Source organism: Tiliqua scincoides, chromosome 6 (assembly GCF_035046505.1).
Source record: "Tiliqua scincoides isolate rTilSci1 chromosome 6, rTilSci1.hap2, whole genome shotgun sequence".
Taxonomy (NCBI): domain Eukaryota; kingdom Metazoa; phylum Chordata; class Lepidosauria; order Squamata; family Scincidae; genus Tiliqua; species Tiliqua scincoides.
Genome location: NC_089826.1, coordinates 87,098,193 through 87,152,164, shown reverse-complemented (window position 1 = coordinate 87,152,164; position 53,972 = coordinate 87,098,193). Strand labels below are relative to the sequence as shown.

The 53,972-nt window shown below is 46.4% G+C and overlaps 2 protein-coding genes across 2 annotated transcripts; one reads left to right on the top strand and one right to left on the bottom strand.

Moving 5' to 3' along the window:
• Positions 1–5,726: 5,726 nt before the first annotated feature.
• Positions 5,727–33,574, bottom strand: BORCS5 (BLOC-1 related complex subunit 5). The gene is made up of 4 exons (XM_066631934.1): positions 33,357–33,574; positions 30,600–30,743; positions 18,201–18,358; positions 5,727–6,158 (listed from the first exon to the last, which is right to left on the bottom strand). Exons 1-4 carry the CDS (start codon positions 33,412–33,414, stop codon positions 5,928–5,930), a joined length of 591 nt encoding a protein of 196 aa, XP_066488031.1. The 5' UTR covers positions 33,415–33,574; the 3' UTR covers positions 5,727–5,927.
• An 867-nt stretch (positions 33,575–34,441) lies between these two features.
• MANSC1 (MANSC domain containing 1) lies at positions 34,442–46,075 on the top strand. The gene is made up of 4 exons (XM_066632527.1): positions 34,442–34,576; positions 41,154–41,484; positions 42,886–43,032; positions 43,960–46,075. The coding sequence occupies exons 2-4, from the start codon at positions 41,262–41,264 to the stop codon at positions 44,778–44,780; spliced, it is 1,191 nt and encodes a 396-aa protein (XP_066488624.1). The 5' UTR covers positions 34,442–34,576; positions 41,154–41,261; the 3' UTR covers positions 44,781–46,075.
• Positions 46,076–53,972: the final 7,897 nt, after the last annotated feature.

Below are 53,972 nucleotides of genomic sequence, written 5' to 3'. Positions count from 1 at the left end.
CCTCTTGGTAAGCAGTCAATGGGTTTGCTTGCACTTCAGAGCTATTTTTAACAGCTTGGGATAATCGCAAGCCAAGCTTCCATCATCATCATCATCATCATCAATGGGGCCTTCCCTCAAGATATATACAGTCACCGCTCATCTTAGTAGCAAACCGCTACTGCAAATACTTGGCAAAACAAAACAGAAAAATAATTTAAATAGTGCAAGTGATTTCACCCACCATTCTATTTACTAAATATGTCTCCTGGAGTGAGCCTGAGATTGAAAAATGAAGCTGCTTGTCCCTTCAGGTGGTCTCTGGTCTCACCTGTGTTTAAAGAGACAGTACATATTTTCCAGACATAAGGAATTTTCATGGTAATTTTGAGCCAATGCAATTTTCGCTTTATGCATCGACTCTGGAATATAACCCTCATTGAAGACAGGGGTGCCCCAACAGTTATTAGTAGATAATGGGTCCAATCTAAAAACAGTTGCATACAACTCTGCAAGTGTAGATGGAGGCAATGGTTGGTGGAATGCACATTCCCTTCTGACCTGGAAAGAAATGGGCCCCTCTGGGGGAGGGAGGTTTACATCTTGTCCAAACACTCATTGAAATGCAGATGTGCTCCTGGGGTTCCCCCATCCAGTATTGGAATCTGCCATGGAGTTGCTTCTGCTCATCTCTCTTACCTTCAGTAAAACTTTATGGCCAAGCTCTTGCACTTTGAAATATGTACTGTATTGGGCTCCTCTCTGTTGCATACTATCTGTTATCAAAAAGCAGCCAGAACACACGTGTGGGATTTCTCCAGTAGACCAAACATATCACAAAAATTCAGTACATTGGTCTTCCAGTAGACCCAACATACTGGTATCACAAGAATTCAGTACACTGGTATCTTCACATTGGTCTGTGAAAGTATGGCTGGTACAGAATGGATAGTGAAAAGGTAATTTAAAAATTCTTGTTATAAGTAGCTCTGGACAGTGATTGGCTGGGTTTTATTAATTACAGTTGCAGATTGGTGAATTAAGCAGAGATGGCCCCAAGGAAAGAGAAAGAGAGTAAGTGACATGATGAATTTTTGATACAGCAAAAACTGAAAGTGAACTTGTAGTTACAAATCAGTCTTCAGTATTTGAAAGTCAACTGGAGCAAAAAAATATCAACTGCAGCAAAGTCAACTCTGACAGTGGAGCAAACAGAACAGCTGTCTAAGCTATCTGGTTTAGGGGAAACTTTTCAGAACTAGAAACAAGTTCTTTTTCCACCTTGGGTAGGTCTGTTGATGGAGGAAAAAAATGACAGAGTGACAAAGTTTCAAAAGCAGAAAAGACAGAACAAAATAGATAGGTCCTTACTTCCCAGTGAAAAGGAGCTTTTGTGCCAACTTGACCAATGTGGAAGGAATTTCACAATTTAGGCGCCACCAACTATAAGACCCTCCTGGTCAATCAACAACCTGAACTCCCTAAAAGATGGTGCAAGGCTTGGTGAACAGAGTTCAGTATGGAGAGGGAAAGGCTCAGAAGAAAGAAGGCACTCCCTAAGCAAATAGCACATGCACAAGCCACAGCAGAGAAACTTCTACAGCTTGGTTCTAGAGGCCCTCTGATACGGGGAGCAAGACACTTTCTGCTCAGTCCTCATTTTAATCACCATGAAAGGCAGCAGCAGAAGGAAACTTCTCTGCTGTCCATAGTGGTTTCTAGAAGTTAGATATAATTGGGTGCTTTTTCAGACAATTATATTTTTTACTATGGGAACTATCTGAGGAGTTCCCTTCCCACAAATCTTACTTACAGTGATCTAGCAATTATTGCCTCTTTGCAGAAAAATGTATTCCTTCTTATAGTCAGCAATTCTAAGGTTCTACAATGAAAATCTTCTAAGGACAGGGTTTAGCCAAGACCAGCAGTCTCCACATTTTTCTTCTCAGGGCGCAATGACCTCTATGGTTTTCGTCTCTTGTGATGTTACTTTTGGCTTCCAGGAGACTCTTCTGGGTTCTGTGGCTCTGTTTTTAGGGCAACTGTCTGTAGTCACAAATTTTCTGTCCCTCTTCCTCTGCTAGAAGAGCTGGTTACAGACATTTGTTACTACAGACAATTGCCCTAAAAACTGAGCCACAGAACCCAGACAAGATTTTCAGCAATTTTCAACCACTGTGCTACACCTGCAGAGCTTTCATGGCACACCAACATGCCAGAACAGACCAATTGAAAAATCACTGGCTAGGAAGAGGCCTGCTTTACTATGGTAGAATCCCACATTTCTGGAGAATATGTGTGGAACTAACATATGAGTCTTTCCTTCCTGAAGAGAGCAATAGATCTACATGAGACAGGATCCACCCGTCATTTGAACATTTGTGTGCACTCCCTAGCATTAGGGGTTTGTGTCTGTGTGGCCCTGGAAACTTGGACATACCTACAGTATCAAGAGCCATTCAGGACCCACTTGTTATGCCATGAAATTGCCATTTCTCTTTCCTAGTTCAATTCATTCCTCTCCTACTAGGAGTTTTTTTCCTTTAGCCATGAACTGAATTCTGCTACCACAAAGAAGCATAGCAAATATCTTCTTTTTCCACTGACAGTTCTCTGACATTTTCTCAAAGCAAGAAGTGATAGAAACAGAAAAGCAATTTGCCATATCTTTTTCAGGCTTTGGAGATGAGAGGGAATTCTGCTTGGTTGCTTGTCTGAAGTAAGGGGGAGTGGATCTGATAGTCTTCAAGGTCTTTTGTAGCTGTAGGTCTTCTAGCAAACAGCCCTGCTATTGACTAGTAGGAACAACAGAATTCTAATGCCAGACTGACAACAGAGCAAGGATGAAAGTCTAATCAAGTATAAACCTTCACCTGAAATGTTTGTGACTGTGAAGCAGCCATCTTTGGAGGAGGACATTCAAGTCAACTCATTTCTAAATGGCTGGGTGACATTTTAGAGGCACACTTGACAACGGGTTCAGGGAGAAAGTGTGTTAGTCAACCCATCCCTCATGGCTTTTCCAGCTCCCCATGAAAATTGACTAAATATTGCCTCTACCAGGGACCTGTGGTGTGGGGGAGGCAGGTGAGACAGAGCTGCTCCACTAGAGTCCTTTGAAAAGTGCAGCTGTCACCATGTGAGATGTACAAAGGACTCCCACGGAGCAGCTCTGCCTCCCCCACACCGCATGTCCCTGGTCTCTACACCTGTTAAAAAAACAGGAGGGTTCGCCTTATCAAACCCAGAAGAAACCTTTGGGCAAAGCAAGTCAATACAAAGGAGTACTGAAGGGCTCCTTCCATTTAGAAAACTGCCGAAGAAGAAAAGCCACAGGAAAAGGAGAGATTAACTGAACACATTGCCTCAATATGGGAGGCCCCAGCCCTGAGGCCTATACAGCCTTGACAAACGCATAGCTTGAGGAGTCATTCATTTAACAGCACCATAAAACAAGAAGCCTAGTTAAACACACACATAGAAACCTCAGGGAGGGAGAGTCATCACACCTCAGAAAGGAAACTTGCTTGCCACACAGCCGACATTAAATTAGGCTAGGTGCTTTAATAAGCCCGCTTCTGGCTTTACACATTCTGCTATTAATTTTAAAAAGCATGGCGTTCCAAGGGTAGGGAATCTTGTAAAATAGTTAGCAGTCACTGGCATAAACTGCAAAGTCCCCTGTGCCTGAACACTTCTGGATTTTCTCCCCTCACAGCCCAGTGTCCACCTCTGAGCGAGTCTAATCCTCCGGATTCTCTGCCAACACAACCTAGCTGAAGTTGTGAACAGTACGGATTTTGAACTATTTTACAGGGAACCCCAAGGTTTCTCAGAAACGTACCACGAGCCTCTCAATGACAAGGGCACAAATTATGGGCAAGTTCCCATGAAAGACAGCTTGCTCCCAGCTGCAAATCAATACTGCAGGACCAGGAAGTGTTCAGAATGCTCTACAGCACTGATTTTTGAACTGGTGTGCCACGGCACACTGATGTGTTGCAAAAGGTCTGCAGGTCTGCCATGGGAGTTTGAAGCACGGCAGCTGAAAATCTTTTCCGGGTCCTGTGGCTCTTTTTCTAGGGCAACTGTCTTTAGTAACAGAGCCGGCAGGAAAAGAGGGACACACAGTTCATTACTACAGACCAAGGGTAGGGGTGTCCAAAGTTGTTGGCAGGAGGGCCACTTCATCTCTCTGCCACTGTGTCGGGGTAAAAAAGAATTAATTTACATTTAAAATTTGAATACATTTACATAGGTTTACATATACAGGTTGAGACTAATTATACGCGTGGGTTCCGTTCCAAGCACTCACATGGATGACAAAAAACGCACTATAGCAAATCAATTTAAAAAACAGTTTCTTTGCTCCAGTGATTTAAAAACAGCCTTGCTGACCGTTTGACTCTAAGATAAGAGTAATTATGAAGACAATCCATCCATCAGTCCTCCTCCAACCGATTCACTCAGCCCCTCTCTTCACCAATGCAAACGTGCTCAGTGGGAAGGGAGGGGCCGCTGGAGAGAGAAGGATTGATGGATTGTCAGCCAGCTGCCGCCCCCCCATTAAGGAGGCTATTGTTAAAGGACTGTTCAGTTTTTTAAACTGATTTTAAAAGGGTGCATTTTCCCCTTCTCCAGGGATCAGCACATTCCTTCTCATTTGCAGGGGCCATTCGTGTTGAGTCAAATCCGTGTATAAATAGGCTGGACCTGTATTAAAGATGAACTTATATGAATGAATGAAGGTCTTGCACAAAGCAAGGCCAGCCTTTCCTTTGCTGGCCCTGCTGCATCACAGACATGAAACAAGCAGTGGAGGGAGCCCTCATCCCACAGCTCACGCAAGAGGTCAATCGCCCTCACGCTGAGAGCAGCTGCATCGGGCCAGCATGGGCTCCAGCAAGTCTCCAGAGGGCTAGAGGCTCATTGGAGACTGGGAGCTCCCTGAGGGCCGCATTGAGAGGCCTCGAGGGCCAAAAGTGGCCCCAGGGCCAGGGTTTGGGCACCCTTGCTACAGACAGTTGCCCAGAAAAAGAGCCCGGATAAGTCTCCTGGAGGCCGGAAATCACACTACAGGAGGCAAAGACCACAGAGGTCAGTGTGCTGTGAGAAAAATCATATAAAAAATCATTGCTCCAAGGTGTTCTCTCCAGTTACATGGAGATGGTAAGGTCCAACAACCCTGGTTTCGGTAAACTGTGTGGCCTAGACGAGCATTTTTCAAATGTACTGACTATCCCATGCAGATTTGTCCAGGAAGGAATTTCTGCCTGTTAGTAGCAGAATCTCTGCACACTGAGGATTCTGGGGCACACTCACTCTCTGTGTGTCAGCAAGGTTTCTGAAGCCTAGTGGTCATCCCATTCAAAACAGAGAGTTCACCCACTCTACAACTCAGCCAACCATTTTCAGCAACTACAAACCGAAGGGGAAGATTGGCAATGGCAGACCAACCGCCCACAAAAGCTTCTCCATCATTTCCAACCTTCTCCCTGAGCAACTCCAAGGTTCCTAGAGAAACAGCTGGAAAGCCACGACATCAGAAATACATCCCAGAATATTTGACAACTCTAAGGCAGATGCAAAAAGGTTCCACAGCGAGCCAAATGGTTCCCTTAAAGAAATACAATTCAAGCCACTGTTGTAGTGAAAAGGTTTGAGGACAGGAGTCTGAACCTTGTTCAGCCAACATTTTCCTGGGGGAAAAAATGGGTGGCAAGTAGAGAGAAGCAGAAAAGGTGAAATATATTTATGTCCCAAAAGGTGCTTTATTTCAAGCTTCCCCTTTTCTTTAAATTACAGTCCTTCCAAGTGAAGTGCACACTTCCTACAACAGTATTTTTTTTTTTTCAGAAGCAAGGCCTTCTGTTCCCAGCTTGGCTAGCACAGTACGTTCCTCATCCTCTTGCGCCTGTGAAAAAGTGAGTGGAGGTGGTTTTGGAAGACTACAGCTTGAGCTCCCTGTCTGGTTTCATACTGAACGGCTCGAGTCTCTCGCTCTCTGGCAACAGGCTGTTCAGTCTCTCCATCAGCGGGACAGTCTGGTCAATGCCCATCTGAATGCGGCGGAGGATGGCCGACATTTCGTTGACCTTCTGGATCTGCTCGGCATACTTGGCATACCTTTTCTGGCGCTCCTGCATCAAGCTGTACAGCGTTTCAACTGAAAGATCCATCTGTTTATAACGGGGAGAGGGGGAGAGAGAGAGAGAGAGAGAGAGAGAGAGAGAGAACTGTCCCATTAGATTTCAGCCACCTCTCCGAGGAACAACTGATTTGCAGTGAGCTGCATTGTGTTAACCAATCTACCATTTTCTCTTGCTGCCCTATGCCTGACATTCTCTCTCAACACCTACATGGTGTTGTAACCCCCAACTTCTCAATACTTCCTCAAAATCCACCTTAAATATACCAATTTCCAGGAAGAAGCAAAACCATAAACTGCCCCTTGAAAACCAAGACAAAAATGTTCCAACAATTACAACAATATGCCATATGGTGGGCGCTCAGTATCCATGGGGGATCCATTCCAGGACATCCCCCCCCCCCCATGGATACTGAATTCCACAGATAATGAAATCCACAACTGGAGGGCCTCAGAGACCTCTTGGATGCCACCGGAAGTCATTGACATTACCTGGACATGACTTCTGGTCTTTGGAGTCCCAGGGAGGCAATGAACAGCCCTCCCTGCCCTCTGAGGACAGGGACATGAGGTGGATGTACTCTGCATGTGGACCGAGAATGCTAGTGCACCTTACACAGTGGTGGCACTTTTCAAAGGACTCCAGTGGGGAGGCTCTGCCTGCCCTGCCTCCCCATTCACCACACACCCCTGGACTTCTGCTGCATCTCAACATAAGATATGACCAACAGCACCCAAAGCCGAGATGTAGATGAATTATACCTGCCTGGAATGCAAGCCGTTTGAAGGAGGCAAGACCAGAATACAGCAGGACAGCCTCCTCCATCTGTGGGTGTTTTGTGATCAAGTCTTTCAATTTACAAATACTGGGTACATTTTTCATAGCACACAGTTTGGGAATAGCTGCGGCCAACACAAGCAGGAACTGTGGGCCTGGTTTTGCAGGACATTTCCTTCCATTATGGATCCTGGAGAATTTGCAGAATTCCTCTGCTCTTTCTGTATCTGCTGACCATCTCACAGCTGGAGAAATTAATTAACAGTATTTATTAACAGTATTTATATACCGCTTTTCAACTAAAGTTCACAAAGCGGTTTACAGAGAAAAATCAAATAACTAATGGCTCCCTGTCCCAAAAGGGCTCACAATCTAAAAAGATGCAAAAGAACACCAGCAGACATACACGAGAAAAGACACTGCTGGGGTGAGGTGGGCCAGTTACTCTCCCCCTGCTAAAAAGAGGAGCACCCACTTGAAAAAGTGCCTCTTAACCAGTTAGCAGGCGTTAACTGGAAATTAACAGTTCCAACAGAATAATGACTGGGCAAAATAAACCTGGAGTTAATTCTAAATACAAATGTAGAACAGATAACTGAAAGGAGCAACGGGCGGATCCATTATTCAATCTGTAGTTCTGAATTAACTCTACCAAATGTGTGTGTGTGTGTGTGTGTGTGTGTGTGTGTGTGTGTGTGTGTGTGTGTGTTACAAAAAGGGAACAGCCTGTAATTGCAGCAATTATTATTATTAATTTTATAACACCACCGGTGTGCGTGGCACCTCATGAAAACTGTACATTAATGATTTATGGCCTCTTACCACCTCTCTTAAAAAGTAAAACATTTAAAAAGAAAACAGAGTGTCAGCTGTTAGTCATTTATAACGAACTCATGGCAGGCCAAGTTCCTATTTCCATTATTTAAAATCGTGTCACTCAGCGAACAATCTCCAGCATACGTCTCTCATTCAGAGTTGGCAGGAAAATTCCAAACCCTCTGAAATCATCCATGGCTGAAATGCATGATCCTCCTAAGAGTTCAGCCAGATAATCCTACAGTTCTACATATTCCATGGAGTAGAGAGCTCAGACCACGGTATTTCTCAGGACTATGAAGAGCCATGTAAACCAGGCCATGTATGCTTGATACTACTATCACCATGTTTTATTTCCTCACCAGATGTCCCTGTGGCATAGAGAAGCCCCTCTCCACGTAAAACTGAAAGACAGATCAGAAGAAGCTGTAACTCAGTGCTTTTCAACACATGGCATGGTGACCTCTATGGTGTTCTCTGTGGTCCTCGCCTCTTATGATGTCACTTCTGGCTTGTCTGTCTCACTGCCTTCACCAGCAGAAGGACAGACAATTCGTTACTACAGACCACTGCCCTGGTAACAGAGCTGCAGAACCCAGAAGAGTTTTTCAGTGATTTTCAACTGCTCCAAATTCCTGTGGCACACCTGCGGACCTTTCGTGGCACACCAGTGCCCCACGGCATGTCTGCTAAAAATCACTGCTCTAACTGTTGCCTCCCTTCAAACAGAAATCCTAGCAGGAGAGGCATTTCACAGGTTCAAGAGAAGCAGCAAGAAAGGAAGTGCAAGAAAGGTGACTTCCGACTCGGTGGAACTGGGGCAGGCAGGCATGACATCCTGCCTCTCCTGCTCAAGAAACTGCTCACCCAAGTTTGCTGGAACTGAAGTCCAACACGATTCCATGAGCCACTTGCAATTTGCCACTTCACAGGAGAGCATTTCCTGAGTTTGCCACTCTTAGGCAGCCACTGGCGCTGTTCAAGCATAAGTCGGCTTCCAGCGTATCATCAGAACTGGCGCTTCTTCTCATCATGCTTCAGGAGGATGTGTGAAGGGGGACAGGGGATATGCACCTGCCCCATACAAGGAGACCTGCATTTTCCAACCATGGGGCAGAATGCACTATATTTCATCATCTTTGGGCAAGACTTCGCAGCTGAAGATAGGAACACACTTCTGCTCAGTCCTGATTAATTCTGCAAGTTCTCAAATTCAGGATTCAGTATCAAGCGGCCATGTAGCCTGCCTAAGCCTGGTTTGTGTCACGCTAGAGCTGAAACCGTCACTTTCTCATGTTCTTTCTTGTGGCGTCCTCCCTTTCCACACATGGGACCAAATAAAAACCAACTGAGCAAGACATTCCACTGGGTGTGGAAACAATTTGAGCCTGGTGCAGAAGTTTCCATTGAAAAAACCGGAGCTTAACAATCTTTGTGTGCTGGGGCTAGCCCTGTACATTGTAGCAGGCAAAGAGACCACCAGCAGGTTTGCTGTTGCATGGAACAGAAGTACATGCAAGCCAAAATCTCAAAACTAATTGTCCTGTCTAATGAGAGACAGGGCTGTGGAAGGGAAGCCAGTTGGAGCCCTCCCAAGACCTTGCACGCCTCATTACACAGAGCAACACAAGAACTCGGGTGTTTTGAAAGGCTTACTCAGAAGGAGTGCCTCAGGATGGCTCTACACCCTCCATAGTGCAAAATGAACTGAACCAACATCTTCAAGCACCGGCAACTAATAAGCAGTAAACTCACTGCTCGTTTAATGCTACAGCCCACCTTCTAATAGGGGTGGGTCACAGAGAGCCAGTTTGAAGTACTGGGGATTTAAAAAATCCTAAACAACATGGGCAGAGCATATCAAGATCATAGCCATACCCCTATGTTCCATCATGACCTGAAACTCAATGAGAAAGCCCTTTTCAGCTTTCTAGGTAGGTCAGGAGGGGACTCTGAGAAATGGTCCTGAGGGCAGCCCCTCAACACTGGAATTCATGCTCCCTGGAGACTCAACAAAACCTTGAGTCTCCCAGGAGGAAATGAAATACTGTTTTGTTCAACAGAATTGTAGTGATAGGGAAAAACTGAATTTAATCAATGTAATGGAGATTTGTGGTTATTATCAGCCACCGCCTCACAAGACCCATAGGTGGGCTACAGACCAAATTAAATATATAGAGAACAACTAGGATTTAACAGCAGCATTGGGAAGAGGAAGGATACAGATTTAACCAATACAGTGGGTATCCATAGGGGATCGGTCCCATCACCCCCAACCCCAAGGATACTGAAACTGGCAGATGATGAAACCCATGGGGGGGGAGCAAAGTTGTGGTATTGCAATAACTTACCTGGAGGCCATACCCAGCCCTCCGGAGGTTGTGCCAACCTCCCAGAAGGCTTCCTCAGAAGGCCTCCTGGATGCAAATCAGAGGTGGCTTCCGGTCACGTCGGAACTTTCAGTTTCGCCCGAGAGGCACTGCAAGACCAGAAGAGCCCACGCGTGACCTCCCTGCCCCTCAGAACAGCTCCCAGACGTAACTGAAAATCGACAACACAAACCAGAAGTGCTTTTTGGTCGCATTCAGGTGGTCTTCCGGGGCCCACGCTCAGCATCCGTAGATGCTCAAATGCACGGAGGGTCCACTGCACTTGAGAAAATGAGAAGCTGGTTAAAGCCAAGACAGCACCTATTTCCCAGTTTTACCCAGATGCTAATTTCTGGAGAGAGCCTGCCAAACAATATAAGCCTCGGGCTGTTGCCTACGGTGGTTCCTTCTATGACATGTGGAAGGGAACATTTGAAATGCTGCACTGGTCTAGCATGCGTATAAAGATGTGCAAGACCTCCCAGTTTCCATGATTTATCCCAGCCTGAGAGGAGGCCAGGAGACAGACTCCAAGGCCAGGGAGATCCCAAAGACTGATAAACACAATGCAGCTCAGTTGGAAAGTTACCTTCTACACATGGGAAGGGAGAGGACGCCTGTGAGCCAGAGACTCTCTTCCTGCCTTACCACGGACTCCTCTCTTCTAAGGTAGCATCTGAACTGCATTTGCCCAACAATGAGAAACATACAAAGCGAGCCAGCCAAGCATGCACAACACACAGGAGAAGTAAAAACCAGCCAGAAAGCCTTCGCATCACTGTCCACAAGCCAGAGTTGACTGCAAATACCATTTTCCAGGAGAGGGACCAAGCATACTTTTGAAAAACAGATGCCTTTCATCTCAGCTCTTTAAGCTCGAGTTCTACCTATACGCCTTTAGTTCCAGTTATGAAGTTTGTCGGCCACCAAACAGTGTAGACATTGCTGTCATGGCAGAGTTGTCAAGAACTCTGGAACCACTTCGGGTCCCCAATTTACAACCTGAATCCACTTCCAAGATCCCATATTCCCATGGTTAGAGCCAACCGGTGAAAAAGGTGGACCCCATGCACTTAAGGGGGAAGCCCACAAAGAGCCAATGATATGTCCATACATTACGTCAGCCATTTTCAGGGTTTTTCTTCTCATGGCACACTGATGTCTATGATCTTCTCTATGGTCTTTGTCTCTTGTCACGTCACTTCCGGCTTTGAGGAGACTCTTCCAGGTTTTGCAGCTCTGTTTCTAGGATCACTGTCTGCAGTAACAAATTGTCGGTTCCTCTTCCTTTGCTGGCCTGTTACTACGTACGGGCCACTGGGCAGAGAGAGGGGAGGATTGCACCTCCGAGGAGGGTAGAGAGAGTGGCAGCACATCCTGAACCCCCCTGTGAGGTGGGTAGCCCAATATGAGCCTCCTCAACTCTGCACCTGTTAAAACAAAGAGCCGAGGAGACCCATTGCCGCCGGCTGCTGTCTACCTGCAGGAAGTGAGCGAACCCTCCCTAAGGAGCTGCACACCCACAGGATCCAGTAGTTGCCTTTCTGGCGCTGCTGGAGCCCTGGGCACCACTGGCTTCAGGAGCGAGTCCTGAGTGTTGCTAAAAGAGTTGTATCACCACCTATTCCCATTGTGGCTGGATTACTAATTTTATTTTATATTCTTTGAGCTTTGTGCAGAACTGTTGCAAACATCTAGGACCACTTGCACTTCATTGCCTTTCGGTTTCACTGGTTACACGCATTTGCCTCTCCCTTTGTACTCATGTGCACCTCATACATAACTCCTGCTGAGGATTCCATTTTGCACATCTGATGGAATGGGCTCACAACAGCTTATTCCACAAGACTCTGCTGGTCTTTAAAGCATTTGCAGGATCACTGTGGACTGTTTTTCTGCTGCAAAGATGCGGCTGAATTATCTGCCCTCTGAGCATGCCCAGAGAATAGAGACTCATACAGAAATAAACAGGGTGACCTCTTCTGAAGGCAGATAATTCTGACTTTTACAGTAAAACATTCCATCTGGAAGGTTGAATTTGGGGAAAAAGTTTGTTTCTGCTATCAAAGGCTGAGAAAGTCTGCTCTAATAAAACATGACTTCTGGAGACGAAAGTGAGAAAGCGCCAACCTATCTTAATTTAAGAAGAAACTGGATGAAATGGAGGGGGGGGGGAAATAAGAACTCTGCTAGCCTATACCCTGCTATTCTTGTCCCAGCATGCAGCCTCCCAGCTCCCCAGCTTCTGATAATGACAACACATTAGTCATCCACCGAAATCCTAGCTCCAGACACAGCTGGAAAGCTGGTGTGTGTCATGATCATTTCCCATTAAGGCTAATCCTGGGTTTCTTCCAGCACATCAGGATGACTCATCACTGCGTTCCCCAAGTGCGTTACTTATCCAAGACCCGTCCCTCTCCCCAGCCTCCTTCCTTCCAGTGCCTGAGCACATCTGAAGACTTCAATTCCTAAAAGTAAACTGAAATTGCTGTGATCTCCCGGAGAAAGGTTTGCTTCTCAAGTTTAAGGGTGTTTTGCAGAAACAAACGATCCAGGTTCATGCTGTTTATTTTGCAGGTTGTTGATCAATTGATGTTCATCAGATTCATACTTTCAACCAGCAGTTGTCGGTTTCCCAGATAAGCCCATCAGAGCAGTCCACAAGTCCTGGGCATGCCTGGTGACTCATTAATTAGCAATATCTTTTTAAATCAAAAGGTTTCTAACCAATTACTTGACTCTACATTGCGGATCCAGTGCCCGCCATGCTCACTGGAGGACGAGTTTGTGCAATCAATCTACAGCATCAATTACTTCGGCAAATAAAATGCTTCACGCGTGTACTGTCCAAACTGCCGACTTAGTAAGTAGTAAACTAGCAGGAAGGACAGTAAAGAAACAACTACTGTAATATTTCACTGCCAGAGCAAACTACTGTTGCAAACAGGGCCTGGGTTCCTACAGGAGCCAGAGTCCCCTTCGAAAAATTCCTTTCTTTGGCTGTGTTCCGACAAACCAAGAAGCTCCTACGGGGTCAAAGCGAGGAGGACTTGGGCTTAGCCAGGGGTTTCTTTGAAATGTGAGCCTCCACTGCTCGAGGGGCAAGTCACATTTCAATCTGCAAAGCAACTTGTCTCAGCAGTGTGAACACCTGAGGTGATAAAACTTAAAAGAAGCCTCTGGCTGTACACACTGTTCTGGGAGCAGACATTTCTGCTGATCACGGCCAAAGCCAACCCACGAGCCGTAACAACAAGGCCCAGCAACACAACAGCTGAGCATCTCAATCCTACATACTACTTTCTAAGGTACTGGAGTGATGGCAAGTAGGGACGGGCGGTGGGTGGGGAGGCAGGTGAGATAGAGGCTTCCTACTGGAGTCCTTCAAAAAGCTCTGCCGTGAAGACCACAAGGACCATGAGGTCCTGGTTGGCAACTTTCAGTCTCGAAAGACCATGGTATAAGCCTACAGCACCCGGTATTCCCAGGCGGTCTCCCATCCAAGTACTAACCAGGCCTGACCCTGCTTAGCTTCCAAGATCATGGTATAAGCCTACAGTACCCGGTATTCCCAGGTGGTCTCCCATCCAAGTACTAACCAGGCCTGACCCTGCTTAGCTTCCGAGATCAGACAAGATCAGGCATGTGCAGGCACGTCACCTAGAGGAGTAGGAACATGCAGTGGGTGGGGAGGCAGGGGAGGCAGAGCCTCCCCACTGGAGACCTTTAACAAGCGCAGCCACTACCATGGGAGGCACCCAACTACCCACAACCCACACGCTCTGCTCGTGGGTTGTGGGTGCCTCACACAGCAGCATCTTTTCGAAGGACTCCAGTGGGGAGGTTCTGCCTCAACCGCCTCCCCTTCCACCACAAGTCACTGACAGCAAAAATTGCGTTTATCATTTTCCAGGTTTTTTTAAAAAACAACCCAGGTGCTATTATAATTTCTACTCTTGGGATTAAAAAGCAATCCTATTCCTGGTGTGTGAAGCAGAGCAATGGCAGAACCTGCTTGTCTTCCATTACTACTGAACTGGACTGGTGCTCACTTGTACAAACTCAGCGATTTTTAACATTTTTACATAAGGAAAGCCCCACTGGATCAGGCCAAAGGTCCATCTAGTCCAACTTCCTGTATCTCACAGTGGCCCACCAAATGCTTCAGAGAGCACATAAGACAACAAGACACAACCTGTGTCCTGGTGCACTCCCCGGCATCTGGCACTCTGAGGTAGCCTACCTCTAAAGCCAGGAGCTTACACATACTTCACATGGCACATGGACTTCTATGATCTTCGCCTCTTGGGATGTCACTTTCAAGAAACTCTTCTGGGTTCTGCGGCTCTGTTTCTAGGGGAACTGTCTGGCAGAGCCAGCAGAGGAAGACAGACAGTTTATTACTATCCACCTCCCTGCACTTCAGAACACCTCCCAGATGTGACCGGACTACACCAGTGCGAATCCGAAATGGCTTCCTGTCAAGTCTGGGAGGCCCTCTCCAGGACAGTCTGGGCATTCACGCGTGCTCAAATCTGTGAATGCCAAGCCCATAGATAAGGAGGGCCCACTGTACTTGCAGGCATTTAAAGGAGGTGTTCTGTCACAACTCCCATGAAGGATGGAATGCTTATTTTGTGCATCAGAACAAGCTCTGCTTCTTTAAGAACACTGTTTATTCGTATGAAGCCACGCACAAAGCCTTGAAGGGGACGAGTCTCGTGAAATGAAGACCGCATACACATTGGACACGGGAGGGGGGGAGCTTGCACCTGCCTTTCAGCGGGCTATTTTAGTGCAACCATGGCTGAATGGACAAACTGGGGCCACAGACAGTTGCCCTAAAAACAGAGCTGCAGAACCTGGGGGAGTTTTTCACTGATTTTCAGCCACTGTGCTCCAAACACCCACCACACACCTGCAAACCTTAAGCAGCACACCAATATACCACAGCACACCCATTGAAAATTGCTGCGCTAGCTTCTACCATGCCTATAAAGATTATAATCATTTAACTAAGTGGTTCCCAAACCGTGTGCCACAGTGCCTGAGGGCACCACTGCAAACTCACATGGGCACTGGAGGACATTCCTAGTGGCTTCTTCTTCCGGCTCTTTTGGGCGCTGCCATCTTGGATCATGCGATTCTAGCGAGATTTTGAGAAAATCGTGCACAATATTGTGTGATCCAAGATGGTTGAGTCCAGAAGAGCCAGGAATAAGAGGATGGAGTGACTCCAGTAATTTGGAAACTGCTGATTTAAACCTGAGAGAAGATTCCCGCGTCTCACAGTCCCAGTGCCCACTTCCATGTGCTGCACTTCTGGTGACCTGAGAGCCTTCCACCCTCTTCACTGGCAGTCAGCTATTCACCCTGGAAGGAGTTCCAGCTTTCCCTTCCAAAAGAAGATAAATAATTTGCTGCACAGATTGTTTTGTTCTCTCTCCCTGGTGGCAGTGCTTTCCCCTGCTCTTCCTCTGTGCAAGACACAGTCAGGACAGCCACCACCACCAGAGAGATTAATGTCAGAATCAATATCACTTTTTTTGAATTAACATTGTTTCACCAGGTTAACAATTAAAGGAATTGCTGGATCTAGGCAGTCACCCACAGCTGCAAATACATTCACACCTTGCAAAATTAGTTGGCTGGAAAAGAAAATGTGTTGATCAAATACGTTCGTTAAAAAATATGGTTTTCATGTCCTTTGGGATTCAGAACATCCCAAAACCACTGCAGCCGCTCAACAAAGGCTGTGAATCATATTTAGTGTTCAGCCAACAATATGGAAGGTCTGAATTGTTCTGAGTCACATCAACAGTGAATCAAAGCTGTTCCTGTATGGAAAGCAAGTACAGATCAGGCAAACATATTGCAGTCCATAATTTGTTCTAAAAAAATGTCTAATTCTCCCCAGCACCAGGAAGCCACCTGGAATTATTTTAATGACCCACACATGCTGTGAGATTACGTCACAGGACTGCAATTATGCCAGATCACAAGTCAGTGGTCTCAGTCACAGCAGAATTCATTGGGAATGGGTGCTCTCCACACAGGAACTCCAGTGGTACATAATGCTACTTAAAAAGCATCTACAATTGTAGATTGTACAATTATGTACATGCTGTACAGTGGACCCACCTTATCCACGGGACCAGCACCCGCAGAGTTCATTATCCACAGGTGCTGGGGTCCTCTTTTAAAAGTTTTTCCTACTGTGGTGCTGCAAATCCTGTTTGCATGACTGCAGAGCATTCAGTGGTGCTCCGGAAGCTACTTCTGGGTCACACTGGGGTGAGCCGGGGCAAGGGAGGAGGTTACGTGTGCCAAAAATGGCTTCTGGGATGCCACTGAGTGCCCTGCAAACGGTGCATTTTTGCAGCACTATAGTAGGACAGGCAATTTTCTGACTGATTTTGACTTTTTAAAACACTTTTAAAAGTGGTATCTGCATATCTTGGTTTCCGGGGGGGGGGGGGGGAGAGGTTTAACCAATCCCCTGTTGATACTGAGGGCCGACAGTTAATTTAAAAAGGGGTGCTCTAAAGGGAGCTATGAATCTTCCCTAAAAATGTCTAAATGCCTGGCCCACATTTCTAATACAGCCTTGAAATAGATGTGCACTTAAATCGGCAAATTCCCAGGACAGCCATACAAAGGAGACAAAGGGATAAGGTGAAAGTGGTGGAGTGGGCTGGGGGAGAGACAGAAACAAGGATATTATTATTATCAAGAAGAAGAAGAAGATTTAATGCAGGATGGTGTACATAATTCCTCCTTTGGTTCTCACAACAACCCTGTGAGGTAGGTGAGGCTGAGAGAGAATGATAGGCCCAAGATAAGATATTTAGCTATATAATATATAAGATATATAGCTAAATATCTTATCTAAATATATAAGCCAATCATCTTATCTTGGGCCAATCATATATTATATATAAAGTGTAAATATCACTTCCCAGCATCACACTTAACCCTTTTCATTGTCACAAGAAACACACTTAGGATATATTTACAGGTCAGCCTTCTGTATCCACAGATTTGAGACCTACAGATTTCACCATCCAGTGCAGGTCAATAGACAGAGTCACAGGAATAAACAGGTATTAAAAACATCACAGAGAGAGAGAGAGAGAGAGAGAGAGAGAGAGAGAGAGAGACCCAAAGAGCAGAATGACTTAAGGCCCAATCCTATCCAATTGTCTAGTACCAATGTAGCCGTGCCAATAGGGTGTGCATTGCATCCTTTGGTGGGGAGGCAGTCACGGAGGACTTCTCAAGGTAAGGGAACAAATGTTCCCTTACCTTGGGGCTGCATTGCCCCATATTGTATCGGAAGTTGGATACGATTGGGTCCATAGTCAACTAGTTGAATTAAACTAACAGGAGCTGTTTAAGATTTGCACGCTATTTGTATGAACAACTACAACGAACCCAGTGCTGCCAAACACAAACAAATGAAGACACTGCCAAATCAAAACACTGGGAAGGTAGCAACTTAAACCAACAGAATGGAACACAGCATTCAACTGCTATGGAAACAAACTGGTTATGGTTTTCAGAGGAAAAAACACACACCCTAACATAGCAAGGAACCATTAAACATTTGCTTACTCGTGAGCCAACGCAAACGTGTAGCTCAGTTTTCCTTTCCATAGGGTTTAACACATTTATCAGCTCGGAGGGAAGGTCTTCCTTCTCTGCTTTTGGGCCCTGCGTTCATTGGATCGGAACCATTCAGGTGGCGTTGCATTCCTCTCGACCTGCCCTTTCCAATGGACCAAGGCACGGTCACCTACTAAATGCGCATTGTGATTCATTTTCACTTTCCATAGGGCTCCATGCATTTTCCTTGGCAGCTTCTGAGCACGCTCAGAAGACTCTACAGCCAGTTAAGCAACAGAGCTCCGAGGGAGTTTGGGGCTTAGAAACACAGTCAGAAGAGCTCGGGACGACCCACAGATTCTCTGCAGGCACTTTAACAGGTACATTTCAGTGTTATTCTGTTAACTGAGCAAGATATTGCGTTTTGTCGTTTTATAAGCCCAATTTCGTGTTTTGGCGGTGTTATTTCGTTTTCACCATTTTAGACTGCCCCTACCCATACCTCTTTGATCCGTTTGACCAAAGCATTCTGGTCAAAGGCCACGGCTTCTGCACATTGATGAAGGTGGTCTTGGTAGCGGAGGCAAAGCTGCAGAACTTGCTGGGAGTCTAACTTTTCCAGTTTAACATTGGTAGGAGACGTCTGCCCGCTGAGAAGACCTGGAAGAAACAACAGAAAACACTGAAGAGGCTAACGGTGGAACAAGCAGAAGGGGTGCACATGCGCATACACAGAGTGCTTTTTCCTCACTGCACAGTAACCACATAAACCTAACTGCCTGTTGTTATGCAAGTCTAAGATAATATAAGATAACCAGCTTCCAAGAAAAGCATGTAATACAGGTGACCCCCCTCCCATATCCATGGGGGTTCCGTTCTGGCCCCTGTGCATACGAGGGATCCCTATATAATTAGATATCCCCCCGCACACCCATTAATTAATTTTATTTTCTGTTACCTTGGGCAGAATTATCTGGAAAGATGACTAAATACTTTTGAAACTGGTAAGTTTGCTATTCAGCTACTAAATGCTCATCTTGCATGCAGAAAGATATAGCCATTATGGCTGCTGGAAAGTTGCGATTAAATGCTTACCTCTGACTTAAAAAAAACAAACCAGAAAAAAACCTTTAGTTGATTTATTCTTTTGAATAAATACAATTCCCAGATTTTCCAAGTAAGCTTTTATTTGTATTCGCATTCTGGGAGGTAGAGACAACCTGGGTGGCTGAATTATATTAAGAGAAATTCATGGGAGAGATCTGCTAACAATCATATTATAGCTCCCTTATTATATTATAGTCTGTCCGTCCCCCATTCCCCACCTCCCCCCACACACAGCACCTCTGACTATTCTGTTTCTAAAAACAGAGCAAAGCCATTTAGATCCGTGGCTCCTAAATTCTGTGCTTGCACACACCAGCGTGCCACCAGAAATAAATGATGGCATGAAAAGTCTCTTTTGAGCCCAGTGCAACCACACACATACACACAGTGGCTCTATCTCTGCCTTATGCTTTCCCCGAATGTCCTTCAGATATCCAACTTCTGCTACAGGCTTAACTGTTCTCCCCTGGAAGACACGAAATGCAGAATTATCACTTTGGAGGTACTCATTATCTCAGGGGGAACAACTACATCTGCCCCCCCCAATCAGGCAGTATCCTCAGAATGATCAGTGGCACAGAAGCCGAGGGTGGAAGCTCATGTGTACTTTTCCACTCTCAAATTAAACTTTCATGTTCCCCACGGGGAGCACAGGTTAGTTCATGTGATGAAGCACTGTCCCTTCAAAGGGGAAAAAGATCCTGCAAAATTCCTGCAACCCCCCTGCAGCCAACATTATTGTGTACACAAGTATACGAGGCTACAGAGCAACAATTCACATGCACTGTATACAGCAGCAATTTTCAACGTTTTTCTTGTCGCTGACTTCTATGATCTTTGCCTTTTGTTATCTTACTTCTGGCTTTCAGGAGAATCTCCCAGGTCCTGTGGCTTTGATTCTAGCACAACTGTCTGAAGCAACAAAATTGCCTGTCCCTCTTCCTCTGCCGACAGAAGAAGAGGGACTGACAGTTCATTAATAAAGACATTGGAGCCATAGAACCTGGAAGAGATTTTCGGCTATTTTCAACTGCTGTGCTCCAAAAACCCACAGCATACCTGTGGAACCTTGCAGCACACTGGTTAAAAACCACAGGTATCGATTGACTATATGTGCATTGAACATAAATTTATGTGCATTGAACATAAATTGCAAGCAGCCTGTTTGTGTGAGCCTTAAGGAATATTTTTTTTTCTACACTGCAGCCCATGCAGGACAATGTGGCGAAGATGAAAGAGAAGGCATCTTCAGAAGTAGAAGCGGCTGCATTTGGGGATACATGGGAAGTCTCTGAAGTTGGATCAGGCCATTGGACTGCCCCATTGCCAATCCTCAAAACAGTCTTCATGATTCCAAGTCTTATAAAACCAAAGCCTGAGTAAGAAAGCTTGTGGAACTCTGTGGCAAGTTTTTGTTGCAGCGAAGGTTTGAATCAGAGCTGGTATCTGAATACAAACCGTATCTCTGAAAGCAAACTTACAAAGCAAAACAATTTATGCAACTATTTTCTGAGCAACAATTCTTGGAAGAGGTAGGAGGGCAACTGAAAGCATCCTTGATCTGCCCATTTATGTTCTCAAAACTTGCAAATAAAGTGAACCGTTCTTTTACTATATGTTAAAATTATGTCTACAACAAGCTATTCTTCTCCCATCCCTTTTTCTTCTACTGTTCCCCCCTCCGGCGTGTTGCACTGTTTGTGTGAAAAAAAACAACAGAGGCCTATTGTTGCCAAGGGTGACCTCAGCTCATTCTTATTTGCTGATATGTAGAAGAATTTCACTCTACTAAACATTTGCAGAGTTGCAAAGCGCCAAGGTTACGGGTAGTTTTTTAGCATCTGAATTTGCTGCTTATTTTCCAATACTGTTTATTTAGCCTTTTACTTTTATTTCTTTCAAATTCAGGCAATAACTCACCGTACTTGAAGGAAAAAAACCTGACACCTTGGAGAGAACTCATCACCTTTCAGGAAAGTCCTCTCTTCACACAAAACCAACTCTCTCTCTCTCTCTCTCTCTCTCTCTCTCTCTCTCTCTCTCTCATTCATCATACATGAGACTAAGGGCCCAATCCTATCCAACTTTTGAGTGCCAGTGCAGCTGAAATGCAGCCTTGAGGAAAGGGAACAAACGTTCCCTACCTTGGAGGAGGCCTCCATGATTGCCCCCCCCACCGCAAGATGCAGCACATACCCCATTGGCATGGCTGCACTGGCACTGGAAAATTGGATAAGATTTGGCCCTAAGACTGCAATCCTATCCGCACTTACCTGGGAGTAAACCCCACTGACTATAATGGGATTTACTTCTGAGTAGCCATGTTTAGGCGTGGGCTCTTATTCTGTTTCTTTGTCCATCCGAAATCTGTCATAATGGGGTACACTGATGGCCAAAAATGTGTGTACAGATTTAATCTGGATATTTAAATAACTAAATTGATCTTTTCCTTCCCAGTGTTTGTACACATAGCTAAAGTTACATGCTCAATTAAAATATAGGGTTACTCATTAACTCAAACAGAAGAGTAAATAACATGGCCTGTACTCATGTGCTTACTTAAAAGACCTGCAAAAATTTTAAAAATTGACAGTTGCTTAACAGGGAAACAGAATTAGGAAACACATATTATATTATACAGATGGATATTATACATATGCAATATATGCCATGGTCACCCCTTTTATACAGTTTTTGTAAAGAAAAATACAGAAATATACCCACAGCTACCATTGGGGGGCTAATGGGGGCTATTATAGCACAGTGATTTTCAACTAGTGTGCCATGTGAGGTCTGCAGGTGTGTCGCAGAAGTTTGGAGCACAGTGGTTGAAAAATTGCTGAAAAACTCTTCTGGGTTCCGTGCTCTGTCTGCCAGCTCTGCCACTTCCTACATTCTGACAGAGGAGGAAGTGGGACAGAGGATTTGTTACTACAGACAGCGGCCCTAGAAACAGAACCGCAGAACCTAGAAGAGTTTCAGTGATTTTCAACTTCTGTGTTGCAAACTCCGTTGGCACACTGGTTGAAAATCGCTGCTTTGAGTGGTACCCTAAAAGCAGCTGCCAGATGAGAGCCTCCTCATCCTAGCTAGTGGTAGATCTGCCTCTGAACTGGGCTCCACCAACATGTCATGGAGACTTTGAATTTAAGTTTGGTCTTCAGGATGTCAAAAGCAGATGCAAAGGATCAACATGGAATGAAAAGTCCAGGAGGCTCCGCTTCTGGCAAAAGGCATGCAGTAGTCAGCCAGCAGTATTCCTCAGAGACGCTTTGGAGATTCATGTACTTCGGCCGCAATTTTTTTTCTCTCCAGCAAATGTTTACAGCACATTCACAGTAGAGCTTCAGTTATTAAATAAATACTTCTGAATGAAAAATTAGCCTTCTTCTTTCTACAGGATGCATATCAATGAGTCATGGTGCCCTGGAAAGACTCTAACAGGATTTCATACAATCTGCTAAGTAACACAATGGATTTATTTGCAAAGAGCCTGGGTGCCTGAAATTAATCACTATCAATAATTAGTTACTGATAACAATGAGAGCTGCTACTCATGTAATTATCCGAGGAAGTTATTTCCTGCAACAGGAAATTGCTTATTAGCTGGATAATACAATAGGCTTGTTTTCTTAAACATTCCAACCAGAATAATTTTGCTGCTTTTTATCAGCTGTACTCTTATTCTTCATTTTATTGTTCAGGCCCCTCAGTCTTAATGGAAAGGACTCTCTCTCTCTCTCTCTCTCTCTCTCTCTCTCTCTCCCCTCTCCCCCCCCCCCCACTTTCAAATGGAAGTTCTAGTCAAGGTTGGCTTCCAGTGTTATATGACCTAGTATGTGTCTACACACACACTAGATATCCATTGTGATGAGGAGCATTGAATTTGATGAATTGGAGAAGTTCCTTCAAGTAGACCTGCTCATCAGAAAATAACCCTTTTAGCACTTGCTCACAAGGAGGTCTGCCAGCTAGGTGGCCTCCAACATCCCCCATTTGAAATGAAACTTTTTCAAGTCAGCAGACCTTGTTGTTGTTTAGTCGTTAAGTCATGTCCGACTCTTTGTGACCCCATGGACCACAGCACGCAACTGTCTGCCCCTGTCTGCCACTAGCTTCTGGAGTTTGTCCAAATTCATATTCATTGCCTCCCCGACACTATCTAACCATCTCGTTCTCTGCCATCCCCTTCTCCTTTTGCCTTCAATTTTTCCCAGTATCAGGGTCTTTTCTAAAGAGTCCTCCCTCCTCATGAGATGACCAAAGTATTTAAGCTTCAGCATCTGTCCTTCCAAAGAACAGTCAGGGTTGCTTTCCTGTAGGATTGACCAACCTGATCTCCTTGCAGTCCAGGGGACTCTCAAAAGTCCTCTCCAACACTGTAATTCAAAAGTATCTATTCTTCGACGCTCAGCCCTCCTTATGATCCAGCTCTCATAGCCATACATTACTACATGCTATGAAAGGCTACGGGTTGGGACAGGAGGCTCAGGTGCTCCATGCCAGCTGCTGGTAAAGAAAATATTTCTTTACCCAGTGTGTAATTAATCTGTGGAACTCCTTGCTGCAGGATGGTGGTGGCAGCATCTGGCCTAGATGCCTTTAAAAGGACAAATTTCTGGAGGAAAAGTCCATTACAGGTTACAAGCCAAGATGCTTATGTGCAACCTCCTGATTTTAGAAGTATGCTACCTAAGAAGCCAGATGCAAGGGAAGGCACCAAAATGCAGGTTCCTTGTGGTCTTGTGTGCTCCCTGAGGTATCTGGTGGCCCAGTGTGAGATACAAGAAGCTGGACTAGATGGGCCTTTAGCCTGATCCAGAAGGGCTCTTCTTATGTTCTTATGCTTGGGCCACTTGTGCTTTATACAGACAACACTTAATCGTGATTAGCTACTTTAACCCACACCATCCCAATGACTGAGCTTGCCTTGCCCTTGGAGGGAGTATATACAGATGTCAGTGAGACCCATTGGTATAAACCATGGTTTGCACCATACAGTCATAATGCTTAACAGTGGTCATAGAAAACAGTCAAGAACCAGGTCAAATGCCACACCCATTTCAACCATCCGTTTAACATTACGTCTGCAATGATTCTCTTTTATGTAACCAAGAAAGCAGTAATGAAATATAGTCACAATGTCTGAATGACTAAGTCAAGTGATGAAGCTCTGATGGTGGCCTAGGATGCAAATTTCATTCCAATACAGGGGACCCTCAGTATCTGTGGGGGACATTTGCCAAATTCTGTGGATAATTAAATCCATCGTTGGGCCTCAGAACATGTCTGGATGTGACCAGGTGTGCCTTCTGGTTGTGTCTGGGGGTCTTTCGAGGTGTGGGAAGGGTCATTATGCATGGGACACTAGATGTCATGGTTCTGACCTTGGTCTTCTCAGCTGACATGGGTTTTCCGTGTTGCAGCAGTGCGTGAATATGGAGAGAGAAGGAAGAGATGGTCCCTCACTTATACTCTAAAGTGGAACAGTCCAGAAATACTGCATGAGGGCACCTGCAGGATGTAAACTTGCTTGGATAAGTCTCAGAAGTCTTCTGGATGCAACCGGAAGTCTCTGGTGCAACTTGGAAGTGCTTTCTGTACCTCTCAACAAAACTTCAGTGGATACTGCAGAAAACTGCCAGTGTCTTAACACGATAAGGCAAATAAGGCACGATAAGGCAAACTGTTCTTCTGGATTTCAAGTCCATTTTAAAAAGAGTACAACACTGGCTTTTATAAGGTCTTCACTATCCCTCTTGTCAACTTTGCCATTTCTACATTGGAAAGTTGGAATCCAACTTTCTGGATTCCAACTTAGTGTCTTGAGAATTTCTTTTATGGCTTCCTGGATATCAGCTATTGTAACTAAACTGCACTTAAATTTGACAAAAAGGAAATGAATTGCGCCACCTGGTGGACACGGTTTATGTTTATGTTAGCCTTTAAAGTGCCACAAGACTGTTTATTGTTCTTTAGCATTTTTCAAGTGGTTGCATTGGAGTTAGCAAACTCTTCCAGAAGTTACAGGAAACTCTGGTTTTTAACTCTGATCAGAGTTTCCTGTAACTTCTGGAAGAGTTTGCTAACTCCAGTGCAACCACTTGAAAAAACAAGTAGGCATGGTTCATTGGCTTCAGTTTTACAAGACAAAGTGGTCAGCAGGTATATTTTGCCTGGAGAAAAGACCCACATTTTCGGAAACACTGATATATAGATTTAAGATCCGCATACTCTACTCCAGGGGTGGGTAAACTCTCAACTTTAGGGATCCTGGATCTTCAACAATTGTATAGAAGAGGCAATTTCAGCATCTCACAGATGACAAGCTGCACCTGCTGAAATTCTCTCTCCTACACAATTGTTAGTTGAAAGTTTGCCCACCCCTACTCTACTTCAAGTTCATGATGGTACCAGGATGGGAGCACCCTGTAGGTTAGGGTAGGTTGATAGGTAAGAGATTGGGTCCAAGACCACTGAATAAACTTCATAGCTTAACAACGGGTGAAATTAAAGTCTTCCTCAACAAAGTTCAGTACTCTGTCTAACACTATGGTATAGTAGTGGACAGAACTCCATAAATACAGTTAAATTGCTAGTGACAACCATAAATTTAAATTCTGGCAACTAGTGCAGAAAACTTGCAGCAGAGGAGGCTGGTAAAGTAATATAGGTCGGTCCTCAGTATCCACAGGGTTCCATTCACGGAACCCCCACAAATGCTACAAGCCATGGATAGTGAAATCTGCTTTTTTTAAAAGCCTCCTTTTACACAGCAGCATAAAACTGCTTTTCTTTCCATTGTAGAGCAGCAGAATGGTAGGCAGGCAGTCTCAGGGGATTAGAACAGTTATTTTTGGGTATATGTCGAGGCAAGCGACCCCATCCCTTGGCCCTTGGTAAGAAGACCAGTTTTAAATTTCAATTTAAAGGGACAATTTTCTTTTTTTAGGTACAGGAAGGTCCTTGAGACACGGGTTCGGAATCCCATTGAGTCAAATTTGCAGGCTCCAAATCCATGGATAAGGATGACCCACTGTATACTGCTTAGACCAGGTGTGTCAAACTCATTTCATACTAAGGGCCAAATGGCATTCATGATGCCTGCTGAGGGCCGGAAGTGTGTCATTAAACAACTCATAACAAAAAATAAGCACTTTTTCTCACTTAAGAATTAACTACAAATGACAGAAGAGAAAACACACAAATCTTTATCATATTTCAAGATATGGAAGAGCCCAATTTTCATGAGGCTTCCCTTTTAGCAGCTACACCTCAGCACTGCTCAGCAGCTGAGAGCCTGAGAGCCGGATAAAAAGCTTCCGCGGGCCACATCCGGCCCCCAGGCCGTATGTTTGACACCCCTGGTTTAGACTACAGCCATCAGCAACACTGACGGGCAGAGAGTCAGTTTCCAAATGGCACCAGGCTACAGCTTGTGCTGGTCAACAAAGCATCACTTTCATGAGCTGAAAGAGAAGGGCTTGAGCACGCACTGTGCCAGCTTCTCCTCCCTGACCCTGTGAAACTCCCAGCTGTGAGGTGGGTACAAAAAACAACTCCAGAGACAGCTCAGTAACACAGAATAAGACAGGCAAGCCCCTCTGCTGTACTAGAAACAATGGCCAAGTGCGAAGCCCAGTGAAAAATTTGATGACTCCTATGTAGCTCGCAGAGGGAACATCTGTTTCCACTGTTTTTTTCTGGAGCACCCATTTGTTCTATTTTAACACTCACTAAATGCCTAACTTCCTTCTGTAAGCTTGCCACAGTTTGGCCAATCACACACTAGACTACATATACACAACCAAATCTTCCACTGGTACTATAGAGCAGGGGTGCCCAAACCCTGGCCCTGGGGCCACTTGTGGCTCTCGAGGCCTCTCAATGCGGCCCTCAGGGAGCCCCCAGTCTCCAATGGGCCTCTCGCCCTCCGGAGATTTGTTGGAGCCCACACTGGCCCGAAGTAACTGCTCTCAGCATGAGGGCAACTGTTTGGGCTCCCTCCACTGTTTGTTGTTTCACGTCTGTGATGCAGCAGCGGCAGCAAAGGAAAGGTCAGCCTTGCTCTGCAAAAGGCCTTTTATAGGCCTTAAGCTATTGCAAGACCTTCATTCATTCATATAAGTTCATCTTTAATATACCCATTTATGTAAACTTATGTAAATTTATTCAAATTTTAAATGTAAATCAATTCTTTTTTTCCCTGGCCCCCGACACAGTCTCAGAGAGATGATGTGGCCCTCCTGCCAAAAACTTTGGACACCCCTGCTATAGAGTATGTTCATTTATACTTTTCCATGATTTAATGTACACCAATGTTCATGTGAGTATATTAGTTTTTTTTAATGATCAGGAAACAACAACACAGATTGTCGAATTGGAAAATCTGACTTTGGTACACTGGTTGTAGTATTTTCCAAAAGCCACCAGATGTCAGCATATAGAAAGAGCTTGAGGAGAGTGTAGCCAGCAACTTTAAGGGGAATAATAAATGTTTGTTTAAACATGTTAGAAGCAGCAAACCTGCCAAAGAAGCAGTTGGCCTGCTGAACAATTGGGTGGGGGGAGGAGATAGAAGGGGACCAGGACATTGCTCAGAAATTAAATGAGTTCTGTCCTGGACTGCCTGAAGAGACCCCTCTGGGAAAGGTGATGAAATGAGGACATTTCAGAATGTGTTGACAAATTAAAGATTAACAAGTCACTGGGCTAGATGGCATCTATCCAAGAGTTCTTAAGGAACTCAAGTGTGAAATTACCGATCTTCTGACTAAAATATGCAACTTGTCCCTTATAATGGCCCGGTGCCAGAGACCTGGAGGTTAGCTAATGTCACACCAATATTTTAAAGAATGAGGGAGAGAAGACTGGAGAAATTACAGGCTGATCAGCTTAACATCTCTTCCAGGCAAGATGGTGGAAAACCTCACCAAAGATAAAACACAGAGAATTCTCCGAAGCTTTGCAGAGGGAGAATTGACTGGCAGGAGTTAGAACAGACAAAACGAAATGTTTCTTTACTCAGCATGTGATTAATCTGTGGAACCCCTTGCCACAGGACACTGTGATGGTACCTGACCTAAATGTCTTTAAAAGGGAATTGAACAGATTTCTGGAGGAAAAGTCCATCACAGGTCAAAAGTCATGATGACTAAATGCAACCTCTGGGTTTTAGAGGTAGCCTATCTCTGAATATCCCCTGGGGGCTGGGGATAAGAATAGGCCCTCAGTTTGGCTGTACTTGTCGTAAGAGGCGACTAAACAGCCACCGGGTAGATGGGACTCGTTAGCTTGGGAAAGCAGCTCATCTGAGAGAAGGAAAACTCTGATCCCAAACCTCCACTGCCTTGTGGCTACATCCAGTTATGGAAAAGGCTTCAGGAGTCAACTTCGAGTCAAAATCCAGAGCCGGAGTCCCTGAGGCAGTTCATGGCTGAACACAGTCACGTTCTAGCAACTCCTGCAACGCTGCTGGAACCAACCATATTGGCCTCTGCCTTTCCATTGGACCATTTCAACGAGGTGGAGAGGGGGGATTTGCTGCATGGGAAACAGTCTATCCTCCATATCTACTCTACCCAGGCTTCGCACACTGGAGAGGACACTCTGTTCCAGAACCACCATTCAGAGCGCAATACCATAGTCTTCTGAGACTGAAGGATGCCAACAGTATTTCTGGATGCAGAAGACCTCGGGCAGAAGACCTCAGGCAGATACTGCTGCCTGAATGGCCCCTCCTGACCGATAGACTCTATCTAAGACCCTCCTGACTCTATCTAAGTCAGATAGAGATTAAAAGAGAAGATGTTTCAGACCTCATTGATAAATTAAAGATCAATAGGTCACAGGGCCCTGACGGCATCCACCCAAGAGTTATTAAGGAATTGAAGAATGAAGTTGCTGATCTCTTGACTAAAATATGCAACTTGTCCCTTAAAACAGCCACAGTACCAGAAGATTGGAGGATAGCAAATGTCATGCCTATCTTTAAAAAGGGAAAGAGGGGGGACCCGGGAAACTATAGGCCGGTCAGCCTAACATCTATACTGGGTAAGATGGTGGAATGCCTCATCAAAGATAGGATCTCAAAACACATAGACGAACAGGCCTTGCTGAGGGAGAATCAGCATGGCTTCTGTAAGGGTAAGTCTTGCCTCATGAACCTTATAGAATTCTTTGAAAAGGTCAACAGGCATGTGGATGTGGGAGAACCCGTGGACATTATATATCTGGACTTTCAGAAGGTGTTCGACATGGTCCCTCACCAAAGGCTACTAAAAAAACTCCACAGTCAGGGAATTAGAGGACAGGTCCTCTCATGGACTGAGAACTGGTTGAAGGAAGACCAGGAAACAGAGAGTGGGTGTCAATGGGCAATTTTCGCAATGGAGAGAAGTGAAAAGCGGTGTGCCCCAAGGATCTGTCCTGGGACTGGTGCTTTTCAACCTCTTCATAAATGACCTGGAGACAGGGTTGGGCAGTGAGGTGGCAAAGTTTGCAGACAACATCAAACTTTTCCGAGTGGTAAAGACCAGAAGTGATTGTGAGGAGCTCCAGAAGGATCTCTCCAGACTGGCAGAATGGGCAGCAAAATGGCAGATACGCTTCAATGTCAGTAAGTGTAAAGTCATGCACATTGGGGCAAAAAATCAAAACTTCACATATAGGCTGATGGGTTCTGAGCTGTCTGTGATAGATCAGGAGAGAGATCTTGGGGTGGTGGTGGACAGGTCGATGAAAGTGTTGACTCAGTGTGCAGCGGCTGTAAAGAAGGCCAATTCTATGCTTGGGATCATTAGAAAAGGTATTGAGAACAACACGGCTAATATTATAATGTCGTTGTACAAATCGATGGTAAGGCCACACCTGGAGTATTGTGTCCAGTTCTGGTCACCACATCTCAAAAAAGACATAGTGGAAATGGAAAAGGTGCAAAAGAGAGCAACTAAATTGATTACTTGGCTGGGGCACCTTCCTGATGAGGAAAGGCTACGGCGTTTGGGCCTCTTCAGCCTAGAAAAGAGGCGCCTGAGGGGGGACATGATTGAGACATACAAAATTATGCAGCGGAAGGACAGAGTGGCTAGAGAGATGCTCTTTCCCCTCTCACATAACATCAGAACCAGGGGACATCCACTAAAATTGTGTGTTGGGAGAGTTAAGACAGACAAAAGAAAATATTTCTTTACTCAGTGTGTGGTCGGTCTGTGGAACTCCTTGCCACAGGATGTGGTGACGGCATCTGGCCTGGACGCCTTTAAAAGGGGATTGGACAAGTTTCTGGAGAAAAAATCCATTACAGGTTACAAGCCATGATGTGTATGTGCAACTTCCTGATTTTAGAAATAGGCTATGTCAGAATGCCAGATGCAAGGGAGGGCACCAGAATGAGGTCTCTTGCTATCTGGTGTGCTCCCTGGGGCATTTGGTGGGCCGCTGTAAGATACAGGAAGCTGGACTAGATGGGCCTATGGCCTGATCCAGTGGGGCTGTTCTTATGTTCTTATGCTAAATGTAAGGAAGTAGCAACAGGATACAGGTATCCTGTACAGGATACAGGATATGTTTTCTTGAGTGCTCCCAGAGGCATCTGGTGGTCCACTGTGAGATACAGAAAGCTGGACCACCTTCCAGAAGGGCCGTGACTCAGTGGCACAAGACTAAGCAGATTTAAGAAAATGAAAAGGTGGCAATCCATCTTAATCAGGAGTGTTACGAAAGGCTGGGACACACGTGGGAGGGGGAGGCATCACCTACCAATATGCTCAAAAGCCATATGAAAAAACCTTACCTTTTAGTAGTGGCTGGAAAGTGGGAATTTCCTGCAACTTGATGACATCCGGGTCATTGCTGACATTGCGCGAGGACTGCGTCCCTTGTGCCACCACAACGATATCATCCATCTTGGCTCGCTGTTTAGCTGGTGAGGGAGATGCTGGAAAAAAATGTCCAGACAAACAAAATAAGGAAGCACAATAAAGTCAAGATTACAATTATGATTTGATTTGAGCAGGTGTTACCAAGATAAAGCAATTTGACAATGTATTATTTGTTATGAACTGCTCACTAAAACAATTCCTTACCAGACTGCATGTTTTCTGACATTGGCCTTACTTTTAAAAAGTCTGACTTCGATGCTGAAGACTCAAAGACTCAATTCATCTCTGCATGTGCATCACTTCATTAAAAAGTGTATCATTAGATTCATTGGCAGTTGGATGCATGAACCAAGACCACTGCAAAAACCATTACACTTGAGATGTGTCTGATGATACAGTGAATAGCTCTAGCTCATTCCATGCTTGAGTGTTGATGCACAGCAGGGCTGACACAAGCATGCTGGCAAGCCACACACTTGCACCAATGTATTTTGTGGCCATCTTCCTTGCCCTGTTTAGTTCCTGTTTGCAGAGGCAAGAACTGAACACAGAAAAAGTTTCTCCTGGTAGTTTAGATCACTGGGAGGCCAAGATCTAAGAACACAGAGAGGAACTTCCCCATGTTTAGCACCTGACTCTGCAGCCAACTTTTTCTGTATCTCTTTGGTTTGCACTCTGTCTGTGCTCTGGGACTCAGCTTTCATTTTTTCCCTTACACTAGTTTTCCAGGTGTAGTAAATAGAACCAGTTAAGGTGATCTTGGGTCTGCCAAGAGCATGAAGGAGACTGTTCACGTGACCTCAGGTTGGTCTTCATCTTCCATGTCCCACCAGCCAGGTAATGAGTTCCTGCTGGAGAATCCTTGCCAGAAACTTCTGGTTTAGAACTGGCCAGACGTTTCCAGAGAGAGAAACATGTGGAGTCCACAAAATAGTATTCTAGAGAGTAACATCTCTGATTCAGGGTTCTTTTGTGCGGGATAGTCTTCTCTTTTCCTCAACTCCAAAGAGCAGCTACCATGGGAACTCTCCAGGAAATGGAGACGAATGTCAAAGCCACAATGACATCACACACCACACGGACATCATTCCCACAAGAAGGTGAGTTTTCACCTTTTTTGTGTGTATGTCTTTCTGCATAGTAATGTAAATTAAAAACCAGGATGGTGTAGCACAGTATTCTTCAACCTTGGGGTCAGGACTCCAATGGAGTCATGAAGCCTCAGTTGTGGGGTCATTGTAACTTACAGGAATGAAAAAAGTTGAAGATCCCCGGATTAGAGCACCATCAGGTAACGAACATCAGGGGAGGCATCTGATGTCTCTTCAGGTACCAAGAGATTGTGTCCCAGTTCTGCTCAGCTTCTTAGCAATTGGGCTAAAATAGTTTCCACTAGTGCCAGGCTTCATAGTAACCTTTTTGCTTTCTCTAATAAGAATACTGTATTTTGTTACAGTGGACAGTGCAGAGAGAGCATTGTGGGGGCAGGAAGTGGACTGGAAGGGGGCAAAGGTGGGCAGATAGGGACTCAGGAGTGGGGCAATTCTATAGCGAGTCCCCAGTCTCATACTGTATTTATTTATTGGGGTTGTGGCATGAAAAAGATTGAAGACAGACAGAAGAAAATATTTCTTTACCTAGCATGTAATTAGTTTGTGGAACTCTTTGCCATAGGAAGTAGTGATGGCATCTGGCCTGGATGCCTTTAAGAGGGGATTGGACAAATTTCTGGAGGAAACGTCATGGGCTACAAGTCACAATAGGTAAGTGCAAGCTCTTGGTTTGAGAGGCAGGCTGCCTCTGATTGCCAGATGCAGGGGAGGGCACCAGGACGCAGCTTGTGTCTGTTGTCTTATGTGCTCCCTGCGGCATTTGGTGGGCCACTGTGAGATACAGGAAGCTGGACTAGGTGGGCCTTTGGCCTGATCCAGCGGGGCTCTTCTTATGTTCTTATGAAGACCTTGTTGTAGTGGTTCTGAAGTTAGACTTAGGCCTGGAAGAATCAGGTTCAAATCCCTGTTCATCCACAAAGCTTTCTGGGTGACCTTCAGCCAGTCACTCACTCTCTCTTTCTCTCTCAGTCTTGCCCACCTCACAGGGTTGTTGTGAGGACAAAAAGAGGGGAGGAACCATGTACATCACCTGAGCTCCTTGGAGGGAGGAAGGGAGGGTGGTACAGAAAAAAATGATTTTTTTTTTTTGTTAATTAGTAAATTGCCCAAACATTTCAAAAGCATTGTAAAATTCCATCCCTTTCCAGGTTTGGCCTCAAGGGAAACGGCAAAGTCTGTACCTTTGCATGATGGAATCAGTGGCATAGCTAGAGGGGGGACAAAGCACTAGGTTTTGCAGGGAGCCTCACCGTGGCGTGCAAGCGGCCCCCTCCCCTTTGGAGCCATTCTGCCCCCTACAGAAAGCTAGTGTGGCCTGAGAACCATTAAGGTACTAGAGCTACACTCCTAGCCACACTTTCCTGGGAGAAAGCCCTACTGACTGTAATGGGGCTTACTTCTGAGTAGACATGCACAGGGTGGGGCTGCAGATCTCTAGCTGGAGGGAGGGATTTTGCCCCCCCCCTCCCGGTCCAGCTGCGCGATGCAGCCTGCAGGGGCGCCTGCCAGGCACCAGCTCGCCCAGGGAGGCTGCTGGAGCGGGGGGGCTGCACCCACCTGAGGCGTGGGGGTCGTGGGGCCGCTGCTCGGCGTCGGTGCTCTGCTCCGCGCCCATGGCGACCAGGTGCGGCCTGAGCCTCCAGCCCGGGTGCGCACGGGCGCTGCTGCATGCGGGGCGCACGGGTGCCGGGGGATGGATGCCGCGCCGGGCGCCCCCGCCTACCTTCGGCCCCACCAAACCCTTCCGGGGCTCCCCGGCAACCGGCTCCTTTCGGTTCCCGGGTCAGGAGCGAAGCCTCGCCCACAGCCAGAGGACGGGAGGGGAGGCTGGCAGCGCCTTCTTAAAGGCACCGCTTCCATCCCTGCCAGTTGCCTCGGGGTCCAGTGGCGCGGAGTTCCGCAGGACCTCTTCTCCACCGGTCGCGCGGCCCGAGCCCCGCTTGCGGGGGTGCCGGTCCCGCGGAGGTCACCGGGCTCCTGCTCTCCAGGCAGATGCGCTCAGGGGTCCTTTGGAAAGCGGTCATGCGGAAAATGAGCGCCCCGTTGGGCTCAGCAAGGTTTACGCCCGAGTAAACAGGCAGAAGAGCACCGGACCGCACCGATTCTGGGCATTCAGTGAAAGACGGCACAGAGTTTGGGAGCGCTTTAAAGACCCGCACACAAAAATTGGGGTTGCAAAACTCAGCGCTTTGCCCCCCCCCCGGCCCTGGGTGAGATGCCACCCAGGACCAGTGGCGTAGCCAGAGGGGGGCGAAGCACTGAGTTTTGCAGGGAGCCTGCAAAGGACCCCCCCCCCTTTGGTGCCATTCCAGGCGTGGGGAGCAAGACGGAGTACTTGAAAGACCCGCACACAAAAATTGGGGTTGCATGGAATAGAAAGGTCTGCGATGGCACCCAGGACCAGTGGCGTAGCCAGGGGGGGCAAAGCACTGGGTTTTGGCAGGGAGCCGCACTGCAGAGTGCAAGGGACTCCCCTCCCTAGCCATTTCAGGCAAAACGGAGCCCCCGTGCACGCTGCAGTGAGGCTCCCTGCAAAACTCAGTGCTTTGCCCCCCCCTCTGGCTACGCCGCCGCCTGCCTCCTGTTCAACTCCCCCCTCCGCTGAATTCTGGGCGGAGAAACCTCTGAGGAGTCTCCACCACTGAGAAACTGGGAAGTCCTCCTGATCTGTCTGCTCTTTCCAGCGAGGGTGGACTGCAGGGAGCCTGACCCAGTCAGGCAGTTCAGGGCTCAGAAACCCCTCGTGTCGTGCGATCCTCGGCGTGTCTTCTCAGATGGTAAGTTGGGGGGGGGTCTTTTGCACTGTGTGCCCCTCCCCACTAACTGCAATGCACTGAAGCCTTGAAACTGGGAGTGGGAAAAGATTCTGCTTCTCTTCGGGGGGATAAATGGGAGATCCGGATTCCAAGGATCTCTAGGATGCCGGGTGGGTGGAGGGCGTGGGGGACCCGACACTGAAGCCTCACCAAAATTGCAGGGGGCTCAAAAGCTGATTATTGGTGTTATTTATACTGTTCTTCAACCCCCCCCCTTCAATATAATACCTTTTTCAAACCCTTCCCAAAAAATGTTCACAGGGAGCCCAATCCTATGTATGTCTGCTCAGAAGTAACTCCCATTACAGTCAATGTGTTTTACTCCCAGGTAAGTGTGGATACAATTGAATCCAAAGTGGTTTACAGAGAAAGAGCCAAATCCTGTGCAGGTCTGCTCAGAAGCAAGTCCCATTATAGTCCATGGGGCTTACTCCCAGGTAAGCGTGGATAGGATTGCAGCTAAGAACAAAACAAGCCAAACAGCTCCCTGTCCCAAAAGGGTTCACAATCTCAAAAGATGCAGAAGAGACACCAGCAAACAGCCACTAGAAAAGACACTGTGCTGGGGTGTAGGGCAGTTACTCTCCCCTTGCTAAACATACTCGTAGGAGCGGCACTACTTGAGAAAGTGCCTCTTTGCCCAATTTGCAGGGGTTAAGACTGCACATAAGAACAACCCCACTGGATCAGGCCATAGGCACATCTAGTCCAGCTTCCTGTATCTCACAGCATTCCACCAAATGCCCCACGGAGCACACAAGACAGCAAGAGACCTGCATCCTGGTGCCCTCCCTTGCATCTGGCATTCTGACATAGCCCATTTCTAAAAGCAGAAGGTTGCACATACACATCATGGCTTGTACCCCATAATGGATCTTTCCTCCAGAAACTCGTCCAATCCCCTTTTAATGGCATCCAGGCCAGATGCCGTCACCACATCCTATGGCAAGGAGTTCCACAGACCAATCACAAGCTGAGTAAAGAAATATTTACTTTTGTCTGTCCTAACTCATTACTCATTAGTAACATTGTCCTAACTAACAATGTCCTAACATTGTACTAAATGTAGTAATATTGTCCTAACAATTGTCCTAACTAACAATATCCTAACATTACTCATTTGTGTAGTCTCTGAGTTAACACCATTTCCCTTCCCAGACGCTGCCATTTCCTCTAGATCCTGTTCCTTCTACTGTCCAGTAATGCCTACTGGAGGTTCTGGGAATCCAGGCACAGAGGCTGCCAGATATATATTGGCCAGACTTGATTTGTCTGAAGCTTAGCCCCAGTGCCTGTTAATGATAGCTCTCACCCTTAAAGCACATAGAGCAGGTACACTCTTTAGTCCTAGAAGTGTGGCTTGTGAGATGGGACCTCTCTGGTCTCACTATCAGAGCCCTCTTAAAATTACCAGGTCACACTACTGCACAGACACATGAAATCACATCTAGCAGAACTCCCGTATATTCCTTCCTCCCTCCCTCCCTTTCCTACCCACAGTCCTATATGGGGTCAGGCCTTTTGACTGGCATGTTGTGGTCTTCCACTGGCTTCTGGAGGCCTCTGCTGTTCAGGCCACTTTGCTGACCTTCCTGTACACCTCCTCCCACTTCCTCCAACCCACCCCTCTCAGTGGGTTGAGGACCTCTTAATGTTATCAACATTTGATCATACAGTTTTAGACAACAATTACATATGGATACGTTTTTGGACATTTGGAAGCCTTTCTTAGGCATTTATTTATAGATTTCCTATTAGAATTCTTCTGATCTCAGAAGCTAAGCGGGGTCAGGCCTGGTTAGTACTTGGATGGGAGACCGCCTGGGAATACCAGGTGCTGTAGGCTTATACCATAGTCTTTTGTGACTGAAGGTGGCCAACCAACCTGAGAGTAAGCCTCATTGAACAAAATAGGACTTACTTCTGAGTAGACCTGGTTGTGCCCCATGTAATTTGTATGCATTTCATTTATGTTATGAATTTTTTGCTTTTTCCCTTTTGCTTTTGAATTTTATTCACTAATAAAGGAGAAAAAAAGACTCAGGTACTATGATGGGGACAAAGTGCTGAAGCCTCTCTATATTGCGGTGGTTTTGTGGTGCTTTGTGTTCCCCACTAGCACTAATTGAAACATTAAAAAGAGAAGAACAGGCCAAACTCCTACATTCTTTATAATGAGTTATTTGACTCTCAGTAACTACAGAGTCGCTGTGGCAGCGGTTTTCAACCACTGTACTGTGGTACACTGGTGTGCCATGAATGGTCCACTGGTGTGCCGCAGGACTTTGGGGAGGGTCATTTATTAATAGAGCCACTGGGGGATGTGAACCCCCCCACCATCAGGGTGGTGTGCCTTGTCAATGGTTAAACACCTGATGATGTGCCTTGACAATTTTAGCGCCTTGTCAGTGTGCAGTGAGATTAAATAGGTCGAAGATCGCTTCCCTATGAATTAGGGTCATGATTTTTTAATTCTCACAGTACACAGACCTCTACGGCCTTTTCTATGGTCTTTGTTTCTTGTGATACCACTTCTGGGAGACTTCCAGGTTCTGTGGCTCTGTTTTTACGGCAATAAAGAATTGTCTGTCCCTCTTCCTCTGCTGGCTCGTACCTACGTCTAGAAACAGAGCCTCAGACCCTGGAAGAGTTTTTCAGCTATTTTCAACCTCTATGCTCCAAACTCCTGCCACAAGGGCACATTGGTTGAAAATTGCTGGATCAGGGCAATGGCTTCCAAATGTGGTGATCTTGTTTCCAGAATGACACCAGGGCAAAAGCCATTTTTTCCTTCTTGTTCAAGAAATTAAGTACTAGATTTTGGTAATAATACAATGTATTTCTTAGCATTTATATATTCTTAATTACAATAAGATAAGGTAATTTGTGGTCATTTTTGACATGACAGGTGTGGTTTTCTGTTCTTTTTCTGAGGGGGTCATAAAATGCAATCTAATCTGTTTTGGAGCCACCCTTGAAGGCCAAATCAGCGTTGCGTGTGCAGAATGGTTCTATCATAGGCTCTGGTGACACACCCAGGGTTCTCCAGACTCGCCCTTCTCAGTGTAATATTTAACCACTGAAGTGTGTGAACCACTTTATCACCTGGAACAATGAATGGGCTGGACCAGATTTTTTGTTTTCTGGCATGACTTTGCTTCTCTTAAAAGCAATCTGACAGGTAGAACAAGTGACACTTCCCCTGGCATAGAGATGGTGGAGAAATGATTTATGTAGGCCATGGAGCTGTAACAAAGCCTAAGAACCCTGCCAGAAATGGGTATGGAAAAGCAGTATGGACATTGTTTAATGAATACATTCTCAGCATAATGGTACGCACCTCTACTCAGAAGTAAACCCTATGGTTTTCAATACATAGGTTTCCCAGGTACATCCGTATAGGAACTGCAGCTTTACATCAGCTATAGACCCTAATCATGGCTCTCCAGACATTGTTTATCTCCAGCCCACCCTCACAGGGTCAATAAGGGAAGAATTCCCGCTTGGAGGCAGGCTGTGCAGCATGGCCTTTCCCAGTTTGAAGAGACACTTTGCCAACAGTCTGAGGCTAAGAGGCAAAGAAGGAAGGCCCATAGCCAGGGAGACAGACCAGGGACAGACTGCACTTGCTCCCGGTGTGGAAGGGATTGTCACTCCCGGATTGGCCTTTTCAGCCACACTAGACGCTGTGCCAGAACCACCTTTCAGAGCGCGATACCATAATCTTTCGAGACTGAAGGTTGCCAATACGAGTTGTGGGTGGAATTTATGCAGCACTAAAAGTGTCCACATTTTCCTCAAGGCTATTCAGAGAAAATGATCCAAAACTGTATTAGATGCTTACAGACTATAGTGTAATCCATGATTACACAAGGTTTACAGACTATTTCGTATTGTCATCTTACAAAGCAACCCTTCATATTGCCACCATAAGGGTTAAACCTTATGACAGCCTTCTGGATCTGATGAGACCCACTCACTTTGACCACTGGCAGCTGTGACTTATTTTCACAGAGTCAGGCGGCTACGAAAGGAGCCAGGCTAGATAAAAAGGTATCAACCCTACCCTGAAATACATCATGGAGAGGTAGGCTGACCGAAATTACGATAAGGGCCATTCTAGGTGTCAGAGGTGAAATGGAGGCATTTCTGCCAAGTCTTGTGGAACCTGTTCAGCCTCTAAAAATCACAGCACCTGCATCTCATTCTCCTCCAATTCTGCTGCATAGTTTAAATGTTTGCAGCCAGCATTCGCTTTCTGGCCTATACCAGTCTTGCATGTAAAGTGATTCAATCGTATGATGAACTAGTCATTAAGTGGGGGTCTGCTGTGTGTTCCAGTCTTCCTCCAAGGAGGCAAGGGCAGCCTACCCACGTCTCCCCACTCTTAGTCCAAAGCTTGATCCCCTCATTGCACTCTTTCAAATCTGGTCATGGTGTGGGGACATCCATCAGCTCAGGAAAACATAATTTTTCTGTACTAAACTCTGTTCTTATGAATTGTTAATGTAGTTTTCATAGCTGTGGTTTTTATTAGTTAAGAAGAATTGGTTTTCTCTCCGAATAACTTATTTTGCTTTTTAATTTGATATTTTGATTTACCCCTGGGGGCTAGCCCACGGTTTGGCTGTACTTGTCGTAAGAAGCGACTAAACAGCCACCGGGTAGATGGGACTCGTCAGCCTGGGAAGGCAGCTCATCTAAGAGAAGGAAAACTCTGATCCCAAACCTCCTCTGCCTTGTGGCTACATCCAGTTATGGAAGAGGCTTCAGGAGTCAACCTCAAGGCAAAATCCAGAGCCGGAGTCCCTGAGGCAGTTCATGGCTGAACACAGTCTTGTTCTGGCAACTCCTGCAACACCGCTGGAACCAACCGTATTGGCCTCTGCCTTTCCACTGGACCATTCCAGCGACGTGGAGAGGGGGGATTTGCTGCATGGGAAACAGTTTATCCTCCATATCTACTTTACCCAGGCTTTGCGCACTGGAGAGGACACTCTGTTCCAGAACCACCATTCAGAGCACAATACCATAATCTTCTCCTTTCTCTTTTGGAATATTTTGTATCCTCACCACTGGAGCTGCACTATCCATTTGAGTTTCCATTAACATTGTCTCTGCGTCATGCTGATTTTCTTCTATGTCTGATATTTTAGCTTGGTCTTTTCCTACCTTTTTTCAATCTCTCAATCTCTTGTTTGTCTTCTTCTGATGTAATTTTCACATCTATCAGGTGTCCACTAAGTTCATCTAATCGTTTAATTAAAGCATCCACACATTCTTGGGTCTGTGCAGATTGATTTATTTGTTGCTGTGCCATTGCCAACAGTTTTTCCATGTTGTCTTGCATAGTCTGTTTCCAATCTTTCCCTTTCGCTTCCTCATGTACTAATTTTCCAAATCCCATCACAGATGCTGGCAAACTTTGAACTTTCTTACCCACCATCTTCCTTCTTCCTTCCTTTGAAACTCAAATATCTTTTGCAATACTCTTTAAGACCACTAGATGTCCTCAGTGCATTATCTTCCTTGCTCCACTTATAGACGCAAATCTAGTTCTTGCAATGTCTTTTTAAATCCACTGGATGTCACTGGTGCAGTTTTTGTTTCTGTTATCTTATTTATAGTTGTAGCCTTGGCAATCACATTCCTCTGTTCTAAAGAATCTCAAAACATCCAATCGCTCTTTCCGGCAATCCCAAACAACAGTATCAAACCAAGGCAATAAATGCTCCAATGCACAAACTATCCAAGGACAGTTAATTTATAATCCACCGAAGTTCACAGTTATAGAGTTGTAATTATATTACTTTCATATATCCGTAACGAGCTTGGCAAATCTCTTCTATGGTTTCTTCTCACACCGATAAACAGCTGGGGGGGAAGCCTCCCCCCTCCTCTTCTTCTTTTCCAGATCAAGCAATCAATTACACAGTCCATGCCAGGCAGACACAAACGGAATAACACTTACTTAAGACTTTCAAAGTCTCTCCTTGCTGGGACCTTCAGCTTGATTCAACATGTATTCCTCACCATTGCTGCCAGACGGTGAAATCTCCTGGGAAAGCCCCCCTGGTGGGGCTTATCTCCTCAGGAATCGTGCCATCACATGGAGGAATTTGTCCCTCCTGACAAATATCCCTGGGTCTCCTTGGATCCGTAGTTTTTGGGGAAAAACAGAATGCCTTTCAGGAGTTGGAGAAAGGCACATCTGTTCAGCTGCTAGCTGGCCCCTCCCCCCAAAGCACTAGGTTTTGTAGGGAGCCTCACCACAGTGTGCAAGTAGCCTCTCCCCCTACCCTTCGGAGCCATTCCAGACAGGAGGAGCAAAAGGGGTGCCTCTGTTTTGCTCCTCCTGCCTGGAATGGCTCTGAAGGGGGGAGGGGCCGCTTGCAAGCTGCGGTGAGGCTCCCTGCAAAACTTATAGCCTTGCCCCCATCTAGCTACACCACTGAATAAAAATTATTAATAATTCTTACAGTTTCTGTGGCAGTTATAACTTAGCATTTAATCACCTTTCTTTTCTTTTTTTTACTAGAGTGAGTACAAGTAATGCAGCATTCTTGAAATTACCAGATCCTCAGTGTAAATGGCCCTGAAGGTGACAGAAGAACCTTAAGGAGCAACTTGCACTTGGGGGACAGAAATGCTTGCCCACTTTGCATGGGACTTGGCTTGTACATTAGCAGTGGTGTTATGCGCTATGCTGGAGCTGTCTCAAGGTCAAGATTGTTCCTCAGAGAAAATGGAAAACATCACAGTTGATATAAGAGCCGCTCTTTCCAAAGGGATCCGGGGTACGGATCCAGTCCATACCACATCTTGGGAAGCCTGTGTCAATGTTTGCTGCTCTGGGAAGGAAGTGGCAGGTAAACTGTGCTTTATAGGCATATCTTACTGTTTGAATTACTTTGTCCAGGGAACCCTGGGAACTGTAGTTCTGGGGCGGGGGAAGAATTGCAGAATTTGTAGCTTTTCCAGCAAAGTTTCCAACAGTGGGCAGCCAGATGTCTCTGAAAACTCACAAGGTCTTCCCCAGTTTGTGCCCTAGTAACTTGTATACAGAGGGAACTATGTCTAGCTGGTGACATCTTGTTATTGCTAATAGCTGTCATTTGCTGTCACTTGCCCCGCACTGAGGAGGAGGGGCGCAAGCACTGACTATCCTTAGGGTGGCCCCTGCCTTGGAGTTTAACCTGAAGTTCCTTCCTTTCAGAGTCTCCATGGAAAAGACTCAATAGAAGTCTCTGAGGGAGTGCCCGAAAACTGCACGAAACACAGTTGCAAAATTCTTGACCAATCTGTTCTTGTGGAGCATGTATCACCCCTTTGATATCAGCTTCACTGGCTTCAGTTCTGGGGGCCTACCTCTGAGTGCTGGTAGCTACTGATCAGCTTAGGACAAGGATGCTCAAAGCCCCCTTCTGGGTGTCCTTTTGCCATCAGGAATGTGTGGGGAGGCCTGCACTGTAGCCACACTTACACTGTGGAAGTCCCTACCCAGGGACATCTGCCTCTCTCCTTTGGACAGCCAGTTCTATTGAAATTCCCCTGCTCCAGTGCAGCAGGGTCAGTGCAGCTTAAGCTATAACCCGTGGGGGAATTTTGCAGTCTGGAGGTCCTCAAGGTAAGGGGACATTTGTTCCCTTGCCCCGGGGAAAGCCCCAATCACGGCAACAGATCTACTCGAAACTGCACCAGCTAAATCACTCGCACAGGGTGGATGTGTTTTGGTGGATCATGCCCAGGAAGGGGGATAGGACAGGGTGCATGCCAGCTCTGCTGATTCCACCCCTCCCAGGACCCGATACACCCACCTTCCCCCTTCCCCTCCACTGCTCGGCACAGAGCTTACCTGCTCTGGTGGGGGGGGGCCTGCATTGGCCTGGCAGGATGGTGCAGGCCTTTCCACCAGCACCACTAACTCTTGTGCTGTTGCAAAGTGCTTTATGGTGCTTTTGTGACAGCTTGTGCCATCAGAGCATGCACTCTGCCAGTTTAGAGAGACCATAGGATTGTGCCATTAATGATCTTTCAGTAACTTTTTAGGATCTTGATGTTCTAACAGACATTTGTCTTACTGAATATCTGAATTTTATTTTGCTGCTGGTACAATCTGGCCACAAGTTCACCACCTAGGTGAAAACTAAGCCTGGCAGAAAGTGGAAATTGACTTTTACATGTCTGGATAGATATGTGTTGTCCTAAAACAGCAAGATACAAATGGCATTGCTTTAAAATACATTTTAGACGGTGTGTATGTTTTCCAGACAAGAAGTGCAACTTGGTCGTCTTCAATGCTAGAAGGAAAGGCAATTACTCAAATTACCCAAACTGCTACTTGTTTTACTATCCCAGTAAGGAACCTTTCCCAGTGAATCAAGGTATTGGACTGGTGACCGGCAGAATTATAACAGGTAATTGATGATGATGATCAGTTGATTGACCAGGGAGTTCGTAATTTCTGGGACAATATTTATACAAAACATATCAGTTTTCCCACCAACCCCCCCACCAACCCCAACCCCCCAAACAGCTCAAGTGGCTTTTACCAATGTGATTAAAAACCCAAACAATTCCAAATTATATTAAAACCCTAAACTTGTTATTGAAATTGTTTAAAGATGGAGACGTATTGCTGTGAAACATGAGTCTTGTGGCAAGACGGCTCTGTGCCAAATATTGGAAGCAGAAAGGCATCCCATATTTAAGAGAATGGTTTATGAAGTTTAGCTGTCCCAAATAAGGTTACATGCTGTATAAAGATGAAGCAAGACATTGTTTGTGGAGAACTGGAAATTGTTTAGGGACTATTAGTCCCTAATAGGCAACAGCATTTCATTAATCCGTTTTCTTGTCATTAATTAAAAGAATTGCGAGGACTCCGACAGAGCCTTCAGTCCCCAATCTTGGGTGGAGAACGGCAATGATCAGCCAATTCCATTTGGTTCTTATTTGTAGTACAGCTGTGTCCTTGCACAAGTTAGAGGGGGTGCAAAGCACTAAGTTTTGCTGGAAGCCTCACTGTGCCATGCTGGCAGCCCCTACCCCTCCACTTAGGAGCCAGGTGTACACCTGTGTTTTGCTATGGTGGCCTGGAATGGCTCTGAAGGGGAAGAGCTGCTTGTATGGTGCAGTGAGGCTCCCTGCAAAACTTAGTGCTTTGCACCCCCTCTGACTATGCCTTGCAGGCTTCTGAGAATGGGCTCTGCATGCAAGTCTGGTCCCCTGAAGAATTTCAGGCTCATTACTCTGAAATCATCCCAGGGCCTTTCATGATAACTTCTACAGGTGAGAGGATTTGCTCACTGAGGTGTCTTGAAGCATTTTCCTTCTGCTTTTAGATGCAAATGTCCTAAAGCCAGCCCCAACCTCAAGCAAACTCTACCATTTCACCGTGAATGAGAAGTCTGTGCCTCCACCAGTTCGCACTCCAACAAAGCCTCCAAGTTGGGTGGGTTCTTTGCTAAAGCCCAGTGGCTCCAAGATGGAGGAAAATGCGAGCCATACTGAAAAATCCAGCTTCAAGACTCATGGCTACTCCCAGCATGCAAAAGGTGAAGGGGCAAACCTGTCAAAGAGCTCAGATTCTTCACAGATGCATGACGTCAGCGGTTTGTTGTCCCCAAATGTCTCTAGTACCATCAAGCGCATTGTCTCCCTGCTGCAGCCAACAGTTAAGCTGCCTCCTGTTACCTCTGGCAGTCAAGGTAGTGCAGTTGCTGTGATGACTCCGTCTGCGTCTCCTAGCAAGGCAGCAACCACCATATCTACTGCAGCTTATCACAGGAGTACGCTTGCGGCTACGGAGCCAAGAAAAAGTCCCGCTCCTCCCTGGCTAGCAACTACTTCTGGAACCAGCAGCGACAATCTCCACCTGTTGCCTTCAACTGCACCCAATATTTTTGTTTCTGGGTCTTTACCTGATCTGCCTGTCACTGAGATGGAGCCGGAATTGGCAGGCTCTGTCTCTGTTGGAGTTTCAGGCGAGAAGCATCCCCCTCCCTTTGGCAGCAAAAACATTCTTCTCGCCGCGCTGCTTTTTGGGGTGATGTTCTTGCTCTTGGTTTCAGTGCAGACGGGTAGGAAGATACTTGAATCTCTCCAGCAAAAGCACTACACCAGGCTGGACTATTTGCTCAATGGCATGTATGCCAACATGTGAGAACAGTAGTGTGGGGAGATAGATTGGTGGTAAATGCAGAGCTGGCTGGCTGCTGGTAGCTTTAGAACAGGGCTGTCCACACTCCAGTCTGTGGGCTGGATCCAGTGCCCTGCAGAATCCCTCCCCCGTGTGAATGGCGGTTAGTGTTTCATTGGAGGAGCCTCTTTTGCACTGTAGAGCACTCCCAACCTCCATGCTCACTTCATGCTTCTAGGGTCTTTGGCCCCAGCTGGCTTTGCACCCAGATTTCTGGGCATGTGCAGCTGGCCGGCGTGAAGGTCGGGAAATCTTTGGTGCCAAAGAGAGGTCCCTGGGCAGAACAGTAAGCGCTGTCCAAGCCAGGGACCAATTTACCAGCATAGAGCGATCTCCACTTTGGAGATGGCTGCTTTAGAAGGAAGAAATGAGCTTAACATAAGGATTCTTTCTTGTGAATCAAAACAGGGCAGACCTTCAAGGAACATGGGGCTGCTGCTGAAAATGGCAGCCCTGCATCAAGTTCCAACTCACTTCATGTCCTTGTATCACTGCAATATGAGTTTCCCTGTCCCCAAAGGCAGCCCAATCCTAACCAGTGCTGGCATAGCAGAGCCAAATGGCCCATATCCTACGCTGTGCCGGTTAGGAGCAGGCTGGTGGTCTACTTGGGGTAAGGAGACATTTGTTCCCTTACCCTATGTAAAACTCCAGCCTGCCCAGTGGGTCTTCTCAGATCTGCTCCGGCTAAATAGCCAGCGCAATTCCAAAAAGTCTGTGTTGGGTAAAGGGCTCGAAAAGGGGGCACAGGATACAGCGTAAGCCTGCTTTGCCTATCCTGCCCCCCTCCTGGGCTGATCCACCCCCTGTTCCACCCTGAAACACCCCAGCCCTGCCTCTGTTTCACCCTCCAACTACCCTTGCACCACTTGCCTCAGACCTTAACTGCTCTGGCAGCCACAGGTTCGGATCTGGCACCTGCAGGATAGCCTTCCCACCGGCACATTTTAGTTGTCAAGAACTCGCTTTAGTGCATGTTTGTGACGGTCTAGGCTGCACAGCAGCCACTGTGCCAGAGGAGCACAAAGTTAGGATTACACTCTCAGCATCATTTGTTGATGCTGCCCGAGCTGGGAAAAACACAATGTAATGATATTGGAACATGGAGTTAAGTGTGTTCGATGCTATGATGGGGGGGGGGGGAGGAATTTGACTTAGGGCTGCCATTTTGGGCAGCAGCCCTGTGTTCCTTTTAACATTCTATTTTGTCTTGAAGGTTTGGGTGAACGCACTAATTTTTTCTCTCTCAACAGATATTGTGCCATCATTTGGTGTAATAATTAAATATTAGTTGAAATTCTTCACAGATTTATTTTTCATCTTTTTCCCCCTCTTACAAAATATTCAGACACTTAACACTGTCACCTACATGTTCCACACTTCTCTGCAGCTAGTTTAAAATAAATCCAGTAAAATGTATTTTGATCCCTTGAACAGCTTATCACTATTTCTAAATATTTTTGATTCAATCACATGTTCAGATTCTTGGTACAGTCATGACAGTTGTGCAGGCTTAAAACCCATTTCTGCCTGGCCCACAGGTGTACACATTTCGTCCCTGTTGTGTATATGCAACATTGGGCAGAAATGGCTTAAAACAAGAAGTGTTCCAGTCAGAACTGCTGACTAGGATGAAGAAGCCTGTCCGCCCGCCCCCCCTTTTTAAGTGCTAAGCCAGCATTGGAAGAAGGGGAATAGTAGCGGCAATGAACACAAAAAGAGACTTTGAAACATTTATCTCCCTATATTTACACATACTTGCAAACTGCAGGAGCTGAGCTCTTTGCAGGGTAATGAGCAGCTACAACATTTGAGTTTTAATAGCCTCAGGGCTTGAGGCAATTAGTTATCTGTTCTTTCCATCACCCTTTTACGACCCACCAAAAATCAGGTTGTGACCCACCAGTTTGGGAATCACTGGTGTATGTGCATTAAATTAAGAGAAACTAAAGATAGTCTTATTAGAGATGAGGGCTGTGTCGTTCTGTGTAACAGCAGGCTAGCAATATAAGAGTACAAGCCATCCTGGCCACATGTTCCTGGGAGTAAGCCCTGCTGAACACAGTGTGACTTATTTCCAAGGACACATGCAGAGGATTGTGCTGAGAAGTTCAGAATGGTTAAAAACTTGGTTCTCATCAAAATTGCACCTGCACTTGACTGCACCCATTCACCTGAGTGGCTCTCTTTCCATCCTTTCCCCAAAACTAAGGTCAGGAGGGAGACAGGAAGAGCTGCTTGGGCACAGCTCAGATCCCCTGGATTCATCTTCCCCAACTAGCCTGCTGCTAAAGAGTACCAGTATTACCTCAGCCATTGCATGGGGAGATACTGCAGTTCCCTCTATCTAGTACAGCAATTTTCAATGTTTTTCTTCTGACAGCACACTGACTCCTATGGTCTATGTGATTTTTGTCTCCTGTGATGTCACTTCCTGGAGACTTTTCCAGGTTCTGGGGCTCTGTTTCTAGGGCAACTGTCTGTAGTAATGAATTGTCCGTCTGCAGAGTCAGTAAAGGAAAAGGGACAAACAATTTGTAACCCCAGACAGCTGCCCTAGGAACAGAGCTAGAGAACCTGGAAGAGTTTCTCAGCTGTTTTCAACCACTGTGCTCCAAACTCTTGCAGCATGCTTGTGGACCACCACGGCTGGCATAGAACATAAGGTGTCTGACATTTTGCGGACTCAATTCAGGACCCCCTACTCACCTTTCTTCTGCTGCAAACCTTAGCAAGAAGGCATTTATTCAGAAACAACATGCTCTTCTGCTAGTGAAGAAAGTTTTCCAAAACAGTTCAGTCAGTGTCATAGCTAGAGGGGGTGCAAAGCACTAAGTTTTGCAGGGAGCCTCACCGCGGTGTGCAAGCGGCACCCCCTTCATTTTGCTCCTCCCCACCCAGAATGGCTCTGGAGGGGAAGGAGAGGGGCTGCTTGCACACCGCGGTGAGGCTCCCTGCAAAACTTAGTGCTTTGCACCCCCTCTAGCTACACCACTGAGTTCAGCTTCCTGCAGACCTGGGGTCTGCAACCTGTGTTTTTAGAGCCGCATGCGGCTCTTTTAGTGGTCTGCTGCGGCTCCCAAGTGGGGGCTGGAAGCGGGGCACCTTCCCGGCAGCCGCCACCCAGCCAGCCCAGCCCCGAGGGCACCTCTCTCCGGCGCGATGTGCTGCGGGCGCTGGCTCCTGGTGAGTGCAGGGTCGGGGCGCCGCCCTCGCCCACAGCAGCTCCTTTGGCAGGCAGGGGCAACAGCGCTCTCCCGCACCTGCTCTCTGCGCCCCACTGCGAGCAGGCGCCGCGGGACAGGGTCGCTGGTGGCGGGCGCGGGGGGCACTTTGCAGGGACCCCTGTGGCTGGGCAGTGAGAGCTGGCAGTGCTGGTGCAGCCACACATGGGCTCAGCGTAGAAGGGCATCAAAGGAAAGGGCAGCGGCGCTCTCCTGCACCTGCTCTCCACGCCCCACTGCGAGCAGGTGCCTGCAGGCGCCCCACTGCGAGCAGGCGTGGGAGGCAGCCGGGCACCTCTTCCCTGCACCCTTCCTTCCTTCTCCCTGCAGCGGGCAGGGGGCTGAACCGCGGGTCAGGGCTGCTGGTGGCAGGTGCGGGGGGGCCCTTTGCAGGGACCCCTGTGGCCGGGCAGGGAGAGCTGGTGGCGCATGGGCTCAGCTGGGAAGGGCGGCTGAAAGTGGGTGAAAGTGGCAAAGGGGGGTGACAGAGCGCCTCTCTGTCACCCCCTTTGCTAAACTAATTACTATGAAAAAATACAAAGGCATTTCCAAGGCAGATAAGCTGCGCTCCGAAGCCTCCTCCGACCGCCCAGGCTGGGCTCTTCTCACCCTGGCACAGAGCAGGCAGGGGGATCCTTCAGCTCCATCCCTCTGAGTCTGGCAGGCTTCGTGACATCCTTTGCCTTAATGTTGCCCCCCCCCACTGCAGAAGAGATGGGGTGACCGACCCTGGAGCTCCCTGGAGTGCGCCTGCAGGGAGTGCACACTTTCCTGGGAGTAAACCCCATTGAACTGAATGGGACTTACTTCTGAGTAGGCATGCTTAGGATTGGGAGCAGACTCCGGAATCAGCGCCTCTGGCCTTCATGCGATTTCTCTCCTGGTCAGTGCGCCTGAGCATGGAAGTCAGTCCCTCTGAAACTGACAGGGCAGACTTCCCAAAAGAAGTCTGAGGGTGGAGGATGCGATCCTAATACTACACACACTGACTAAGGAGGAAGCCCCATGGAAATCAGAGAGGCGCTTACTTCTGAGTAAGCCTGCATAAGTCTTCCCATTGCTTCGATTCAGCGCAAAGCAGCATCTGTCCGTTTTTTTTCCCTCCCCTGACTCCACTTTGGAGTCAAATGAAAATCCCATTGATTTTGACACACTATAGTTTTTTATACATAGCATAAAGGTAAAAAAAAACTATATATGCAGTGTTATCTTCATTTTAGATGTCAAGAGGCTTTTGTGGCTCCTGAGGTCTTCTTTTCTCCGGAAAACTGGTCCAAATGGCTCTTTGAATGTTTAAGGTTGCGGACCCCTGCTCCAGACAGTACTGCGATATTGCTTTGTTGATCTGTAAAGGACAAGGAAAATGACTGTGCTCTGTGTGAGCACAAGAGGGCAGCAACAGTTCAATAAACAGACGTCATAAAACCAGGAAATGCTCATTGGAAAGTTTCTCTCCTGACAGAGCAATTCCAGAAGAGTAGCCACTCCGTAAGCGCAAGAAGGGCGCAATCCTAATCCCTTATGTCAGTGCTTTCTAGCACAGTGCTTTCTAGCACTGACATAAGTACAATGCAGCTCTGAGGTAAGGGAACAAACATTCCTTTACTTTGAGGAGGTCTCCATGAGTGACACCCAACTGCAGGATGTCCATTGGCACCGCTATGCCAGTTCTGGAAAGCACTGACATAAGGGGTTAGGATTGCACCCGAAGATTCACTATACCCTGTGCACTGCACACAAGAAAATTGTTGGGCTGAGCCAAAGGTCCACGTAGCCCAGGATTCCATTTCTGAGAGTGGCCAACCAGTTGTCTCATGGAAGCCCACGAGCAGGGCAAGATCAGCGATTCTCAACTTTTTTTTCTCTCGGCACACTGACCTCCATGGTGTCCTCTATGGTCTTTGCCCCTTGTGATGTTCCTTCCGACTTCCAGGAGACTCCGCTGGCTCTCCAGTTTTCAACTGGTATGCTGTGGAACCTTACTGTACCATGAGAGGGCCACAAGTGAGCTACAGGAGTTTGGAGAACAGCAGTTGCAAATCTGTACAACCAGTGTTTCTCCTGGTGGGCAGAATTTCCTGGTGGCCCATGCATTAAACAACAAGCGTAAAACTTACTGATCTTACAGCACAATCCTGTTCTTTACTAGAGTAAAATGTGCCATAAAGCACATCTGCAATGAGTCATGTGTAAGCAGCACCAGCAAGAAGACCCACACCATTCTGCCACTGCTATATCCCAACCCAGCAGCGGCTGGTGGAGGCTGTGCCAACTGACACAGGGGTGGGTGGGACAGAGGCACAGAGGGGTATTTCTGGATGGGCAGAGGGCAGAATAGGGAGTGGGATCAGCAGAGGAGGCCTCCACTATATTCCTATCTTCCCTCTGGGCCTGGAAGCCGTACAGATCTGAGCAGCCCCATAGAGTAGACTGAGACTTGACACAGGATAAGGGGAAAAGTATCCCCTTACTCCAAGGGGATCTCCAGCTTGTTCTGAACCTGAGCTGGAAATGGCATAGGCCACTTGGCCCAGCTGGCCAGTGCAGGTTTGGAGTGGGCCACTCATTGCTTACTGATCTTAAGCCCAAGGGGTTTTTTAAATATATGAGGGAAAACATGAATGGCAGTAGTCAGATACCTGTTTGTTCTCTAGGAAAAGCACATAATGGCATAGATTTTTAGGGAAATCAGATTTAGATTTTTCACCAGTATGTTACAAACTACTGATTGTATATTAATCTCTCCTGCATTCCAGTGAATGGCAGGATTTATAAACTGCAAACGCCTATAAATCTGTATAAATTTGTTTTGGAGCTTTACGTTGAGAAGAAAAAAATGTTTGAAGAAAAATAGAGTGTAAATGTATTGCTCAAAGGCAAAATATCTTAATATGCCAAGATTAAACAGGGATTTTGTTCTGTGTAAGCTCCTTTGAGATCATTCTAAAGGTATTAGATTTTTCACAACAGTTGTAAGGGGGGGGGATGAGTACTAGTTGCTTTAACAGTGAAGCCATGAAGCTTGGAATAAAACAAAAACTGAAAATGGGGTTTTACAGTAAGGTGGTCCAACTTCAAACAGCTGAGGGAGACTACACAATTCTGTCATCACTCTAGCACTCAACATTTTTATACCACCCTTCCTCCAGGAGCTTTTACACAACCTTTCCTTCCCCTCCTTTTAAAACAGTCAGGTGTCAGTGAATGCTGGTGCGCAGCCTTTGATATGCATGTCATAGGTTCACAATCACTGCCTTACAGAGTAGGTGCTACTTCAGGTGCTCCCCTGCAAGAACTCCTCTGAAGTCTGCCAGGTGACCAGGAGGTGCAGAGCCTTCCCAATGGTGGCACCCACCCTAGATAGGGAAACTTTTCTGATTAGCTGCCTCCCAGCTTTCATCTGGATGGCCTAAATCTTCCCTTTTAGAAAAGCATTTGTTTGGTATGTGGAAAGCTCTGGCTGATTACCTGGTAGCTGGCATTTCTAATGCTGTATTAGTGAACTGATTATAACTGTCATTGTATTGGTTTTTTTTTGGTTTTTTTTTGGAGGAGGGGTATATTGCATGTTTACTGGATATATTACATGTTTCTATTTTCTTTTAATTGTTTTGAGTACTATTCATTATGGTGGCAGCCACTGTCTTGGATGGCTTTAAAAAGAAATCAGTCAAATTCACAGAACCCAGACCTACTAACAGCTATTAGCCTTGATAACAAAACAAAAACCCCATGTTCAGAGACAGTATACCCTTGAATACCAGTTATTGAGGGAACAAGACAAAATGGGAGGATGGCTAGGGCATTAATGCTCTCTGCAAATTTCTAGCAACTGCTGGAAACAGAAAGCTTGTCTTGTTGGCCGCTTGGTCTGAATAGGCAGGGATCTTCTTAAGGTCTGTAATGACCCAGGTTATGGAACAGGGCAAAATTTTGACAATAAGTAAATCGATATTTCCTTATCTGCAGATTTGGGACCCATGGGTTTGACATTTTGTGGGTCTTAAACCCTGTCTGGAGGGCCCCACCAAACCTTCCGGAAGAAGTGCCTTCAGGTTGCACACAGGTGTTCTGAGGCACAGAGAGGTCAAGTGTAACCTCCTTACACCACAGAAGCTCCCCAGTGGTTTTTAAGAGGCAGCACCAATCTCTTTTCAATCCAGAAGTGCCTTTTGGAAGTCTCTGGAAGGCCTTCTGAGGCACATAAGAACATAAGAACAGCCCCACTGGATCAGGCCATAGGCTCATCTAATCCAGCTTCCTGTATCTCACAGTGGCCCACCAAATGCCCCAGGGAGCACACCAGATAACAAGAGACCTCATTCTGGTGCCCTCCCTTGCATCTGGCATTCTGACATAGCCCATTTCTAAAATCAGGAGGTTGTACATGTACATCATGGCTTGTAACCCGTAATGGATTTTCCTCCAGAAACTTGTCCAATCCCCTTTTAAAAGCGTCCAGGCCAGATGCCATCACCACATCCTACAGCAAGGAGTTCCACAGACCAACCACATGCTGAGTAAAGAAATATTTTTTGTCTGTTCTAACTCTCCCAACACTCAATTTTAGCGGATGTCCCCAGGTTCTGGTATTATGTGAGAGTGTAAAGAGCATCTCCCTATCCACTCTGTCCATCCCCTGCATAATTTTGTATGTCTCAATCATGTCCCCCCTCAGGCGTCTCTTTTCTAGGCTGAAGAGGCCCAAACGCCGTAGCCTTTCCTCATAAGGAAGGTGCCCCAGCCCAGCAATCGTCTTAGTCGCTCTCTTTTGCACCTTTTCCATTTCCACTGTCTTTTTTGAGATGCGGCGACCAGAACTGGACACAATACTCCAGGTGTGGCCTTACCATCGATTTGTACAACGGCATTATAATATTAGCTGTTTTGTTCTCAATACCTTTTCTAATGATCCCAAGCATAGAATTGGCCTTCTTTACTGCCGCCGCACATTGAGTCGACACTTTCATCCACCTGTCCACCACCACCCCAAGATCTCCTGATCTGTCACAAATAGCTCAGAACCCATCAGCCTATATGTGAAGTTTTGATTTTTTGCCCCAATGTGAATGACCTTACACTTACTGACATTGAAGCGCATCTGCCATTTTGCTGCCCTTTCTGCCAGTCTGGAGAGATCCTTCTGGAGCTCCTCACAATCACTTCTGGTCTTCACCGCTCAGAAAAGTTTGGTGTCGTCTGCAAACTTTGCCACCTCACTGCTCACCCCTGTCTTCTGGTCATTTATGAAGAGGTTGAAGAGCACCGGTCCCAGGACAGATCCTTGGGGCACATCGCTTTTAACTTCTCTCCATTGTGAAAATTGCCCATTGACACCCACTCTCTGTTTCCTGGTCTTCAACCTGTTCTCAATCCATGAGAGGACCTGTCCTCTAATTCCCTGACTGTGGAGTTTTTTTAGTAGCCTTTGGTGAGGGACCGTGTTGAACGCCTTCTGAAAGTCCAGATATATAATGACTAAGGGTTCTCCCGCATCCACATGCCTGGCCACATAAAGGCTATGCACAGCCTCCCCATACCTCAGAACACCTCCGGATGCGACTGGAAGGCTGTTACAGGCATGTTTGGAGGTTCTCTGAGGGCCCCCCCAGGGATCTCAATAACTGCAAAGAGTCCAGGAGCAGAACCCCTGTGGCTACTGGCTTTTCCTAACATGATGGAAACTTGTCAAACTTGCTTCTTTAGTCTTGCTCCCAAACTAAAGAATGTACAGTACTGTAATGTGCAGCAGTAGTGTTTCCAGGGCAAAGAAAGTACAACAGTTCACTTTCATCATCACAGTTAAAATACTGCAGTTATCTTTGCCCTTAGACAATGGGGCGTTTTCCTTCACAGAGACAGTTCAGATCACACTGTAAAAGTGGAAAGAGTGGATTTTCACCAATGTTCCTATCAAAGTAGAATATTGTTC

Bases quoted from the DNA above. Each gene is read 5' to 3' on its own strand.
- MANSC1 (XM_066632527.1), top strand. From the start codon at position 41,262: ATGCTTGCCCACTTTGCATGGGACTTGGCTTGTACATTAGCAGTGGTG. The intron at 41,485-42,885 runs GTAAACTGTGCT...TATGTTTTCCAG, and splicing joins CTCTGGGAAGGAAGTGGCAG to ACAAGAAGTGCAACTTGGTC. The intron at 43,033-43,959 runs GTAATTGATGAT...TTCTGCTTTTAG, and splicing joins GACCGGCAGAATTATAACAG to ATGCAAATGTCCTAAAGCCA.
- BORCS5 (XM_066631934.1), bottom strand. From the start codon at position 33,414: ATGGGCGCGGAGCAGAGCACCGACGCCGAGCAGCGGCCCCACGACCCC. The intron at 30,744-33,356 runs GTGGGTGCAGCC...ATTTTTTTCCAG, and splicing joins CCACGACCCCCACGCCTCAG to CATCTCCCTCACCAGCTAAA. The intron at 18,359-30,599 runs GTAAGGTTTTTT...TGTTTCTTCCAG, and splicing joins TTTCCAGCCACTACTAAAAG to GTCTTCTCAGCGGGCAGACG.